The following is a 72089-nucleotide window of genomic DNA, read 5'->3' on the forward strand; positions in this document are numbered from 1 at the left end:
CCCCCCACCCAAGTCCGAACTTTAGAGAATTCTCGACACAAATCTTGCATAATTCTGTTTATTTCCTACTGCACTTGCACGTGCCACTCTTTCGAAAATAGATAAATAGATAAATAATAAAAAATAAGGACTTAACTTGTTATCGTCTCAAAAGAAGGGAAAAAACCTGCTCACGTGATTACGTGTCTTTTTAAAACATTTACATAACCTGTTTATTTTTATTTATATATCTGTTTAAGCTTTTTTGTCAGTGCCCTAGAAGGAATTCAGTTGATTACAACCTTTTCTGTGTGTTCTTTACATTACAATAGTACACCCCTGAATCCGACGGGGCAATACTACACCGTTCAATACTGTAAGCCTGAAACGGATTATTTTACTAAAGTAAGTAAAGCTTCATTTGGATTTTTTTAAAACTGGTTCGTGAATTAAATAAAAAATGCATACTACTTAAAGATACAAACCAATGAACTTTTCTACCATAAAACTAACTTTTATTGACTATGGTAACATTTATTTATTGTATATTTATATTATAATATATATAACCTTTTCTCTTTGTAAGGAAACATCATTTTTATTTGGTCACTCTTGGCTACGAATGGATACAAAGTTGATATGAAAAAATATATTTTCGCGAAAATTAACTTTACTTTCATCATATTTTGCTTAGGGTAAAATTTTTGAGTATCAAAACCTATCTCTTTACAACCCCCTCCTTTTCATAACCTATCATACTTTCATCAATCCCAGTCCATTTCTGTAGGCTATTTTGAAACTCAGTCAACGACGGGTACTTCTGCTAGTATATATATATATATATATATATATATATATATATATATATATAAATATGTATATGTATATATGTATATGTATATATATATGCATATATATATGTATATATATGTGTATATATACATGTATATATATATATGTATATGTATATATATATGTATATGTATATGTATATATATGTATATGTATATATATATATGTATATGTATATATATGTATATGTATATATATGTGTGTGTGTGTGTGTGTGTGTGTGTGTGTGTGTGTGTGTGTGTGTGTCTTTCATATTTTACTATTAATCACATTATTAAAGCCTCGGAACAGTATCGTATTTTGACTCAAACCCACCGTTGCAAAGAACGGGCACTTTCAGAACATTTTCGACAAATAGATCAATAAAACGTATTTATGTCAATTTATTTCCAAAACACAGTCAACCATCCTAAAAGTGTTCAAAATAGGACGCTTTTAGGAACTTGCATTTTTCACATAGATTAGACAACTCATATTTTCCATCGAAAGCTTGCCAGAAAAAGAGCTTCCCTAAATACTTATATAACAAATATTTAATAATACGCATAACTCTCGTCGAACGTGGGCGGGAATAGGGGTTCGAAACGATTGCATGATTTGAACCCGGTCCCGATCATCAGGTTTGTTTTGATTCATGCTTTATTTTCTTTTTCTATATTTGTATAGTCTATGCAGTATTCTTGTTGAGGTCTTGTATATTTTTAATATACGTCAATTTTTACAAGCACTGCAAATGCAATTTTAGAAAGAGGAAACGGAAAATTATGAAATATGTATCTATAAAAGTGAGAATGTGTGTGAGGACAACTTTCAACATATATACTCGGCGATATGTTAGTCCAAATACATTAAATTTGTTATATATGGTATTCAGATATGCAGCCACTTATCTAATTTGCTTTCATTGTTAAACAAAAGTTGCTTAGTAGTGAAAATTAAAAACATAGATATTTAACATCATAGTTTTTTGTTGTTGTCTGTTTAGCAATTGTTCTGCGAATGCGCATGCACGAATCATTCATACAACAGTGTTAAAGAATATAAAGAATAAGCAGGTTAAAAATATTTTTTTTAAAGATCGAAGCAATCTGCCCTAATAGTTACTGTACTAGACTTTCTGTGTTTACCTTTCGGTTTAGATCTCAGCGTGAGTACTTTTTTTTACTCATAATATATTATTATTTTTATAGTAATAATTTGAGATGAGTAATTTGTGTATTTATTTATATGCGGCCATTTATCCTTATCTTAATAGTTTTGTTGTTTCACCACGTTTCGCCAACTCATCTTCTAGCCTTCTTCAGGTTATTAACCGAAACGGGATACGGAACTTATTCTCATAACTGTATCCCCGCAATTACTATTTACAAAAGTCGGTGTTGTTTAACCACGTTTTGAAACATCATAACAAAAACGACAACTATTGAAAGCAGTAATTATTGAAGCTACAATTACGAGTCTGGGGATCCCTATCTCATCCCGGTTAATAACATGAATCAGCTCGCCGAAACGTTGTGAAACAACAACAACAATTAAGTTGGGGATAACAGTCCGCAAATAAATAAATAAAGAAAGAAAGAAGCTGCTTATAAAAAAAACAATATTTACATGCACTTGTCTCATTTTCGATCCGGGTTTTTTCTTCATTTTTATTCAATAAATTTAACGCTACCTTTAATACCTAGCAACGCCGAGTATATCTGCTAGTTATTCTATAAATTGACATAATCTTCTCAATTTCACATGCACTATCTAACTTTAATTGATTTCTGTACTCCATTAATATCATAAGATACGTTATCTTTGAACATTATTTAATTCCTAGTCTTTATAATGAAATTCTGAAATAATTAATAGTCATTCATTTTAAGAAAAATACAATTTTTAGCATTTGTTTATTTTTGTAAAGAAGTCAACACTTATCAAGACCCGGAGGTGACTCGAGGAAAAGAACTTATTTGTGTATAGTAGTCAATGGGTAATGTTTGTAATCATCGTTAGTAGTGAAAATTTGCTAACTTGGATTAGTTAAGAAGATAGATCATCGAGAACTTTATCACGGTAGACTTGAAGACGACCATATTGTTATCAGTTGGAAAGAAGAAAAACTGAACACAGTTTCACAGGTATGCATTTCTAAAAAAAAATAAGTTTGGTTCATGGAATATACGTTTAAGTTTAGACATAGAAAAACAAAAGGGGAACTATTGATAGTGGTTTCAACTAGACGAGTGTTTTTCGTGAACATCAGGCCAGGGGCGATCATACATTGGAGCTCAGAGGAGCACTTGTCATAAAAATATCGATAAAACAGAGGCAGGGCCGAAACGTCTCTTCTGTGGAAAAGAAATTGCAGGGAAAAGAAAAGGGAACTCGCCACTAGGCTACGGAATCTATTTTGAACTCTGTCAGTGCTGGATAAGTTGTTTCTAGCAGCTCCTGATGTGGCAACAGTACTCTATTCTTGGACGTACTTGGCTCTGATACAGGTACCGTCTCAGATAAGGAGTAAAGGGCAGACTCGGAAGCTTATCAGGACGAGAACAATTTATTTCAGTTGATGCCAGACGAAGATGAGAGCGTTGATGATGGAAAGATAGGAGCTTGGTTTTAGATGCATTAAAGTTAACCATTTATCTTTCTTCCCGTTGCACCACGTAATCAAGATCATATGAGCGAGTATCAGAGAGAACTTGATCGTTTACGACATTCAGCGTTGTCATAGATGAAGTTTCGTCTGCATAAATGTCGAATGCTCTTAGGGTGTGGGTTGAGAGATCATTTATGTAGATAAGGAAAAAAAGGTGAACCCTGTATGATTTCTTCCATTAAACACTACTCTCATGAACTTATAAGAGAGAAAGGATTTAATAATTGAAAGAAGAATTCCAGCAATACCTTAGCAAAATCGGTCCTGGATATGCCCTTAAACTATATCCAGTGGTAGGCCCCAGCTTTCGGGCTTTGGGGAGTGTGGAGCAACCCTTTAATTGGCATTTTTCCCAGATCCACTCTGACACGAAATAGTAGTACCTGTTAGAGTCCCAACTATGGGTTAAATAGAAACCGACTTGAAAACAACAAATATATTCTATTAAAAAATGAAGCTTTACTTACTTTAGTAAAATAATCCGTTTCAGGCTTACAATATTGAACGGTGTAGTATTGCCCCGTCGGATTCAGGGGTGTACTATTGTAATGTATAGAACACACAGAAAAGGTTGTAATCAAGTGAATTGCTTCGAGTACACTGACAAAAAGCTTGAACAGATATATAAATAAAAACAAAAAGGTTATGAATATGTTTTTAAAATAACGTGAGCAGTATTGTTACCTTCTTTTAATACGATAACAAGTAACGTTCTTATTTTTTTTATTATTTATCAATTTATCGGAAGAGTGCCACGTGCAAGTGCAGAAGGAAACAAACAGAGTCATGCAAAATGTGTGTCGAGAATTTTCTAAAGTTCCGACTTTCCTTGGGGGGGGAGGGCTTTCACTTTAATAAGAACGTGAATTTATGAGGTGAATTTATGGGACATAATATGACGCAACTCAAACAAATAAATAAAAGCTAACGTGCATTAAGATTAAAGTCATGGCGCTATTGTGGACTCTCACCGCTTTTAGAAACCTTGTAAACCGTTGAAACATATTTACTTTCTATGGAGGTTAGGCGCGAACGAACACACCATAATTTTATTATACCATATTTCTACAAACTGAAACATAATTAACAAAGTATACTTACGCAAATAGATATGACAAGAATTTGTAAAAATGTGTACCATATCTCCATGGAGTACAGGCGCGAACGCACACCCCATCATGTTATTATACCATCCATGTTTAGGTTGAAACATACTTGTTAAAGTATTCTTATGTACATCTATATCAACAACCCTTGTAAACGTTTCTTTTTAATTTTTATTTCCATACTTTGGGTGCCATCGCGAACTCAGACCCTACAAGTATAATGAATCACCGTTCTGCCAGATCAACCTTACCCATTCCTGCATCGTTATATGTATTCAGTTTTTTCAAATAGTAAATCATATAGGAACCTATTCGTGACCAGCCAGACTTACACAAACACATTCAGTTTTATATTGTATATATATATATATACATATATATAAACTATATATATACATATATATATAAACTATATGTATATATATAAACTATATAAATATATATATATATATAAATTATATGTATATATATATAAACTATATATATATATATATATATGAACTAATATATATATATATATATCTATATATATATATATATTTTTTTTTAAGTAATAGGCGGAAGTTTCTCGAGAGCTCTTTCGGCTATCATCTCGTCAGGAGGAAATCGATAGCAACCTAAATAATATTGTAACGAAAATAAAGAGTTCTGTAGGGGAACTTATTCAATGTGTCAAATGTACGGTCGGCTTAATTAATCCTTTGGTACATAGAGCCCTCATGATTTGTTCACCTAACAGATTAGATGTTGAACTCGATAAGATAAGGGAAATATTCATCAATAACCGTTATGCTGTTGACCTTATTGATGACTGTATTTTCAAAAAGGTTGCGGATTTTAAATCCCCTAAAATGTTTGGACCCTTGAAATGCCCGGTTTATTTGAAATTACCGTGGATTGGGGAGGGGAGTAATAGAATTTCCAAACAGATTCGAAGAAGTATTTACGACTGCTTCAATTCGGTGTCCTTGCGTTTGGTACATACTACGAGACCTGCTTTTCCGTCTTTCCGCAAGGATAGTTTGCCTTGAATCAAAAATAGTAATATTGTATATCAGTTTAAATGTCAGTGCGATGCTGGTTATGTTGGGCGAACATCCTTGCACCTTTTGACTCGTATAAACCAGCATGTTCCATCGAAGATCAGACAAAGGAGGATGGGGTCAGGTTGTCTCCCTCCTTCTGCAGCCTTGGACTCTGCTATTGGCCAGCATTTGGTTGACAACCCGTGCTGTGCCGATAGATATAAACTAGATTGGTTCGAGGTGCTACATAGAGCGGACTCGGAAAACCATTTAAAGATTTTGAAGGCCGTCTCTATCGCGGTGCGTCAACCTTCTTTGTGCCGGCAAAAAGAAACATCAAACGCATTGTTTCTCTTTGGGGAACTTTGAATTTTTCCTCCCGCTTTTTTTTTCTCCCTCGTTGTGCCAATATTTTTAGTCGTTTTTAAACGTAAATAAATTTAATTAGTGTCCCCGTACGTTTGGCACATTTAATAAGTTCCTCTATAGAACTCTTTATTTTCGTTACAATATTATTTAGGTTCCTATCGATTTCCTCCTGACGAGATTATAGCCGAAAGAGCTCTAGAGAAACTTCCGCCTATTACTTTTTTTTAAAACTATATACAAATTCTGTACCTCTAAACATTTATTTACACATATATATATATATATATATATATATATATATATATATATATATATATATATATATATATATAACTCGGATTGGTTAAGGTTCAATGCTAGGAGTCTGAACTGAATTGACTATCTTTAGAAACGCCGCTCAGGAAACCTCTTGTATCAAATCCTGCAAACGAGACCACTACTCGAACGATTCACACCTACAAATCCTTTCACCGAACAGATTGGTGCCCCGAAGAATCGGATGATGCCGCATTATGCTGAAAATATATACCTTCTGTGAAACCCTAGGTATCAGGTTTACTATTATAGCTGATGTTCCAACATTGACAAATATTTTTATGAAGTCACTACTTAGGGCAGCCCATATATATCAGTTGCCTTTCTATTGTGTGGAATGTTTGACGTCTTTTTTTCAGATTTACATCGCTTCCGTTTTCCTTTCTCATGACATCCATTCCAATTGATAACAATAATTAAAAAACAAATGCGTCTGTTCATATATATCTATATACATATTATATTAAATATTGTTTATGAAAAAGGAGGACGGCATGTAGCGTGATGATGGACATAAAGACATAAATATATCAGTAAAAGCTGAGCCAGTATATCTCCCTCGATTAATTTGATCACATTCATTCGGAAAATTCAAAGAAACGCATACGTAAATTCTTTATATATATATATATATATATATATATATATATATATATATATATATATCTATATATATATATATATATATTATATAATGCCTATATGCGTACGCCTGTATATATGGGCCTTTAGCCGGTAAAATAGCTTGTAAGAGATCAAAGAGAGGTCTTAATTGCAAAAAATAAGAATACTTTTTAGAAAATAATCTTGGTGTATTTTTAATCAGTTCATATGCGTGTCACGGTGGTACAGTCGTAACGTTGCTCGCTTTGAATGCTTTCTATTTCGATTCTATCTGATGGCACACAAATACATTTTTTTTTTACTTTTGAAATCAAGACTGTATGAAATGTATACGAAATGTGGAAAAATTAAAATATATTTAATCATATTTTATGACCGGGCAAAGCCAGGCGCTTCTTTTCGCACCTAATAAGTAAAAACAAAAAATATATATATACTATGTTAATTAATTTAACAGTGCAATGCATACGGAAAAAATATAAATAAATATGTGAACTGAATGCGCATTGTTATTAAGTCTATAAACACTACTCGTCGTGTGAAAACAATCGCGTAAACATACATAGAATAACTAAACAAAACTTTGCGAAATAAAGAAATATGATAATGTTTTATTTTGTTAGAGACAAAATTCTGTGAATATTTTTATTCAATATCAAAGCAAAATTTGGCTAATTAGAAAGAGACTGTCTTAATGAAAGAAAAGCATTATGATAAACTGAATTCATCAATGCCCATGCATAAGATTATTCATATCATCAAGAGAAATCATAATATATTTACTAAAAATCTCCGCTCATAAACAGCTAAAAGCAAATTCAAGACTAAAGATTAATATGTTTTCTTCAGGTAGTCCCTGAGTCGGCACCTTGAGAATTGTAACAATGATTTTAGTTCGACGAGATTTTGTTCTACTATTATGGATTAAACTTAACCATAGAAATAAAAAAAAGATAGAATCATATATTGTGTGAGGCACAAATGCATAAAGACACCCCCATTTAATACAGCAGAAAGTCTGTTGCTAATGGTACCTACACGGATATAGCAACAATATTCTATCCCAGGTCTTATCTGACACCGATACAGGTAGATGAGTAAGATAGATGACATAGATCTGAATAAGACGGAGCATAATTGTATAGAATAATATTCAAATCATAGCGGCATGTATTTTAGATGTGTATTAAAATTCATAAATGCATTATTCATATTATAAATATTAAAGAAAAACGCCAAATATTCAAACATCTACATTTAAATGCTTGGTTGTTTTTGTTTTACGGCCTATCAACCATTTTCAGGTTATTTAATGCCGAATCCAGCGATTTTGAAGAAAAAAGAATCTTTAAATAGAATATACTTGTCTTTTTTTTTTCAAGTCGGTTTCTATTTTACCTATAATTGGGGCCCTAACAGGTATTACCCCTCTGGGTCAGAGGGGACCTTGGAGCAATGGCAATTAAGGAGTGGCTCTCCATTCCCCAAAGCCCGCAAGCTGGGGCCTCACCATCGGGCATAGTTTAAGGTCATATCCAGGAGACTAGAATTATCCGGTTCATTTTGAAATTAGCTTTCCATGGCAGATGCTCGTCTGAACTCCAATCTGTGGTCCCCCCTCGCCAATCTTTCACGAAAAACACCCGTCTAGCTGAATCCACTGTGAAAAATTTCCCCCACTCTATATCTGTGCCTAAATCAAAACGCGGATTCCATCAACAAAGCTTCTTTCTTAGAATGGCACGCCTGTGGAACTCTGTTCCGTCTGCCTGCTTTCTTCCGGACTACAACTTGGATGTCTTCAAGTCCAATGTTAAATTCCTAATGAAGCGCCCTCTCAAGTAAACACTTCATCAAAGCTCCACACTAAGGTAATGTACTTGCAATAACTCTTATCCCTGAGTGGCTTCCGGACCTTAATAAGTGGTGATTACTGTGTAAAAAAAAAGCTCATATAAGGCAAGCTATTTCATAATCGCATCGTGATATAATCAGATTTTGATTACCACTCTTTGATTTCAGGCCTTTTAAAAATAGATCCATTATGGTCGCCAAAAACTGAGTTTAGACATAGTCTATTTCAATAGTCAACCATCAAAACTTGACAGGAAGGATTTCAATCGGACCGACTAGTGACCAAATAGAAGCTATGGTACTGTCTAGGATAACAGACGAAGTAGATTCGGCGACAGTAGTCAGTTGACGTATAAATCACATATACCTTGATCGTGATTGAATCGTTACTATTCGTTTACTAGCGACCGGTTAGCTGACTGACAAGCTAACATGATTCACTTTGACGAGATGTAGAAAAGAAAAGAATGTCAAAGATTAATTATTGTAAGTTGGCTCGACTAGAAAATAGTGGGATATGACAGATTGTATAAAAATTGTTATTTTTTATTTACTTTCTCTTTGTACAAATCCCTCATTTACTGTGAATTAAAACAAAACGAAAATACCGAAATCACAACAAGCACTAGGAACGAATATTTGATGATATAAACTTCGTGTAACATAAACGTTTTTATTTATTTTTATTTTTTTTACAAAATGATTAAAAGCTTGCTATGTTATGAAATAAAAAAAAAACAACAACCTCCACGAATAAATACATTCAGATGTAGAAGAACTTGAAGCATAACAATCTGTATTCACTTGATGGATTCGGCATTTAATAAACAGAAAAACACATTTACATGCTGTAAAACAGAACAAGTAAACGTAACTTCCGGTCTCTATGAAGACAATTATAAAATATTCAGATCCAGGTAATCCAGTATGAACAAACGCAATTGCGGCAATTCTGCGCGCAATATTTGAGATATGTATTATTCACCTAGTTGTCTAGATGCGTATGAATTCTTACCGTTAGGATGTTTCAATATTTTCGTGTTAAAGAAAGTTCGTATGTTGATTTTACTACTCCATGCATTGATTTTATTACTTCCATTGGCTACATTTCTCTCTGATATAACATTGTTATTTATGCTTGTTGCATAACAACATTGACGATATTTTCATTTTTTAATGCGTTGTTATATCATTGTTTTATATACAGACATGATCTATATTGCAAGGGAACTAACATAAACGAACGAGAAAAAAACACTATACTAATTAACGAACTTGATCTCTATAGTAGTTGGTTGTGCTATTACTAGGGCAAGGAGAACAGCACACTCTTTTCATTGTTTTGGCTCTCGAGTGTGTATCCGTTGATATCTTTTATGCTTTTGTATAGAGTGATGTTGTTCCTGATTAATTTATTGTGTGCAAGTGTGTCAGGTGGTTCTCATCTTTGGGAGGTTCTATGTTTTGACAAGCTTTTGTGCTTGACCTTTACATCTGATTTAAAATAGAATAAATATCAATCTCTTGCGAAGGTTGATGGAAAAATGATGGACACCTTCTACTGATCCAGTACATATCTACCTGCTGATGCAATACAATACCTGTATAAGAGTCTTGCACGTCCAAGGAAAGAATATTGCTGTCACATCTGGGAAGGAGCTGCTGGGAAAACCTTATCTTGCCTTTACAGAGTTCAGAATAGATTTGGCAACCTAGTAGCGGGATACCCTTTTCTCTTCCATGCAACCTCTTTCTCATAGAAGAGCCGTTGCAAGCCTCTCTCTATGTTGTTATTTTTATGGGAAGTGCTCGTCTGACCTCCAATCGATGCCCCATTCACGAAAAACACTAGTTTGGCTGAAAACACTATCAATAATTCCCGCCACTCTTTATCTGTGCTTAAATCTACACGTAGATATCATGAACAAATCTTCTTTCTTAAAACTGTATAGCTGTGGAATTCTTCTCCGTTTACCTGCTTTCCAGCTGACTTCAATGTAACCATCTTAAAGTTAAATGTGAACATGTTCTTGATGAGTCGTTCCCCTTAGGTAATCCAATTTTACCAAATTTAGACTTCTAACGATTACTATGATGTTGCATTTTGGACCACTGTGCACTCTTTTACTCAAATGCTCGAGTAGGCTCTGTGCATTGATAAGTATAGATTCTCTTGTAATACAAAAATATATACTCGAGAGTCAAAAAATGCTAAGAATATTCTGCTGTCATAGCCCTTGTTATTACATTAATATTTAGTTAGTTTCTCTCCGTTTTAAAATGTTCTACTATTTTTACATTACTCACGTCTTCTATCTGACATGATAATAACTCATCGGAAATAAGTTTTTGTATTGTGCACGTGTGGACATTTGGTGTCAACGTAAATCAGGGATTCATCGCAGCCTAGTTTGAAACAATTCAGAACTTAACCAAATTACATATGATGGTAGCAGATGTGTATTAAACTGTTCTGAAGCAACGCCGGAAATCATACACATGTTTGGACGTAACGTCTTCATATTTTGTTCGTACCTATTTAAATAGGCTCTATTATTAGATGATAACCGCTTGTCCATGAAAAGATTGTTATTGTTTTAATACATTTTTGTTACTAAATATTACACAAGACCATAAACTTCGTCGCCATTGTACCATCATAACGACTCTCGCTGTGTGGAAACATATGCAAATGACAGCTAGAAAGTAATTGAAAAATATGCAAAGAGCAATTTTTCGCCTATTAGTCAAAGGTTCATTGAACCTAACGCAACATTTAATGTATGATCTTCTCTCCCATTTGTCATCTAGCATATACATCATAGAGGCATTCAAACAAAACATTTTGACAGTTTACGCAACAGTTGAACGGATTACGATAGATCATAGCGTATTATATGATTGGCTGAGTAGTTTTTCTATTATAAGACCTTTCATTAAATCCTACAAAAATATTACATAAACCGTTTATATACAAATGCGATATCAGTGGAAATAGATTTTATAGAATTTCCCTAAAGAGTTTCCGCATTGTTTTAGAGCTAATTGGAAGGCACTGACTTCATGCCAAGTTCGTTGCTAATCTTTCGAAACATATTTTAGTAGGATTAGCATGCAAAGTATTATTTTTTGTAAAATAATATTTTATATAGATGCACGTCACTAACAGAAACGAATAAAAAAGTTACAAAGCGTTATAATTTTCGTATTCATTTTTCTACATGTTTACTTAGGTATAAATATATATATATATTTATATATATATATATATATACACACACACATATATATTCATTTTATTGTATTCATTTTTTTCATACATGTTCATATATATATACCTACATATATACATAAATATATATGCCATTATGTGTTCTTAGTGATATAAACATTGTTTAAATTTTAACATAAAATATGTACGCCATACAAATATTTATATATATATATATATATATATATATATGTATATGTGTGTGTGTGTGTGTGTGTGTGTGTGTGTGTGTGTGTGGCCCAACAACCTATGATAGCCGAATATTTCCTCAGAAGCTGGCGAATTATAGCTTAATTAGAGCTTTCGTTTATGTGCGCATTCTCGAGGTACTTGCTGTAAAAAAGAAAACAGTTTGATCGCTAATACAGGGTGTATAATGGAAAATGACCATTTCGGGAACGTTAATGGTGTCTTGTTTTGTGAATAGGATTGTTGCGTGTTATCGAACGATATTTTGTCTTCGAATTAACCTTAAGGCCGAGATTTGGCTGGCATTGGAAAACGGATAATGGAAAAATTGGGTTCGGTTGGGGGAAACACTTAATTAATATGCACAGTTGATGCGATCAATTAGCCAATCAATACGAATAAAACAAGGATTGGTTGGATGAGAATCCCAGTTTCACCAAATTTCACCCTCTTTATTTTAAAGATATTTTTTAAATTTTTAATAGTTTTATAAATAAAATAATACGTTAAAAGATCAAATTTTTATATATTACTGTGATATGAAGTAATTTTTGACGAATCGATGTTTAAAATTATGTACGTGTAACCATGCGAAGATACTCACTTTGCAGGCAAAGCATGTGCTCACATGAATTAGATCTACTAATAGGCCTTTACCGAACCTTCTATTTATTTCGGTAATATATTATAAAATATTATTATTAAAAGAAAATAGAAATAACATTTTTTTCTCCTGTCAATTTAGGCGATATTTATTTTGAGTTTGTTTTCAAACTTTATCATTTTTTCTAATTTTTCTTTCTACACCCATCCATTCTACTAGTAACTTTTTATTACTATTTAATATGTTTCTTTACCGTAAACTGCCGACGTGTAATACTTGACGATATGTAATTGGAAAAGTTTCCAAGGTAATATTTTAATGAACTTTAGTCGAATAATTTATTATTATTATTTTTATATAGCTTTATATTTTAATCAAAACGTCCTTTTGATCAAAATATATATGAAAACATATTTTTCATCCAATTATTTTTCCCAAGTTGCACTGTATTATTTTCGAAACATTCATTAAGATTTCTTTAAAACTCCGTAAGAGTTCAATAACATTTTACAGCACAAAATATAATTATCTCTATCCATCGATCTCTGTATATATATATATATATATATATATATATATATATATATATATATATATATATATATATATGGTTTTAAATAAAATGGTAGGCGGCAGTTTCTCGAGAGCTCTTTCGGCTATCATCTCTTCAGGAGCAAATCGATAGCAATCTAAATAATATTGTGGCGAAAATAAAGAGTTCTATAGGGGAACTTATTTAATGTGCCAACGTACAATTCTTTGGCTCAGTGGCTTGTAGAAATTCTGCAACCTGTGCGTGAGCTATACACCACGCATTGTATCCCAGATTCCTTTCGGTTCGTTGATTGTGTACGTGGGTTGGATTCTAATGCAGAGACGTCTTTCATGTGTTCATTTGATGTCTCTAGTCTTTTCACCAACATACCGTTGGATGAGACTATACGCATATGTACCGACGCTTTATATGATGGTCACCTGACTGCTCCACGGTTTTCTAAAGAGATTCTTATTGAACTCATTTTAATGTGTACGAAATCCGTGGAATTTAGTTTTTGTGATATTATGTACTGTCAGGTTGACGGGGTTTCAATGGGGAGTCCGTTGGCCCCAACTTTAGCGGATATTTTCGTCGGGTATTATGAATCCGTTATGTTTCATTCTACATCTAAACCCACTGCATATTTCAGATATGTTGACGACACTTTTGCTATTTTTCCTTCGCAAAGTGATGCGTCGACATTTTTTAATAGGCTGAATTCTTTACATGGGGCTCTCAAGTTCACTATGGAAAGTGAGAAGGACAATTCGCTTCCTTTCTTGGACGTTCTTGTCGAACGCTCAAGGGGGGGCTTTCTCACTACAATTTATAGAAAGCCGACATTTACTGGACTATATGTGAACTGGTTGTCTTTTGTACCTAAATCACGTAAGGTCGGTTTAATTAATACTTTGGTACATAGAGCCCTCATGATTTGTTCGCCTAACAGATTGGATGTCGAACTCGATAAGATCAGGGAAATATTCATCAATAATGGTTATCCTGTTGACCTTATTGATGATTGTATTTTCAAAAAGGTTGCGGATTTTAAATCCCCTAAAAAGTTTGGACCCTTGAAATGCCCGGTTTATTTGAAATTACCGTGGATAGGGGAGGGGAGTAATATAATTTCAAAAAAGATTCGAAGAAGTATTTACGATTGCTTCAATTCGGTGACCTTGCGTGTGGTATATACTACGAGATCTGCTTTTCCGTCTTTCCGCAAGGATAGTTTGCCTTACATTCAAAATAGTAATATTGTATATCAGTTTAAATGCCAGTGCGATGCTGGTTATGTTGGGCGAACATCCTTGCACCTTTTGACTCGTATAAACCAGCATGTTCCATCGAAGATCAGACAAGGGAGGATGGGGTTTGGAGGTCTCCCTCCTTCTGCAGCCTTGGACTCTGCTATTGGCCAGCATTTGGTTGACAACCCATGCTGTGCCGATAGATATAAAATAGATTGGTTCGAGGTGCTACATAGAGCGGACTCCAAAAATCATTTAAAGATTTTGGAGGCTGTCTCTATTGCGGTGCGTCAACCTTCTTTGTGCCGGCAAAAAGAAACATCTAACGCATTGTTTCTCTTTGGGGAACTTTGAATTTTTTCTCCCGCTTTTTTTTTTTTTTTTTTTTTTTTTTTTTTTTTTCTTTCTCCCTCGTTGTGCCAACATTTTTAATCGTTTTTTAAACGTAAATAAATTTAATTAATGCCCCCGTACGTTGGCACATTAAATAAGTTCCCCTATAGAACTCTTTATTTTCGCCACAATATTATTTAGATTGCTATCGATTTGCTCCTGAAGAGATGATAGCCGAAAGAGCTCTCGAGAAACTGCCGCCTACCATTTTATTTAAAACCATATATAAATTCTGTACCTCTAAACATTTATTTATATATATATATATATATATATATATATAGTATGGAATACGCTTTAAGCCAAATTAAAATATTAAAATGCGAAATTGATAAAATAAACACGTGTTTATTTTGAAGGTATATATTTGAAGAAAAAAACTACCTCGTCAGTCGTTTATATGTTGTCCTCTTTTTCTTTGCCGTGATGTTGAGTTGGATAACTTTTATTAAAGAGTCAACTAGATTTTAACAGCGATGTTGTTTTTCATATGCTGAATGGATTCACCTGCCTGCGCGATTATAACATCAATGATGTTTTCTTTTCTTTTTATCCGTGATAGAAGCGTTGACTGAAATTTGAATTTTAAAATAAAATACGTATGGAATACGTTTAAAGCCACGTAACGACGTTAAATTATTAAAATAAACAAGTGTTCATTTTTAAGATATACATTTCAGCGTAAAACTTCCTCGACACTCTTTTATATGTTCTTATTTTTTTCCGTCATGATGTTAAGTTGAGATAAGTTGAATGAATAGATCACGTGATGTTAATTGCGGCGTTGTTTTTGAAATGCGGGAAAGATATGGGGTGTATTATACAAAGTACTGTGAATCTATGAATATTTAGATTTATTACAGCGATAGTATACATTTAACAACTGCAAAGAGCGAATAATAATTGTTGCAACAGAAGTTTATGAGAATCGAATTAGGTGAAAAAAAGATTGTTTAGATTCTAGGTCTAGTAATAGCCATTCTCGGCGAAGTTTGCAGGTGAGACTTGATGACAGGTAAAAAAAACTCAGCTAGAAAGTTATCTCTGTCATCAAGTGACATATATCAGGCAAAGGAAAAAAATACAAAGAATAATCCGGGAAATTTTAAACCTTGCCAGAATGATTGACACGAGAAGTCTAAGTCCTAAGATCTGTCGAGTGTTGAGGTAGCAAATCAGATTGCGCATGCCAGAAACAAGAACGTTTTTGTGTTGATGCCTAGCAACCTTGCCTGGCTATAAAAAGCTGAGAATAGTTTGAATTTGAGTTAAACTGAAAGTATATAAGAGAAAAAAAAACGAGGCATAACAGGTGAAATTAACTCGAGAATGTGAGCACCGCTTTTTTCTTTATGTTTATTGATAATATTATCTAGAACTCCGGCTTTATGCCGATCTTCCTTATGGTGGATTAATATGGACTCCGAAACGGTTGGGATTATTTCCTAGAAATGTCAAATTTCACATAAATATAAATTATGTATTTGGAAATGTTCTTACAAAGGTTTTATGTCATAATGTCTTTGATAAGTATCGGTAATCGATAACCGAAAAGTTTGATGAAACAACGAACAGACGATTTTGAACAAAACTATACCTTATACAGAATAATATTATAAGTACATTTGAGAAGTTTCAGTACAACACAAGCACACCATCCTAGCATATAAGAATAACGTTGGGTTATTTGATATGCGCGCGTCCAAAAAGAATGTTCTTGCTCAGATCACAATTGAACTCTAATACATGATTTTTGCATATGATACTATAATTCGAGTCATTACCAGAGCACAAGCAGAGGGCCAGCCATGTAAAAGCCATAGTAGTTACTTTAATATGACAGGGACTCGTTAGAAATTAATGTTTTTGTTTGGAATTCAATTGAACCATTGAACAACGATAATTGACTTTTTCCTGTTCTATTTTTATTCAAGCCATCATAGAGAAAAATATTCTTATAAAATTAATAGTAAATTCTGTACACTGCAGTGTAGACAAAACGGTACTGTAGAACCCAGGGATTTAGCATTAAAATTAATAACAAAATATATTACAGTATATTAGAGACACGCATATAATAAAATAACATTATAAATAACAACGTCGGCGAGGCAATCAAAGACCGGAAACACATCGAATTCTACGTTATAACCTGAAAAACCGTACCCTTGGGCCACCGTGTCACGGGTTTCTTCTGTATTGTGGACTAAGTTACTAATTCGTTAACCACATTTAATCTCAGGAAAAGTCGGGCCTCCATGCTATGGGTATATATTCGATAGGTGCAAAATAATGCCGATGGTCAATGTATATAAACATTTTGCCTCCTCTTTACTTAAAATGTCACGAAAATCAGGAAATTAACAAATTTTCATAAATTTTTAGCATTTATCAAATAATGATAACGGAATATAATGAACACATTATTTTTCCTAAAATGTAAGTAGAAATGAAATACCTTTACTAAACTTATGGATTGCAGAGGTAAAAAAAAAGATATGCATGAAACAATCTCTGTGTTTTTATATGAAAATATAAGATTTAAAATTGTAACAATTAAAAAAAAATTCTACATGAACATTACGAAAAAATCCCCTAAACTTCGTATTAATAAATTCGATGAAATTCGAAGAAAAAGTATTTTCGCCATTTATCGATATTATCATTGAGTTGAGAATTGTTTATTTAATATTTTCACTCAAAAAATTATAATTGCAAAATATATTTCTAATGTTCTTTTTTTTAATTATAGGTTTCGCATAATTTTGATATATATGATTCTAATGTTTCCCTTTCTGTCATGAATGTGAAACTTTCGGCGTAACCTAAATTTTATATAATCTTGAAGCATAAAACGTTCTTATATTTAAAAGCAGGGGCATAGAAAAATAATTAAATAAATAAATAGTAAAAATTAGACAGACATTCGAAATTACAATATACGGATGCACGGCTAGGAGCAAAAAAAAAAAAAAAAGAAAAAACGGCACCCCTACATCTCCTTCTTGACATCATATGCAGACAGCTCTCTAAGATCTTGGGCTTCCGTATAATCCATGTAACAAGGACTTTGTTTTCTTTCGGTTCGACGAAGCTAGAATCTCCAGCTTCTGAGGTGTAATTAAGCTATTGTTGTATAGTTCAATATCTTTTGGCTGTACTATTTATGGTTGAAATATACCCATAAAACTAATATTTATTTTTCAAAGGACTTTTACCATGAATTTATTTAACTTCAAAATTTTTCTGAATTAGTTAGCTCACCGTGAAAACATTTTTACAACATTTCCTTCACTTCTACAAATACCTTTTTTTTCTTGGATATTAACTTTAATCGTTCATATTTCAAATACAATAAAAAAAAAAGCAGTTGGAAACCTACAATAAATATGGTACATCGGCTTTCAACACTATGTCCCGTTTCTTTATTCACTATGTTTGCCAGCACCTCGTACACACACACACACACACACACACACACACACACACACACACACCCATATATATATATAATATATATATATAATATATATATAATATAATATATATATATATAATATATATATATAATATATACATATATATAATATAATATATATATATAATATATATATACTATATATATATATATATAATATATATATATAATATAATATATATATAGTATAATATATATAATATATATATATATATATATATATATATATATATATATATATATATATATATATATATATAAACCCGTGGCCCGTTGGATCAGTACGTTATATTAGCTATGGAATTCATGTATACGCGTGACACTTGTGACGTAAAGAACATAGGTTTTTTTTTTTACATACCAGAAACATTTCTATGAAGGTATATTATAATGAAAAAAGAATATAGATAGATTTCTATGAGTCGTTCTGTTTATTATAATTGATTATTTAACAAAAAATACAGTTACTGAAGTATAAGTGGTTGGTCATACTTATAGGTAAATGTGCACTGAGCAGATACAATAATACTTATTATAGTTAAATTCAAATTTTGATATATCTGCTTTTTTTACATCGTTCATTTCTGTATTACGTTTAAATAATTTTAAACCCCACTCTTTCCATGTTAAATAATAATTTCGAAATAATAACGTCAATATTTTATTATGTAGGTCATGTGCGCATGCGCAACCGGATGTCGTAAACCAGAGAGTGGGTTACATACATTGTTACAAGAGCATTTGAGTTTTATAATTATATATATATAGATAGATATAATTTGCCTTGAAACGCTATATATATATATATATATATATATATATATATCTAATCCTGTAAGAGTTATATTCACAGAACATTTTATTAAAAAATCGTGAACCGAATAATACCACAAGCAGACGAAGTTAATAACTACTCGTTTCCGATTAACAAAGTGTACTATAGACCACAATAGCTTTCATTTTTGCTACAAGTTTGGCTTTACTTTGACATTTAAAAGCCAGTTTCTGAAGCAGACATTTGTATTGATGAATAATTTTATTTTTCTAAAGAGAAATGACAAACTAAAAAAATTGTGAACTCGAAACTAAAATACCCTTTCTCTTGTAGAATAGCACAGAAAACAAGACTGAAAAAATATTTCAGCTTGTTTAGAAAAAATAAAACAGTATTTATTTAATGTATGCTTTTGGTTTTTGCCAAAACGAACAAATAACACATTGACTTCTTTTCAGACTGAGTTTTTATTTCATGTCTGATACAACCCTTCAGTCAAAAAGTACCGGGCCTCAATAATATGACAACGAGTTTTAGGCATCATTCGGCTTTATCCATCAACGTAGTCTCTTTTTACAGCGATACATATCGCAACATGTGTACCTATTGCACTGTTTTATTTTTTGTACAAAGATTGTCTCTATATATATATAAGCGAAAATGTATGTATGTTTGTGTGTAGCTATGTATGTTTGTGTGTCTGCTAAAAACTTTCGACCGATGGAACAAAAATTCACAAACTCATATGAAAGCCCACCTTCCGGACGACAAATATAGAAAAATTGGCCCAAAATGACCATCAGAAGTGCGTCAACTGATCGATTTTCTGCAGCGGGGAGCCAAAATGTGACATTTTAATGTTAAAAATTACATATTTTTAAATCGATTTATAACTGCCCAAAAAAATACGGGCGTCAACTCTTCTACCTAAAGTATACACGCGTCCGTTTATTTTGGGTCAACTTGTATTTAAAACCCGCTGAGTCATGGCACGTGATCTTGACGCCAGCAAGCTCTAATGGCAGTCTAAATTTACAATTTAAAAATGTTGTTATCGGTAAAAAAAAAAAAATTAATTAAAGCTAAACTATGAACTTCTACGCTATGGCAACGTTACCAAAGTTATTAGCACATTCAAAATAGTTAGATACGATGGTTAAACGAAAAATAACAAGCCAAACATGTGAAGTAAAAAAAAATACGCTTACAAAAAATATTAACGATCGAAGTTTTTAAAAATAAAAACAGCCATACGCCATTTTCCAGTCTTTAGAGTAAGTAAGACGAAGTGATAGAGAGAGAGAGAGAGAGAGATACACACACGCAAACAGAGAGAGACGGATAGAGAGATGTCTAGACAGGAAACGACTGATACGTCATCTCGTAACGCTACCGCGATGACCTCATTTAGTGGCTATCTGTCAATCAAACTTCTTTCACTCGCTTTATAAACCATATTTTAACAATTGCTCTTACTCTTAGTCTAGACAGTTAAGTAGTTGGAGTTAGTTTCACCTCCGCGTTCTGGGTTCAATCCAGCCTCACGACAAAATTATTTTTTTTCTTTTACATCTTAAGACACGCGGGCAACATTACTTTATTTTTTTTTACTTCGCTTATTCTTTAGTTTACTCCCCCCCATACACACAGCGGGTTTTTTTTCGCTGATTTTTCTTCGCTGTTTTATTTTGGGGGGATTTGGTTTTTCCGATTTTTTTAACATCGTTTCAGATTTATTACTTATCCCCCCATACACACACTTAAAAACACCGAGCAACGCCGGGTACCCCCCGCTAGTCTATAAATATAAAAGCGAAAATGTATGTATGTGTGTTCACTTTTTCTGTGTGACTATAAAAGGCTTATTTCAGAGAAGCAGTCGCTTGCTTAACAATTTTTTCTATCGCATAAAAATCGTAATATCTCACAGTTAAAAAACGAACCTCGCCTGTCTATTTAATTTGCTCGATTTCGGGAAGATTAATATTCAATATGTGTCGCTTGACGCATATGTGTCAGTCTTTTTCCTATAACATCTTCGGGGGGGAATAAGCGTTCAGCAGTAAATGAATACTATCCCGCAGTCAAAACTTGACCTCATTTAAAACAAGCACTTGCTAAATCCAACTAATTAAATGAATTCAAACGTGTTTCCGGTAGCAGATCGCGGTGGGGCAATGGTTAACGTAGCACTTTTTTTTCACAACTTTGCCTCAACGGTTCGGGTTCGATCCTCATACGTACTTATTTTTAACCCCTCCCCCCAAACACCGGGGCAACGCCGGGTACCCCTCGCTAGTCTTAAATAAAAAAAATACGTGTCATTTTTTCAATATCACTTGTCAATTCGGGCTAAATCCCTTTACTAAGTTTGCAAGCAGATAGAATCTCAAGTAATAATTAATTATCCGGGTAAAAACCCGTGGAAATTTCACGCAATGAGACATTTATTCAATCAAACAATTTCATAAAGTTCATATTTTTCTGGATAACGCGAAAATATTTTTGGACAGAAAAATAACATGCAACAAATAATGTATTAACTTTTCTGTGAAAATAGTGTCCATTGTTTTTTTTTAAATATATAACTGACCGAAATGAAAATAAATTATAAGGACAAGGAACACTCATGAAGAAATATTGTGGTACATAGTTCAATACTAATAAAATATCACATTGTGAGAGACAAGATTTAGTCATCTTATTATGATTAAAATAAAATATTATTGTTTGCAGCATCTGCAGACATTAATGTTTTTATTTTACCTTGTTCTTTTCGAGCGTTGCTTATTACGTAATGTTTTACTTGTTCCTTTCTTCACTGAAGAAAAGCTGGGCGTTGAAATTACTACGGCTTTCTTTACCATATTACAACGATAATCAAATATTATTTCATGAAATTCAAAAACGAGGCTACACCGAAGGGAGTTAACTCGTAGTCTTGTTTAGATTTGGTAAGTAGCCTTTCGCGAATTGATTTATGGAGAAAATGTGAAGCTCTCCAAAATTATATTTTGCCTTTTTAAATGCGTTACTTACGGGCTAACTAATGAAGTAACAAGCGGAATATTATATGAGTTCTTTGGATACTTACATTTCGACTATTCGACTTTCCGCTTGAATAATTTAGATAATGCAAATTATGAAGCCACATTTCTCAATATCCGAAATGTACGCAGTAATTGCAGTCAATTTGATAAAACACAATATCCTATTGAATTTGCTCCTATCTTCTAATGCAAGCATTGGCTGAGTTACGTATTATGTTTTTTTCTTGGGTTGATGTCATTACCTCTTTCTTTATTAGTGCATTGTCGCTAGAATTTCTATCTTTCGCTGTTTAATAATGTGCGAAATGCATTTATTACTCTCATAAAATAACTTTATATCCCATAAATATTAAATAAAACTCTGGACAAATGTCTACTTGTAATCTGCACGTTTTTTTTTTGTTTTTTTTTGTTATAGACATCCTTAGTGGTTTTATCAGATCCATGTTCATTATACAGAGAGAAATACTCGGTATGATCAACTCGCAATTATTATGTTATTGTATAGGCGCCCCTTACTCCGAGTAAGGGAAAAGAAAAGAAGAAAATATGACAAATGGAAAGGCATGTAAGTAGACAATATATGGGAAGCTTTTAACTGGGATAGCCAAAAGAAAATTGGCATGGGATAATTTGACTGAATGTAGCAATTATGGTCACAAGATGAAGAAACAATGGATGTCCATATATTTAGATTTTGTTTGGGGGCACTTCGAGATTGAAAATGTGTTTTTATGACGTTGGGAGGAGTTTTGCAGAGGCTAGGTTTTTTTTTTCAGAAATTGTTACGACCACGTGCAGGGAGAAGGCTATTAAGAACGTGCTGCAATTGTCGATAACAGCCAGAGTTGTGTTCCCCGTTGGACACTTTACGGCAGCTGAGATACGGGAGAGTTGAAGCTAGATTATGGCTTATACCAGATCGAAAGACTTCGAGCAGACAAATGCAGCTTTATAAATAGATACATATAAGTACCTTCGCCGAATAATTATGAATAGTGTAACACAGATCCAGACTTTGACCAATTTCTATTCATAGTGTCGAAGTCTATATTTAAATGTTATTTTATTTGTACCCTTGGGACCCGTGCTTTAACCTGGACGGCACCAGTGTGAGAGACTACAAACGGCCACAAGAAGAAAAAACAACGGAGAATAAATTCACGGAACACATCGTTGATGGCTGATAATTATCATGCCGGGGACGTGTGATGTCACAACAACATGAATACGAAATTGTCCGGATAATTTATTATATCATAACACTCAAAACAGCCGCAGAAAATAGAGGACTAATGTCTCTGTTTTTTAACCAAAAACGTTTAATAAAGCTCATTCTGATACCCAAGCAAACAAACGTCTACCAGTGGTGTAGCATCAGTTTTGCCGCCCGGGGCGGTCATACAATTTGTCACCCCCTCCTCCGCTGGCATATAATAACCTGTTCCTCCTCCCAATCGGGATATATTTACATGCTTTGCCCACCCCCTTCGCTGGCATATGATTACCTGTTTTGCTGCACACTCCCACTGCCGGCATATGACAATCTTTTAGAACCTTCAGAATTCAAAGAAACCTATCTAAATATTAATTTCCATTTAACTAATTTTTATACAATTCCGCTTTTTTATTTTAATTTAATTAAACCATTTTTTTTTTCAATAATTTGAATAATGAGTATGTAAACATTAACGTCAAGGGTGTGAGTTTCATTCCACGTTGATTTAATTTGAATAAAATAAAATATGCGTCAAATGCGTTGGAAACAAAATAACAACGTAATATTAGAAAATAAACAAATATTTTACTTGTTTGAACTTTATAACAAATATATTTTGGGACTATACTCCATCATCAGTGTGTTGTTTTCTTTCTTTTTTCTTCTTCTTCCTTGCCATATTGTAAAGTTGGAGAAATAAAGTCTCTTTGTAAAGAGCGCTCGTTGTATCTGAGGGGTTGTATTTTAAAATGTTGGAACAGTGCGTAGGTACGGAGAAAGCAACACACTGAGGTTGGAGTATAGTTCCGAAATATATTTGTTATAAATTTCCAACGAGTAAAATATTTGTTTATTTCCTAATATAACGTTGTGATTTGGTTTCAAGCACATTTGATGCGTATTTTATTTTAATCAACGTTTCTATATGGAACTCACACTCTTGACGTTATTTTCGCGTTACCTACGCCCGTCTTCAACTTTACAAGATGCCATGGAAGAAGTAGAAGAAGAAGAAAATAAAAGAAAGAAAACAACTTACCAAGAATGGAGTTTAGCTCCGAAATGGAGAGGATTGCCAAGTCTGTAAACCTTGTCTTTCTCATTTTTGATCGAAGGTAATTTTTTATGTGCTTCATCTTCGAGATAGAGTGTTCACATCTGGCAACGCTAATAGCTTGGGTAAGGAAAATGCGCAGCAAGATCACAATATTAGAGGTGTAGCGCTTAGTTCCCATTTAACATTATATCCGCGTATATGACGATCATAAAATTTTTTTACGGTCGATATTTATTCCGTACTTGCTTAATGTTTCTACAATTCCCAAATTACGCAATTTCCTATTGTTAATTTGCATTGTATCATTTAATTATCATTGATGTTTGAAATAATTTTTCTTGACAAAAATGTTTTGTTTAAATTTTTAACATTTTTTGGAACATGTAAATCAACTGCTTTCTTTGAAAGGTTACCTAAAGTATTTATGCAACAAATAAAATGCAGTTAAATCGTATTTTGATGTTATTATCATTTTAGTTTTAGTGATAATTTAAAAGCAATAAACATTTATCATTAGTACCAATGATGAAAAATTAAATTTTAAATTTTAAACAATCCGTGTTGGAATCGTAAATTATGCACACATTTTTCCGATTCCGATACCTCCAAAAGTTCCGATTTTTTAAAACATTTTCCGTATAAAACTTCAGATTTTTTGTAAAATTTTATTTATTTTCGATTTTTTTCTATATTTACGCTTTAAAATGCCGCCCCTAACATGTGTCACTCGTAAAATAGGGACACATTTTTCAGATTCTGATACCTCCAAAATTGCAAATTTTTTACAAACTTTTCAGTATATAATTTAAGAAATATTGTTTGTTTTGATTTATTTTTTCTATTTTATATTTCATCCTCTCAAAATACCGCCCCCTTACAATGGCCGCTCGAAAAATAGCGACACATTTTTCCGATTCCGATATCTCAAAAATTCCGAAATTTTACAACCTTTTTTTGTAAAAAAAAATAGATTTTTTTTAGCCTTTATTAATATTTATTTATTCCATTTTCTATCTTTATCCTCTGCAGATGCCACCCATTTACATTGTATGTTCGTAAAATATGGACACATTTTTTCGATTCCAATATCTCCAAAATTCCGATTTTTGAAAAATCTTTTCTATACAAAATTAAATATATTTTGTTAGTTTTTATTTGTTTTCATTAATTTTTCTTTTTTTATCCTCTCAAAATGTCGCCCTCACTCCCTGACATGGACCACTCGTAAAATGAGGACACAATTTTCTTGATTCCGATACCACCAAAAGTTTCTATTTTTTACAACATTTTCGGTAAAAAAACATCCGATTTGTAGTAAACTTTTATTCATTTTTTTCTATTCCCTATTTTTAATGTTTTAACATGCCGCAACTGACGTGTGCCGCTCAGAAAATAGATGCACATTTTACTGATTCTGATATCACTAAAAGTTCCGATGTTTTGCAATCTTTTCGTCATGAAATTTCAGATTTTTTTTAACTTTCATCTTTTTTATTTTGTTTACTCTCACAATTTTCCGCTCACTGGCACGTGCCGCCCGAAGAAGACCGCTCCACCCCGTTGCAACGCCGTTGCATACTACATCCCAAAAGTAGTTTATATCACATTTTAGAATTTTCTCTCCCGGCTCAGTTAACTACTTAATCGATTCTTCTGGGATGCACATGATATTCGTTGTTATATATTCCCTGATTTTCTTAACCCATTCAGCTCGCGTATCCCACGGAAGCACCTTTTTATCTTAGGAGAAAACAATTACGAAAAGTAAGGCAAATGGAAAGCCAGTGCTCAGTACCTACTGCTGACTTTTTTGTTTGTTTGTATTTTGTACGTCATCTTTTTTTATTCTCATAACCGAACGTGTAAAACAAAGACGCTCTATAGCAAAACATGTGTGAAAAGCTACGGTGGAAAAATCTGTGCTTAGAGTTACATGCGCTAGAGTTATAATATTAGATTATTACATGATCTGTGACTTCTCTATCGCTCATATCACACATGAAAAAGTTTGCACATAGTATGGTTCATTCTAAAATCGGGCTCGTATATGTAAGTACATGTATTTCCTCTACCACTAGATTAGGGAAATGTATCGGATAATAGTTGTATCTTACTAAGGCGTATCGTCAAATAGTCGCTCTTACACAACACCTACACGGATACCATAACAATAAACACGAATTTAATAAGGCATGTGAGAAGTATAGAATAGTTTGGTGCTAATGCACTTACCAATCAGCGGTATTTTGTAGTCGTATTTCCAAGTGTACTTAAAGTTTTATGATGTGTTTTTTATTCAATTGTAAGTTTAAAGTACAGATTAGGTACAAACCTCCCTACCTATGTAAAGAATGGCGTTTTAAATAATAACGTTATTATTTCAGCACGGATCAATAAGTACATCGGTGCCAATATTGTTAACTCATATTGGTTATCATAATCATTAAAATATTATTTAGTTTGGACACTAAACATTATTTATCAGTAGTAACAAATACTACGTCTTAATAAATAAATACATATTATTAGAACACAATTATGAAAGTAAATGCTTAATATCAATGACGAAAATAACCGTGCAATTTCCATGGACCATACTAGTAATTTATGAGCCTAAAATGCCTGTATTCATGAACTATTTACAGACTAATACATTCATCAGTTTCAAGGGAAAATATTATTTTACATCATTATTTTATCAGAAATTTTATCTTTCGATATTTCCACTTACAGTTTTGTGTAACGCAGTCATTATTCTCGGGAGAGAGAACAGGAGAACTTTCTTCTTATAAAATATTAAAGTGTTTTATCGTACTACTTCGCCTCTCCAAAATTTATGTCCAGAATCGTTGTTACATGTGAAAAAATAGTATTCATCAGGACGTCAGAAAACAGCTTACACTTTACAGACAGGATTTAAGTATTTGTAATTTAAGTAATTTAAACCAACGTTTCATAAGTGTATAGTGTGTACGTGTTTGCGTGTGTGAACAACATATAACACCTGCTGCATTTTAGTCGTTATTGAAGGCAAATCGTCTAGTTCTTCAATATCACAAACCTAACGCCTTCTAAGTTGGGTTTAGCTAGATAATTATCGCATACAACCACCGTACGCTATTTTGCTGGGCTACATATGTTTAACCCACTGTCTGTAAAACATTTAATTTAGTAAAAGTTTTCAAATTCATGATCCAAATATTTACCCTGCCTTTTAATCCACGAAGTCAATTACTCCATTTCATCATAATGCTTTAACGGGAACATGTGGCGTGTTAAGCAATCAAGACTTCTGACAAATGTAATAAATTATCCCTCCAAGAATCTCATTTCTGTGAGATGTAAACGCCACGCGCTAAAATAATACTGTGTCGCATTTAAACTTTAGTTGGAGGTCAGTTATATATGAGCTGCTATGCAAATATTTGTTTCAGTATTCATTCTGGTTCTATTAACAGTAGTTATATATCTATTTAATCTCAGAAGCTAATGTCCTCAAGCAATTAATCTTTTTTTAAGGCAGATTACAGTGCCCCAACTGGGAACAGAGACCGTTATTTTTTGTACCCAGCAAGAAGGTTCCGCTTGTGAAAAGGTTGATTGTATTCCACGTTAAAGAATACTCGTTTTATCTTCAAACTTTCTTGATGTCTAAGGTAGATACAAACTGATTCCTAGAAACGGGGAATGTAGAACATATATCAAATTATTTTCAAGGTTTACAGCAAGTGTCAATTAAATGATACAAGCTACAAAAGGAATGACGAGATTGCATTCAGATTCTTAGCTACGACTTACTAAGTATGTGTAAAGAAAGTCTATTTGATGAAATACCCAAGAGTACTTTAGGATGTAAATGTCGAAGTTATTGAAATAATTAAGAAATATTAATATTGAAGTAAAATACTGTCGATACTAGCCTTTTTATAAAATGTTTATCTTAAAATAATGTTCCCATAAATTGTAATCATTAAAAATGTTTAAATATGCGTACCTTATATTCTTTCGACGTGCTACGGCTGAAGACTTTTGTACTCTTTCTTTTTGTTAGCTATGACTCGTTATTCACTGAGAAAATAATCTATGCCTAAATGAACTATCTAAACGTTTCTCTTGTCCCTTTTAACCTCATGTTGATCCAGCAACTCTCTCATAGCTTATACTGCCCTTGCTGTAATTCACAGGGTTTTGTGTATTGACGGGGATTACATTATAATCGATATTCAGTTTTGGGAATTAAATAGTTTCAACTTAAAGAAAAATTATTATTTTCATGCAATACATGAACATAAAAGAAAGTGGTAATACAAACATCGATGAAACTCATTGAAAAAATTGCGAAGACTCTTTTGTAAAATTTATATGTAGATGGTTACTTAACTATTCTATGGTAAGCTTACGTAGAGTCACTCTTGTTCTGTCATGTTTTTGTACTAATTCTTTTTAACAACAATGATTCTTTATTGTGAAAAAAGGAGTATTTATCAGGTTGTCACAAAACAGTTAGCACTTTAGAGGCAGTACCTAATATTCTTTGGATTGTGATAGTTGGTTTGGTAAATTTTTGCTTCTAACTTCACCGGTATAATGAGTGCATACATTAGAAAAAAATGTATATGTTTTCTCCAATCCGTACTTTTTGTATATTTATCACCGGAATGGCTTTCAAAATCGTGGTAAGAAACGTCCTGATCTATCCTTTATCTTCCGGTGATAAAAATTCTCTAATCTCTACCATATTCCCAAAATTTTAGGATATAAACTGGTGTTTATTATTTACAACAATAAATGCTGGAATGCAATGCGTATGCCAACGTTTTTGGATTATCCATATGATTGAATCAGTTCTAGTTAATTGGGTAACAAATGCCCAAAGTCATCTTGAGTCTGCACCGACTATATCCGATTATAAAATTCTCTCTACGGAAGGGTCCGCATATGTCTACGTAAAGTAATTCTGAGGGCATTATATTTCGGTCATAAACACCGGGCGATTATTTCCCATCGGGTCTTATGTAGTGCGTAGGATACATAGACTTATGAATGCCGCTATTTCTTTGTCTGTACTGAGTCCCCATACATTAATTTTGACTAGAATTTTGATTTTTCTTATCTTTACATGCATCTTCTGTGCCATTTTCTGACCCATTTGTGTGGGTTTTGGGGTATGGTGATTTTGTTCCGGCGGATGCCTACCCTTCGTGCTATTGTCATTCAATTCCTCTCGTCTTGAAAGGGTTTTATTAACTTATTGATCCATTTAGTTTGTAGTATTGCCTTTTCCCCTGTTCTAACGGTTGAATTTCGTTGAAATTCCATCATTAATTTCGATTGTAGTTTGGATTTTGTTCATAAATCCTTCGGCACTTTATTTCATCTTGTGAAACTACTTTTTGGTACGTCAGACATAGCCGAGAGACTACGGCCGTCGGATTATCTTTTTAATTAATGTGTTTTATTGTGTAATCATATTGTTGTAGATATAAGATCGATCAAGGAATTCGTGGGAAATGGTAATATTAGAATTTTAGATGGTTGTAATGACTTTATTAGTAATCATTGTTTTCTTTAAATATAAAAATAGAATAGCTCGCAAGCTGGAGGTTCTTTTTCTAATTGACAATATCGATTTAGGACTTCTGTTTGAGTCCTAGATGCGTAACTAATGGGGATGAGTATCCCTTGTTCGTTTTGGTAAATTATTGCTTCTAACTCCACGAGACTAGAATCTACTATGGCAGATGTTTACAAGTTTGGGTCAAAGTCTATGAGCGGTTTGCTCTTATGGACTGCGTTTTTAACATAAGAAAACAAGAATATTTTTAATACTTCCACCGGCATTATCTTTTCTTGCTCTAACATTTAAAGGTTCACTGAGTGTTGCCAGTCGCGGAAATAAACTTTGCGAGATAATCGATTTAATCTTAGAAACTACATAAATCCTGAACGTTTACAGGGTTTGTTGAATTTTAGATTGCTTTCATTTTCGAGTCAGTAGGTCTGACTCCTGTATTGAACAATATAACACCAGGGAATTCGATTTCTTCAGAATGAAATATGTCTTTGTGATGTTGTTTTCATTCAATATTTCTAATAAAAAAAATGAAGGTTCTCTTATGTTCTCTTGTGTTCTTACTCTTGATTAAAATGTCGTCTTCCCCGTTGAAGAACTATGATTTTTCTGAATAATTTGTTGAAGCAGTTGTATTGCTCTTCTATGCTGTGTACGTAATGCTCATAATCAGTACGAAATAGCGGTAAACCAGAGTTGCATAAAAAGGGTATTGATATTCATAAATTAGGAACCAAGTTCTATTTTGTGTTGTAGGAGTTTAAATCGATTATTGATAAAACATGTGAATTGTCAATTTTGCTTAGTAGCTATCAAACCGCTGTTATTTGATAGCGAATGTGTTTCACTGCTTTCTTTCCACACGTAAGTCGACACGTATTCTAATTTCACTGCTACCTCCCGGGAGATCGACGTAGTTAGTCCTTCTAGTCTCTCGATGTGTTTGGGATCTCCTTGATTTTCCGTCTCTGCTTGTTAAATATAATATGGTGTGTGTCCTGACAGTTGTGCAACGGGTATAACGTTTCTATTCTAATTTGGAGTTGGAGAATTCTCCTTTTTTCTAATTATTCCAACGTTAGTAGATGACGATCGAGAATTTCTTTCGCTTATTTCAAGGATATTTTTCGTTTCACACTATCTTATCTGTGAGCTGATGATAAACCGATGATAAGTTCGATATTTACCTGCATAACTGAATGAGTCCACTTGCATATGCCTAGAGCACGAATATTTGTTCGATTTTGTTCTTGAACCATCAAATGTATTCTGTATTTTGTTCTTGAACCATCAAATGTATTGGAATGTTAAGATCAGCTTTTCGTTTACAATTTGCCTCTTTTAATCTTATTTTTGGTCGTGCGTTAATGATTTTTTAACATGTTGCCGTCGATATAGTTTATGTATGCTTTAAAATCTAATAATATTCCAAACGTCAGGAATATTACTCGTAAATTAAGAGGTTTCACTTTGTAAAAATAATGCTTTGCTGTCTGAATAATACGTATTCGTCGATACTGGTTAGACGTAATTGTTACCGTCAGACTTGTTCCGCTTTTTTACAAGCATGTTTTTAAGGTTATTTAGTATCGCATAGTAGTTACATTTTCTCTCAAATGCCGTTCATTTAATTTGACCATGTATGTAGTCGGAGCTGTAAATCCGTAGCATTTTCTAACTGTTTTTTCTTTGGTTGATATCCCTGGATTTTAACTGCGCTCACTGTTATCTTATTGTGGTTGTTGTTGTTGTTGTTGTTGTTGTTTGTAATTGGTTGTGATTTGTGTGTCTCTGAGTTATCGCTTTCGTTGTCTTCTATTTGTTAGCGTGTTTTAGTGGGCTCAAATATGAATGCTATTTGAAGAGTTTCCTCTACTATTTTATATTTTATTTTTTCAAATAATTTATTATTTGCTTGACCAGTATTAATTATTAATTGGTCAACTATGCTCTTCCTAAGTTGTATTTTTCGCCATGTATACGTAGACGAGTGATATATTCCTATGTTGATTAATTATGACACACTATGAGCCGGTAAATATTATGACCGACCCACGTGTTACGTAAATGTCCTGCAAACGGTACCAGTAACAAGATGGGGCATGAATATGAAGATCAATCGGTTAGACGTTTTTTTTTTTTTTTGTCAGAGTTGAAGAGTAAAGGCATACCGTAAGATTTTGTGTGTGGATGACTCCTTCATTCTCTCAGGATTACGTCTAATTTTGGTGATTTTCCAACTGGAATCTTCTTGAGGTTGGAGTTCCTTAGACTGGAATTATCTTTTGATATCGTTTCGACATTTAAGGCAGAACACTACACGCGCAACAGAATTATAATATATATGAGAATTCTTAAGCATTTTATTTTGTACATACATATTTTATGGTATTTTACATTTTTTAAGCAATCGAAAACAACTAATACTTAAATATTTGGAATTATAATGATTTGCTAGCTAAATAGATAGTCCTAACTAGTGCTGAGGTGTGGGGGTGCCCCACTCCTCCCACTTACAGACAATCAAAAAATATCTCTCCTTACACCATGGCTGCCGGAAAAATGAGAGAAAGTTCTGTCAGCAATGCATTATGGCCCCTTTTTTAGTATCACTCCTCGCGACAAGATAACCCCCAAACTATGGCTGGGGTAGGGGGTGGGACCACGAGGAGCAGTGGTACTAGCAAATAGTACCACAAACACATAGTTTTTGACTTAGCAGCAAGCACTAATGTATTTTAATTCTTTGTTTTCTTAATAAAATACCAACCAAGTGATTTTTGTTGCTTTTGTGTGTAGGCTCTATTCTCCTTGTGCTATCTCCGATATTAGGGTCTTGAAGATATCTATTGATTTCTGTTCCCCTCCCTTAAATTTAAATAGTGGTAGTTGTTGTTTACTATCTGCTATTCTAAACGAAGAAAGTGTTTCTCCGTTGTGTTCTCTCTATTTTGTTTTTCGTTGCTCCTCGTTGGATTTTTTTTTATTTTTACAAATATTTTATTATTTTTAAAGTTAATAACTCGCGTTATTGTTGAAATCGGGTAACACTCGTTATTTTTTTTTCATTGAAATTGTAATGTTTCGTTAATTATAATTTTTACTCATATTGTTGCTGCATTCCAGTAGCTATTTTCCTTTGCTGCTGAGAGACTAATATTTCGTTAACTCGAAGTTTTACTCCTGTTGTCTAAGAATTTTTACATTTGTTAAATTGTTATATCCTGCATTCAAGCGTTACCACCTCGACCGAACGGGTTTTTTTCAAACTCGCGCATGCATAACACATTCCAATATCTACTATATTTTAAACCATATTCCAAATAATGCTTCTTCAGCATAATTATTCAATTTACTTTGAATAAAAAGAAATCTACCTGTAGAATTTTTCATTTTATATTTTCATACTTCTATTGTTTAAACGCTAACTGTATAGAATGAGGTTCAACGTATTCGCATTATTCAACTATAGAAAGGGGATGACACGAACTTCCCAATAATCAATGCCAAAATATTCCTGTTGAGGAAACTAATAAAGATCAATGAAAATATAAAGTTGATTAGCATATACGTTTCCATGTAAATCAAAACCCGAAGTGATGTCACTTCCATATCAGGAAATCTATATGAAAAAATGTCGGACTGTAATTAAAAAAGAGAATAATATAGTTGAATCTACCCGATGTAAATATAATTACAAGAATAAGATGTCTGGAAGACACATTTGATAAGAGAATCCATTACAAAATAATTTCCAGCACAATTGTAGCGTGTAATATCTAAAGGTCATGGGTCTTCATAACGTCGTATATTAAAGGTTAAAAATCCAAATTTCCTAACTTCTGTACGAGCTGATAATATATTACATATTAAATAGATCAAAACACATAACTTAATAAGTCTCGAGCAAGATATATAGACGCCACCATTATTACAATGAAAGTAGTACTTGCCTTTTACTAGAAAGTATTACAATTTGACCTCAGCCAGAATATCTATGGTATCCGTGTGTGTGTGCGTGTGTGCGTGTGTGTGTGTGTGTGTGTGTGTGTGCGTTTGGATGTTTGCTAAAACTAAATGTAGGATAAGCAAATCACTGCAGAGTTGATGTTTTCTTCATCGGCGTTGCCCTAGATGCTTAATCTATCTTTATATAATATTTAGAAAATATAAATTACTAGAAAATCTTAAATAATTCCTTTGAATTAGGGTCAAATTATCGTTCTTGCAATAATATATTTCAACTGAGCAGGCGTACGATTTAATCAGTTTTAAGACATTAAAATTTTCATTTGAAAAGTCTTATAATGAGTCTTGCAGATAGTTTATCTGCAAAATTAGATACTGAAAGCTGAAAGTTTTAATTTCGAATCATTTTCGTGGTTCTCACTTGATATGTTTTTTAGGATTTTAAAGTGTACTAGCAACAAATGATTTTCGTAATTTTCTAGATATGAAGTTGATTAAGTTTCTTTAAAGACAATGTCGAATGGGATTAATTATGCATGCAGGAAGTGTGGCTTCTATATCTTGATTGTTGCACTACTAATCTTCATTTCTTTTCGAATAGGATAAAACAAAACTTCTAATGTAAGATAGAGCTCTCCAAAATTTTCGCTCGATTTGATGACTTTTTAGAGCTAAGCCAGCAAAATAAATAAACAAACAAACAAACAAACAAATAACTGCATAATTTATGCTGTCTTGCGCATTAACTTTGCTTTTAAATTAAACCGGTTATCCAAACCTCATCCTCTTAATCATTTTCTACACAAAAACAAAAACACGAAACAGTTTACACACACATCCATTAAAAAAAAAGTATATTTTTACATCTTCAATCAGAGAGCCGGAAACCGGATAAAAGAGTTAAGCAGGCCGTATTAAAGACTTTAGCAGGGCGAATGTGGCGCGCGGTCCGTACTTTTGACTTCAGACACAAGAAATTCTACAAAAATAAAAATACTAGGAAAAAGATGACATTGTGAAGTGCATAAAGCTAATTTGAATATGTATATGTAGAATCGTTCATAAAAAAACATAGAACATAGCATAAATAATAGATTCTATTTTGTAAATAATTAGTCTTACTACTTTTAATATTACCCCTACCAATATTACTGCTAATAATATTACAGGAAATGTTGCTAACCATAGTAAGAACATTAAATATGAGTCAACACTCGAGAGAATTCCACTGAATGCGTAATGAATTACATTTTTAAAAATAATAATAATAATGGAGCCACATTTATTATATTAAAACTACTACTTATGTCTTTTACTATGTATAATAATAACATTACTACTACTACTACTACTACTACTATTCATAGTAATGATAATAATAATATATATTTTGTGTGTCTGCGTATGAAGTCGAACTATTGTAATTCTATTAAAATATTGTTGTTATACTATTGCTTATGAATATGTCTGCTTTCTGAAATTGAAACAAATTTATGTGCTACTGTACTATACGGTAATGCTCACTTAGAGTAGAAGGCTTCTTTATTACCCATATGCCTTCAAAAACTGAGTTTATATTAACGGAACTAATTCGAAATTTAATTTAGAAAGGCATAACAGCAATTCGGTTCAAGTATATATAGTATCGTCTGCACATTTCTATAAATTGAATCAGAGCTGAACATTCGCGAGAAGTTAAATTCTTTCAAGAGATTTATCTGTGTTTTCGCGAGACTAAATTTCTGCACACATCATCAGACCGTCCTTTAGAAAAAAGAATCAAAATGTATAATTAATGAACGGAACATAAAAACGGTGCTTTCCTCTTAACCATCCCAACTAGGATGAATATACATAAATGAAATACGACGTCGGTATTTAGATTTCTTTTTATATACATTAGTAAATTTCAATATTAAACCGTTACACAGTTAGAATTTGTGCTAATGCATATCTCGCACAAGACACACAACGAGATGCCTGTAACAGTTTACTAGTTAAATAGATGAAAAAAGAGAATAGGCTGGCGTATTATCTGCCCGATTATATCCCTGCCAATAGAAAAAAAATACATCGTATATATCAAAATATCGTACAGGAAGCAAGCCTGTGTGTATTATGATATCCTCTTCATCTTATATGTCAGAATTATTTCCATACACAATCAACGCGTGATACATATGCTAGTTGATCTAGTTGAGTATTGACTGTAAAAATTGAACGTCAGCACTACAACAAATTGGGCTGAAATCCTAATTGAAATGCCGAGTGTATCTCGCCGAAGTAAAAACGTGATCATTAAATTACTAATACTAGTAGAAATATTTCTAACACTTAAATGTTGAATACTTACAAACTCCAATCACAACAGAGAATAATTAATCAAGAGGTAATCATAATTAATATAATTCTTTCTAGGGAATGGCTAAATTACAGTCAATCACTAGGACCTCCGAATAAGCACACATTTTGTCTGCTTACCACAATGAAAAATATCAAATTCCCCTACGTCAATGAAAGAGTTTCTTTGAAATATACCCTTCCTCATTAGCGGAGCACATTATAATCGGAACGATTCATCGCAAATTACAAGTGGATCGCCTTCAAATTTAATGTTATAATGATTAATATTTTTTTATTTAGTTGACCATTTTTAATACTCGTTATATCATTACGAGATAGCTGAAAAAACTTTTAATCTTATTTAGCAATAAATCTCGAGTGAAACTTGGCTTTAGTAATTAATGATCCACGAGGTAAAGAATATGCTGGAAGAACTGTCTAGGATCTAGTACAACTACTTTTACTTGATATTCATTTACTGTGAATACTCTCTTACTTTGAATACTCTTACGGTAACTATAATTACGAGCAATTATAATAACACATACTTATTTGTTAACACTTAAAATTTCCAATTAATTAAGAAGGATGTTCTGTTGGTGAAACAGGTTGTTTAAAATAAGGTCACGATCTTAATATTTATATAAGAACTACTACTTGCAACGGATTACACAGTGATCCACTTAAAAGTAGCCCAGAAAATTTAGTAGAGAAGATAACTATTCTTTTATTGCTTAAAATACTTGTAGCATTGTTTAAATCTTCAGTAGTGTAATAGAAGATGCTGGAAGTGCTTCCCGTTGACACCTATGCATTTTTGAACACGTTTAACAACGTTTTCTGGTACTGCCTGTAGATTTTCTCTGGTCATTCTCTCTCTAACGTTGTTAATCTCCATTAGTTGGTCTAACTTGTGAGGATTATTTGCATAAACGTTTTCTTTTAAAGTTCCCCAAAGATTAAAATCACATAACAAGTGAAAATGGTGGCGATAACCCTTTCCTTATTGTTCAATCTTCCGTAAACTTGCCATGAACTCGTGTCAGTGATCTGTGAGACGTGTGGCATGTAGCACCATCTTGTTGAAAATAGAATTGTATTCTGTCTTTGTTGTGTCAGTTGGTCGTTAACAGAAATACAAGAGGTATCGGATTACGTTTAAGTGGGACACTTAATCTGAAAAAAATGATTAGAGAACGATCAGAGGAATCGGGCTATTTTAAAGTGGGCAACACGGTATTATACTACTAAAACTACAAATACAACTAATAATAATGATAGTGATATATTTACAATTGCGCATCTATATTTACCTGCATTTAACTATAATTAGGTTCGTCAGCCTTCTAGGGAAAATTACAGTGTGAATGTTAAGCGCGTGTGTCCTTCGCTTAGGAAAGAGAGAGAAACAAGCCTTAAACTCGAAACATGACTGATACTAAACAAAAACGTGTCTTAAGCAAATTGAGACGTGGTCGGGTTTGACACTATAAAACCACTCAGTATTTTCTCAGTGGGAAAAAATTCCTTTTTGCCCATACGGTGTACTTTGCAATCTAGTATCAGTTGAAGAAAGCTTGTGTGTGATAACGTCGAAAAGGAACCGGCAGATGTTTTTTACATGTCTTTCGACATGGTGAACTTGGCGATCTGAAAGTTCTTTTTTTCCTTTAATTAAAGCATTCAACAATTAGAAACTATTTCGGCCTTATATTACCTTTCAGTGATGATTGGCAAGATTTTTTTTAATGTCCGCTTGATGCTGCAACTGATATGCTTATTATCGAGTGGATCGAAAATGTGGAACTTGTGCATGAGCTTTGCACTATGAAAAATGTCGAGCGACACCCGCCATTCCGATTGGACGATACGAATCGGAAAACATATCACTAGGTTTCGAAGAAACAATTGAATGATACTGAGAAAAACCAGCAAATATAGAAAATTTTGAGAAATACTGTCGTCACGTTATATAGTAGAGTAAAGTACGATTCGAATAGGATTTTAGAGGAATGGTGGCGTCAACTTTGGAAAATAGTACAGTAAATCGTGAGTCGTTTTTTTTTCTTTGTAATAATTCGTCGCTTTTAAATAAACTTCAAATGCGATTGTGTCGACATGTATCTAAAAGTTGTTTTTAATGAAGAATTTAAAATGAAATTCGTTTTTTAACCAAAAAAAGTTTTCCTTTTAAACGAAGTTAAAATTCGATTAGGTTGACTTTTCTAGTAAAACAAGTCGTGTTTAAACAAAGAATTTAGAATGGGAATCAGTTAGATTTTCTAGAATACATCATCGCATTAAAATGGAAATTATATAATGCGATCCGTTTGTTTTTATTTCTGAAAAAGTACTCGCATTTAAATGAAGAAATGCGATTCGGTTGTATTATATAAAAAAGAGTCGTCACTTTTAAGTGAGTGCTAGCTAAGTCTAGCCGTGTGGCGTGGGCTAGTTCTGTCTGGCAGTGTAGCGTGCGTTTACTGTGTCTGGCCGTGTAGCGTGTGCTAGCTGTGTCTTGTAACCCCATTTTGCTAACGAGTACCCGACAAAGATGGATGATATCTCCCTGCCTTGTTTGTAATCATGAGATCTAGGGGGTGTAGGGAAAATTTTAGTGTATATGTTTAGCGCCGTTGTGCCTCGCTACTGAAAAGGAAGAAAAAGTCTCACACTCTAAACCTGACTGACACTAAACAAAAACATGTCTTATGCAAAATGAAACGCGGTCTGGGTTGACACTATAAAATGCCAGCATTTCTACAGTTGGAAATGATTCTTTTTTTCTGATGACTCGACGTTGGGACGATGTACTTTGCAATCTCGTGTCGGTCGAAGAAAGCTTGTTTTACGCTAACCTCGAGAATGGGACATAACATTATTATGTGTGCTTGGACACACTTAAATTAGCGAGCTGATTATCATTCTTCTTTTCTTTAACTGAAACATTGAACGAAATCCCATATTATACTATTTTACTTTTAATTTAAATGTAGTTATCATATATATCTGTCTGAACCCGAAATTCTGCTATTACATTTAATAATGTAGCCACTAGACTATTATTAAATGCTTGACAACGAAACAACTCTTAGATGCATCCTCAGATTGTGCAAACACGGCCCGTTTACAAGAGATTCGAAATCCTCTAAAATGACTAAAAATTTACAACACACATTCCGGAAAACATGGTTATATTGATGGTGCAAAGTGCAGTGAACAGGGACCCCAAACAATGTTTTTGATCAATCTAGATAGAAAAATCGATACACTTATAAGAGTCGCTGCGGATGCCAATAATGTTAAGGTTGCAATATATACAACAATACGTCTCATGAATCAGCACTGCTTGAGTCTATTGGAAAATTGAAGTTCAAAATGACTTGATACAATGAAGAGATAAGCATACACACATCACTTTATATTCTCATTATATATTTACATTTTATTACGGGCCCAGTATTAAGGTTACTTAATTAGTGTGAGCTAACGACAACTGGCATGCCATTGTGGCTATAAACTGTATAGTATGGAAGAAAAACTTACCGAGAATGGATCCTCACAATTCTGTAGTTCTTGTAAAATAGCTACCGAAATAGAATGTAATGAAGCAAATGTTTAAACAGGCAATGTGAAAGAAGATGCTAATGTCTTATAATACACACTTCCAATAATTGTCCTTGTGTGTCATTTCTTTCTCGGAAAAAAATACTTTAGTTCTAACGGAATTTATAGCAAGACTCCATTGTAAAACAACGGATATTGAAATTATGTTCATTAGTTCCCTTCATAATGTTTTTATTTTTACGCAGTTTTCTTTTTCCAATCCCATAATAAACCAGGTGTAATTGTCTTGTGACAATCCTTAGCCAATTACAAAGTAGTCCATTATTTTCTGGGATAAAATAGAATATACATTCTCTTCGCCTTGTATGCTGTTTTCGGCAGACGGCTTTGCTTCACTGACTTCGACAATAATCTCGTTATTTCTACATTGCACACTTAGGCAAGAACTGGAAATATTGACACCATGCTGAATCCAAACGTTAGCAAATAGGACACGTAGTGGGGAAAAATCATATTATATAAGAAATGTTTATCAAGCTTATTTACGCCCTCTTTTACTATCAACGTGATAAACACACAATAATATAAAACTAGTTTTCTAAATAATGAAACACTTAAAAGCACACGCATTACTAACTAAGGTATATATATATATATATATATATATATATATATATATATATATATATATATATATATATAAAAGTGGTTTTTGTTTTTATTTTTTAAATGATAGTATTGTTTGTGACTTCGCCTGGGAGAACCGGTGTTTTTCTTAGAAAGAAACCCTTTTTTATTTGGACGTATTATTTATTTATTATTTTTAAAAACAGGAATCTACGAACACGCGTGTTTCGGAGCCCTACTCATAGTCAAGCTACGCTGAAGAGAAGTAGGGCTCCGAAACACGCGTGTCCGTAGATTACTGTTTTTAAAAATAATAGCTATGTGTGTGTGTATGTGGATATTGTTTTGATGATAGTGTTTTAATTATATTTCACTCTTTGTGCATACCTTTTTTGTTTAGAAGCCCAATAGACAACATGAACACAATGGCTGCCGGAACAAACAAACGATGTTGAGTTTACTACGAAATTTCTCTAGCATAATATTGTCATACATTTTTTTTTATCTAAGAAAAGCGGGGGTTATACGACGATGCCCGGGTGTTTAGAGGTGTGTGTGCTCGAGCAGGGGGTTGTTAATCAAAACATAAGAACAAGCGAAGAAAAAAATGTAAAATATTAAATTATTGAATATTTTATATAAAATAAATATAAAAACTTAAAAAAATCGAAAAAAAATTTAAAAAAACTAACGTAAGGCAAACAGAACGACGTAAAATGTAAAAATCGGAAAAAGAAAAAAGAAAACGAGAATGTGATGGGGAAAAACAGAAAAACGAACATTAAAACTTCTTAAAAAAGCTGAAAAACAAAACAAAAAACAAAATAAAAAAACAACCATAGAACGTGAAAAATGGCTTCAATATTGAACGTTTAAAAATCGAAAAAAAAGACATCTCACACAATTATTCGAACACACAACCTTTATATAATAAGACCGCGCTCTACTGAACTGAGATAAGACGACGTTGAAAAAAAGGTCGGTCTTTTAATTTTTAGACTAAATTATGTGCTCACGTCATTTGCGTATACGTAGAAGAATACTTGTCATGAGAGGGCTGTTTTTGCTGACTCCTCCCTGTAGAAAACTAGATAATTTTAGGGTGATGAAATTAATCTTTTTAGAGAATTTTCGATATTTGTCGATCGAAAGATCGAGCTTTTCAATAATACAAATCTTATGACCATCCGTGACAGATTTGCGAGGCAAACAAACACACATACAAATAATACATACATACACACATTTCCGTTATTATATATAGATTATATATAATCATATATATATATATATATATATTATATATTTATATATATATTTATATATATAAATATAGTAAAATATGTATATATTTATATATATATATATATATATTTATGTATTTAAATTTATGTACATGTATATATATGTATACATACATTTATATATATTTATATATCTATATATCTATATTATATATTTATATATATATATTTATATTATATATTTATATATATTTATATTATATATTTATATACATAGTTATCTATATATTTAAATATAGATTTGTATAATATATATATATATATATTTAAATATATATTTATATATATATAGATATATATATATATATATTACCATAGATATATATTTATATATATTTGTATATATATATATATTTAGGCGGAAATATATTTTCTTATAATAAATATCAATCATTATTAAAGAAGCTCAATAGAATTACAGAACAATATAGTAAATAACTGACAAATATTATTTCCAAAATTCCTGATGTTCACAATCTAATAATTTATTTCTTTAATTCAGTTGACTAAATTGTATGGGTAAACTGAATTAAAAGAATAAATCATAAGATGGGCAACATCACAAAGTGTGAAAAAAAACTTTTTATTATTTTCTCTATATATTTATATAATTATATATATATGTATATATATATATATTTATGTATATTTACATATATATATTTATATATAATTATTTATATTTGTATATATAATTATATATATTTATATGTGTGCATATATGTATATAACATATTAAATATATGTACTATTTGATATATATACTATATCTAATATATATATATATATAAATACGTTATATATTTCGTGTATATAATATATATATGTATATATATATATATGTATATATATATATATATATATATATATAATATTTTTAAAATGATCCCACGGGCATATAGCCAATTATACCTTTTTTGTTCATCTCTTTCTTTTCTGATGTGAAAATACATTTATTTGCGATCCTTTATTATAAGACATAAACCTAGGTGCTGTTTATTTCGGTAAACCTTTTGGAATATGAATCGTTAATTTCTAATATTCAAATCAGGAAAATTGTTATTACGTATACACGTTTTGCATGAATATATATATATATATAAATATATATATATATATATATGTATATATATATATATATGAATAAAAGTGCTCTACCCAAAAAGGGGAGGGTTTTATATATATATATATATATATATATATATATATATATATATATGTGTATATATATATATATATATATATATATATATATATATATATATATATATATATATATATATATATATATATATATATGCTTGTATAAAAATAAAATAAAAATACCATGGATGGTTGACGTTATATTGTTTGGAAAAAAGAAAAACCGAATGAATTTATGAAATAATCAACGTTTCGTCCCTATTACAGAGTACATCTTCATGCTATTAAAAGGAAAAATGCAAAAAAAATATTTTAATGATGAAATTGAATACATTACGAATGTTTAAAAACAAAACTACAGAGACCATCTTGTTTAATTTCTTATGCAAATAAAAACGCTACGAAAATACACTATAATTTAAACAGACATAAATTAAAATAAATAACTCACTATTAATTTAAAATCTTTTCATTCCCACCCACACTGAAAATACAAAAATCTACGACACTCTTTATAGACTTGCTTTTCACGTGATACAAACAAATTCCACAACAATAATACACACATTAAAAACTACCAAGCACTATCCCAAAAACCCTCACATCCGACGCCAGTATATATTCCATTATTCAATCCTATGTAACAATTGTCACCAAGCATACATAGGTGAGACACAGCGTAAATTGAAACAAACACTTTACGAACACAAAAGAGATATAAGGAATGGTAACGCCCTAAATTCACTCGTTTGCCGTTGTGCAGAACACGATCATTCATTTAATTTGGATCATGCGAAAATTATAAAATACGTGATAAATAGAGCTAAAAGAAGATCTTTAGAATCAGAACTTATATTAAACACTGATACTATTACGCAAAGAAATGGCTTTTACCATTTAACCCCTAGTATATGGAAAATAATAATCAAAGAAAAAAATATCAAAACAGATCCTGCTTAACGGTTTTTTTTATCCTTAAATAATTCAACAAAATGAATAAGTTTAGAGAAAAAAAGAAGCGAACATATTTTTTTAACGTATTTTTAAAAGTGTATATATAGACATTGAAACACCCCACCTTCCCATGCACACACATAGTTTCCTTCCCGATATGGGTAGGATTCTAACACTGTTTCCTTTTCATTTTCGTATGGTCTAGGATCGTTTTCTTTTGTTTGTTTGTTTTTTTTTTTTGCATTTTTCCTTTTTATATTTTGAGGATATCCTCGGCATTAGGGCCGAAACGTTGATCATTTCATAAATTCATTCGGCGTTTCTTTTTTCAAAACAACATTATATATATATGACAGGAACACAGTTGATTGGTCCAGAATTGAAAATATAAATAAAATAACATGAGGAAACAAGGAACTTTATTTTAATTAATTTTAGAATAATATTAGTAAACTATATTAAGTGGACATAGATAATTAGTAGCAACCTTAAATAATTATTCGATAGATTTTTATATACAGATACGAAAAAAGGTAAATATAAAAATCTTTTTAAAAAAACTTGGAGAGAAGGTAGGTAGGTAAAATATTTTCTTAAAAGGGGTATGGATTCCATATTGTTCATTGTACAAGTGTTTTGTTTTCAAGACGGCTGATGAGAGGCTGTTCTTGTGAAAATTTTCTAATGATATATTGTTCCAAAATGAATTTGTCCGAATGGTCTTGACACAATTGTAACGGACGATCATATACACTACTTGTTTCTATCAAGTCATTTTGTGATGTCTTGATTTTGTTAAAGCTATATATATTTATATATATATATATATATATATATATATATATATATATATACCACTACACACCGGTCATACACCAATTCACAGCTTACTACAAGCTCCCTCCCATGTTAATTATATATACAAAACAGATATGAAATAAATAAGTAAACACATCAATATATATAAAAAATAATAATAAAAATAGTTAACTAAATATCATAAACCAATATAAAAGAGAACAAATGGATTAAACTAACCCACCTATTCAAACCCAAATAAACACTTACAACAAACATAAATAAATAAGCAAATAATAATAATAATAATAATAATAATAATAATAATAATAATAATAATAATAAGGAATTAAATAGAAAAAAATGTTCCATTTGTAACCAGTTTCTGCTTAATCATCTAGCATGTTTTGAATCGATCTGTCATGCCCACCATTTGAATTTTTCCCCGAAATATATTTTGAATATTATAACAGACATAACGATAAGATATTAGTATTTAATACGACTGAATAAATATATGTATATATAGACATATATGTATGTAGTTATTGATTTGTAAATCGCCACTTGTTTTCGTCTTTTCTCACCAACACCGACTATATCTCATACCTCGCATTGTGATAGCCTTCTAAATCTCTACTACAATATATATATATATATATATATATATATATATATATATATAATATATAAAAATTTCAAATAGAGATAGATCACTTTGGAAAAAAAGGTAAATATTTATTTTTATAAGAGGCATTATCATAAATCATCTGCAATTCTTCCACTAGGTTGAAAATTAATGTGTTTTTATCTCTCATGACTTATCTTTGAAGCTATTAAAAATTATGTATACTTATTCATGCTTTGACTCTGATTATAAATTGCAATCCTTGCTTCATTATAAAAAGAATATATGCTGCTTATCATTACATATTTTTTTAGTTCTAAATGTGTTCACAATGTCGAAAGCTTCTTATAGGCAATTCCATACAATTCAATACAATTGGTATCACGCGCAATGCGAGAGATTTGGTTCATATATTAACTGTATCTGAGAGAATAATTACAATTTATTGCATTTCTGTATAGTAGCCATTTTTGCAACCTTTGCTACATAGCAAAGTACGGTGCATTAACTAATGTCATATTTCGTAAACACGCGGCTTACCACTATGAATAGTTTAATAGCACATTATCGAATCTCGGTTATGATTTTTACATAGGATTTGTACTAGGCAAAGTCTAAGCTCATTAGAATTTGCTAGTTGTCACACTACCTTGCATATTCTAAGCTCACCTTTATTGGGCACACGGCACAATTCTCTGCTAGATATACGTTCAATTGGCATTGCTTACATCGTATCATTCTTTTAATTATATAAGTTCATATGAGATCTGTTTCCCAAAATTAAACGAAACATCAGGACAAAATAGCAAAACAAATTATGAAGATTATTTTTGCAGATAAAAATGCAAAAGTCTGTTTTTCTAGGAAATTGTGTTTTAACAATAATAATTATATTCTAAAAACGAGATAAAATATTTTAGTGTATGAAATGAATAGTTAATAAGCTAAAAGCGTTATTTATTATCTGATACGTGCACTGTTTAGCCGATGTCGCCCCCAAATATCCAATCCATAGAATCCTCAATAATATTCAAGTTATTTCTGCAATTAAATTATAGTTGGTGCAAATATACATATGTTTATGACTAACTGGCTCATTAATAATCAGTAATGTGTAATTGATCGTCAGTGAATGATGAAAACATCAATATACTACGTGCATTATGGTCAATATCTATTACACACTCCTCTGTCTTCGTATTTAGGCTGTAATTACTATCTATATATGCAAACTTTTACGGAAATAATTTTAGATATATATTATATTTGAAATATAAAAAAAAGTCTTATAATTTGAATTTAAAATTTAATAGCAAGAAGGCGTTCACAAAAGAGATCCGAGCATGTTATTTGTCGAGCAGAGAATAAAAGTAACAGCGGTCAATATTTTGTTTCAAACTTGTTAGCATGTAGGTCACACATTATAATTTTATTCCTTACGAAATGTGGTTTCATTGCAATCAAGATTCTATTGGTGACTTAATTCAATCGACTTCTTCATGAAGTCCTCACACTGTTACAAACAAACTTAATGCAGTTTCTTAATGAAGATAATTAACAGAATATTTGAGCGAAATGGCAATTAACTCTGCATTTACGGATAATCTAATTTGAATATTAAATTCTCATTAGCGAAAGAGTAATATTTCCTCTGTGTAATCATTTATTAATGAGATCCATAAATAATTTTGTTAATTTCTTACCAAATATCTCAAATTATTTTAATGATACTAAATTTTACCTTCAAGAAATAGAGCCATTACAAAAGTATACAAGCCTAATGAACCGCTAAACTATTTCGTTTAAATAAAGCAACAGAATTCTCTTGCTAGCAATGGGAGGGAGACATTTTAATGCCCTTGTATTTAATCGCAATATTCCGCTAATGCTATTTTCGTCTTCTCCAATTTGAGGTTGTTTATACTTGAAGATAAATCAAGTGTTTATATCCAATGCCTTGGCTCTGTATTTTGCATAATATAGAAAAATATCTGCAAGAGAAAAACAACAACATTGTTTTACTGGTAAGATTAATTCTGTACTTATGCAAAAGAAATATATTTTCAGGAAAATTGAAATATCTCCTTTATTATGATGCCCTTGGGGAAGTGTTTTTATTCCAAAATAATGACTCGGCATAATTACGTTTTCCGCCTCTAAAACACTGAGGTTGTATCCTGAAGAAAGTTTGTACACAAGTCAGGAATAACCATCGAAATATGCATCAAATATATTTTGTTGTAATGTGCGACTCATGAATATGCGATCGCCTGATATGCTTTTTAAGCACACGGATGTAGGCAGAAATATTGCTGTAACATAATAGTTAGGTTATAGTCGATTTTTTTGTGAATTAAATATAAATAGTTATCTTCTCGTCTTTATTATAAAGTGTCAATGTGGTCTGCTATGACTTTAGTTTTCAGTTTTTTATTTTCTTACAACGTAATTACGTTTTTTACATAGGCATGACATCCTGTCAAGGCCACGAGGCCTCTTGATGATAAAAGTTAAAGGGTGTGTAGTGGTATGCAAATTAAGTATAATTTACATATAAGCAGATAGCTCATATTTATAAATCGACACCAACTAGAACAGGTGGTTTTTGAATGCCTGCTTAGCGTTATACACGAGATATCAATATCGTCGACGATAGGTTATTCTCTGGTCTTTGAAGACCCAGATTACGTAGATACTTGGATGCGTTGCTTTACAGCAGATGTGAGAAGCATAATGGTGAAACAAAAAAAAAACAATGAGAGGAATATGAAATCCCCGACTACATACCTGACTAACGCTGGTTGTGAAGCAATTATGAAGGTTGCTACAATGGTTTACCATCGAGAACTAGAAGAAATGAATTCGAATAAATAAGTCACGTTATCAAGGGAAACACGAGGCCAAAGAAAAGAATGCTGATTCCAGAAAGGACTAAGTTTACTGCAATGAAGCAGGAAGTTTGTGAACCAATAGGAAAATATTTACACCGGTTAAGAAGCGTTAGTAAATATGTTGACTTTGAAAGACTAGGAACAGAAAAAAAGACAACAACGGAAAACTAAATCCAACTAAGATTAATTTAAGATATGCCTAATTCGACACATAGATATAAGCTTATGGAACAGTTACAACTTACAAACATTGTTCTTGAAGATGTGTGTAGAATCTATACAACGGTAGGAATTAATACATACTTACAACAAAAAGAAAAAAAATCTCCTAGGAATAAATAATGGCTTACACATATACGGTAAAAACGAAAAGATAAAATGTACGTAATGTGGGAAAATTCATCAAAAAAGCAAGAAAAATGCTTAACATGTTCAATTGTTTAAAAAGAATAACTTCCAAGAAGTCTGTAAAACGAAAAATCTGGAAAGAATTGAAGATAGAAATAGAAGATTAATTTATGTAAAGAAGGATAATATACAAAATACTGGATCAAGGAATGGACACACAAAAATAAAAATGAAAACCAACAATTGTGTTGTTGAAATGTAAATAAATATTGACAATGAAGTAACCAAAATACCCATAAATATGTGGAAAGAATGGGAAAACCGTTAAAAAAAGCAACGTCAGTTTGATGGTTGGATTATAGCAATTATGGGTTACTTTGAAGGTTAAACAGAACTAAAAAAAAATACGAAGGAGTATCCACTATAGTTACAAATTGCCGTAAAAAGCTTGGGTAATTGGGGAATGATGTATTAAAAATAAATTCAACGAAGTTTATTAATGAGATAGAAATGGAAAAAACAGGAAAATTACAAAATTATGAAACTAGCCCGAACTGAAAAGAAAATGTTCCCCCTCCTACTACGAAGCGAGAAAAGTACCAGTGCATTTATTACCGTTAGTAATAGCTAAGTTGCGAAACTTAATAAAGGAATATTTATTAGAACCTGTCCTTTCAGGAGGAAGTAAATGGGCATCATCCATTGTGGTATAAAAAAGACGGTGACTTGAGAATTAGTGGAGATTATAAAATAGGGGTTAACCATAAAGTTTGCGCCGACTCGTACCTATTCCGAAGTGGAAGTAGCTTTATATAAACTTGCAAGGGTGAAATAATTTTCGAAGATAGACCTAAAATAAGCTTACCACCAAATTCCCATAGATGGAAATGATAATGAAGTGACGACGATAAACACACCTATAGGCCTGTTCGGTGGAAAAGGATGTCGTATGGCATAAAAACGGCAAGGCTAATTTTTCAAAAAGCTATTAAAAAAGTAATAGAAAATGTTGAAAATACCATATATGTGCTGGAGATGTAAATGAAGATGATTTAAAGTTAAAAAACTGCAAATATACTGAGCTGACTAAGAGAAGCTGGCATGACAGTAAATACAAAAAAGTACGTAACCAACTGTAATGAAATATCATTTTTGGGTAACTCAATATCAAAGGAAGGGATCTCTCCAGATGAAGCGCTAATAGAGAAAATTCTAAAAGTAGCTACACCAAAAAATTAAAAAAAAAAGTTTGAATTTTTCTGGGGTTTTGTAATTTTTTTAACAGAAAATATATACCAAAATATAATGACAGAACCATTTACGAAGTTAAGAAAAAAAAAAAGCAGAATTCATTTTGTTAGAATACTAACAGAAAGTCTTTAAAAACTTAAAACAAATGCTTGCGAAAAAGCCAATCGTACAACTTTTTTTACCCTAAGAAAAACATAACTGTAACTACTGACACTAGTGAGCATTCCGTATCCGGTATTTTGTCACAAGATGGTCATCCCGTAACGTACTTATGGAAGAGATTAACAACGACTGAACATAATTATTTGAATATAGAAAAAGACGCACTAGCCATAGTGTGGAAAACAGATAGAGCAAGACAATTCTTTAGGGGAAAATTCTTGATGGAAATTGATCATAGACCACTGGCATTAATTTTCCAACCAAGAACTATCGAAATTTACAACGTGCAGAATATTACGTTGGACGATCAGACTGATGGAATTCGACTTTGACATTGAGTATGTTAAAGGGAATACGATACCGCACGTCGTTGCCATATCTAGATTGGGGTTGTATAGAGGGGACAAAGACAAACACGAAAAGTAATTTAAAGACACATTCCTGCACCGTGTAGAAACCGATGTAACATCTGTAGATAAAATGGCTACTGAAATTACAAATGACCCAGTGTTAAACAGAATAATGTGGAGGATAAAAGAGAATCGCTGGCGAAATTGTTCAATGGCTGAAAGACCATTCAAAGAAATAAGACAAAAACTGACTATAGAAACCGAGGTAATATGTAATGGAGATTGGTAGTTCCCTCAGAAACACAGAGGAGACAGGTTATAAAAAGTATACAGGATTATGTACATTGAGGAGAAGCAGCTACGAAAAGAATATTAAAATTGGAAGCATGGTAGCCGGAGTACTCAAGAGACGGAAAGGAATACGTAAAAAAGATGCGCAAAATGCACAGAACTCAGGAGTTTCAAGCAACAAAAATACATGTGTGGCCCCGAGAAGCAGAACCGTGGAGCACAGTATACATGTATCATGCTAATGTCAATGAGATAGGAATATTAATAATATTAGTAGATACATCTTCATATTGGCCAGAAGTGGTGAGCTGGCCTGATAAAAAAGCACCACCGTGAAACAAATATTAAGAGTAATATTTTCGAGAAATGGGTTACCGAGAACATTGGTGACGGATAACGCGCCAGAATTTGCGGATGCTAATTTGCATGAATGGTTAAGAAAAATTAGGTGCAGACATTACAATAACCCTCACTACCACCGTCAAAGTACCGGGATAGCGGAAAGGATGGTCCGGACTGTAAAGCAGGGCATAAAACATGCGTGCAAGAGAAGGAGAAAATCGATGCTTTCCTACCAAGATTATTACTAAGTTATAGAACAATTCCGCTTACAGGCAGGCCAGAAAGTCCATCTTCCTTAATAGGCAAACAATTAACGTCCCCTTTCATTATGTTATATGCCACAAATCCGAAGATGTGGTACAACAGAAATAGGAATAGAGAAGCCGAGGCAGCAGAAAGGGCATATGAATGCAATATTTAATAAAGAAAATAGGAACAGTATTCAAGCTCATGCTAACCAAATAAGATCCTAAAGAGAACAATTGGATGAGGAAATGCCTTCAGAGCTTCCCCTTTTTGACGTAATAGAAGAGTTACTGCAGAATAAGACTGCAGAGGGAAAAGTAGAGACGGATGAGGTAGAAGAGGAAGAAGTAGATTGGGACAAGGCAGAAGAGGAAGATCAGAATATGCAGGAGGAACACGGCAATTATAGGGAAAGACGTGATAGATCCATATCTTCAAGGAAAAGGAGAGAGATAAAGGAAGTTTTTTGGAGGGCACGAGAAGAAGTACAAGAAATGCTCAAGGCATTAAGCACCTCTGCTATGTAATGGTATGCAAATTCAATATAATTTACATATGATCAGATAGCTCATATTTATAACACGATACTAACTAGTAACTCGTGACCTCTGGAAAATCTACAACAGTGTATTAACAGTGTAGTAAATAATGGGCAATCAACAATTCCCCCACTAACCAACAATCACGAGGTTCTTTGCTCAGCAACCGAGAAGGCTAACATACTTGCAATTCGATTTGCCTCAAACTCCTCACTGGACCCTCTAAACCACCCCTACCTCAATTTCCTATGCGGACATACGCCACGCTAGACGATCTGATAATCACCCCTGCTCAGGTGCATGCTATCATAAAAACCTTGACACTTCAAAAGCATGTGGACCCGACCTCATCCCAGCTGTGCTATTAAAAAAGTGCTCAGCCGAAGTAGCTCCAGTTCTCTCCAAACTCTACAACAAATGCCTTAATGAATCTTGCTTTCCGGGCTGTTGGAAAACTGCTTCTGTGGTACCAGTATTAAAGAATTCTGGCGAAAGAACTGACCCATTAAATTATCGCCCTATTAGCCTCCTCCCACTTTTTGCCAAAATATTTGAGACCTTAATTAACCATGCTCTAGTCCAGCACCTTACAGATACTAAACTTCTGACCGACCAACAATATTGATTTAGACAAGCCCGTTCCACGGCAGACATCCTCACTGTAATCTCTGGACGCATATACCATTCACTGGACAAAGCGGGAGAGGGCAAAGCGGTAGCTCTAGATATATCTAAGGCTTTTGACAGGGTATGGCATGAGGGTCTCCTCAGGAAGATTAGATCTTACGGTATCACTGGTAGAATACTTAACATAATTAAATCCTTCTTAGATAAGAGAAAAATCCAGATTGTCCTCGACGGTCGTACATCTAAACAATATGATATAAATGCGGGAGTGCCCAAGGGATCTATCCTTGGACCTCTTCTGTTCCTGATATTCATAAATGACCTCCCCGACAAAATTGCCTCTGAGATTGGTATATATGCTGATGACACCACACTCTATAGCAGGCACGACAGGAAAACAAATGAACATATATCGAAAGTAATGGCAGAAACACTAGAGGATGACCTCCAATCAGTAGTGGAATGGGGGCTAAAACGGATGGTCACGTTCAATGCCGCCAAGACAAAACTGGTTTCATTCAATAATTACAAGAAACCTTCTCTATCACCTATATCAATGGCCAACGACTCTTTATCTGAGAGTACGTCTCTCAAGCTCCTTGGCCTAACGTTCACAGGAAACATGAGTTGGAACAATTACATCGAGGGCATTGCCAGGGCCGCTGCAAGAAAGGTTGGCTGTCTCTACCGTGCTATAAAACTTGTAACACCCGAAAGTATCCTGTACATCTATAAGGCCACTATTCGCCCATGTATGGAGTAATGCTGTCATATTTGGGCTGGTGCATTGGCTACTAGTCTCTCGCTCCTTGACAGGTTTCAAAAGAGAGTCGCAAATCTGATAGGCCCTAAACTGACATATAAGCTTCAGCCTCTGTCCCATCGTCGAAGCGTTGCACCCCTCTGCCTGTTCTACAAGTATTATAATGGCGAATGCTCTGAATAACTGCAAGCACTTGTGCCCCCACAACGTAAACACCCTCGACAGACCCGACAAGCTGCAAAATCCCACCCCCACACTGTAGAGATCCCTAGATATTAAAAATCTTTCTACTCCAGTAGTTTCTTCCCCAGAACTGCTAGATTTGGAATTCCATTCCAGGTCACTGCTTCCCCAACTGTACTGACATGCATAAGTTCAAGTGCAACGTGAACCAACATCTCGCTGCCCTAATCCCTACATAGCACGGTAGAGAGAGCCCCCCTTCCTCGCAGCGGCCCTGGCAATACCCAGTAGATGTTTCCCCTGATAGCAGCCCCCTACACCAAAGTGGCAATGTGCCTTGTTTAGGGTGAAAATGTAATTAAAAAAAACAAAAAACTAGAACAGGTGGTTGGTGAACGCTTGATCAGTCTTATACACGACATATCAGCGCGTCCAGTAGTCAATTGGAAACTATAATAATAGTTAGAAGTATAAGTTGCGAGACAAGTCGGTGAGTGTATTTTAGTTGCGAACAAGCGGAAGGAAATTACATCCCCCGCCATATGCACCTTGATATTAATATAAACGCACATAGGGATATTTTAGTTAGTTAGTCAGTCATTTATTTAAGAGATGTTCGAGTTTCCAGACCGACAAACACAGTGGTCGGAAGAGCATCTTATAAAGCAATGAACGGCAGCTATGTATGGGATATAAGTCAATAGCGAAATCCTCAACATCATAATTAAAAAAGAGAGCAGTAGGGGCACACCATTCTACCGTGAAAGCAACAAAGTCTTAATTGTCCAGAGATGTGTCTTGCTTTGTTGGTATGAGCATTTTGATTCAAACGAACCGACACGGTCCCGAGATGTGACGAATGTATAAAAGAAAGTACGTGTCTGCTTTTATTTTATAAATCACGTAAAAGTGTTGAGGTGCCGTTAAAGTGGACATAGATCTCAAATAAGCAGGCAGTAATATTACCCCCCCACAAAGACGTAAAATTTATATGAAAATAATTTCATAAAATACATTGTATGATTTATATGGTGAATGTTGACTACAATATATTGTGAACAAAGTTATTAGGAGAAGGCATATAAAGATTCATCCATATGAAGCAGAGGATACTGAACGAGAGCAGGCAATCAATGGAGGACATTTAAAATTCACATTCTATAACTTTCGTTCATCTTACTTTTACCCGAGTAATGTCGGAGTTCTCTATACATACATACATGCTGATTGTCACTTCTTGACAGAAGAAGTCCATCTTTTTTTCCTTGCGTTATTGTTGATTACTCATTCATTTTCATGTATTTTTTAAATATCTTTTCTTTTAATTATATGCACATATATACACTTATACACTCATACATATATACATGTGGAGATGTGATCGAGATGCATAAATTGCTATTTTCTGTGGGAACGAAGGTGGCTCTTCAGTCCAGCCCAGCTCTTACACAGTCTGTTGCAAACGTCACACTTAAGCTGAGATTGAGGGATGCCAACATGTGCTGCTCTACTGTGGACGCCTATATGACGATTGATAAACATTGATCTTTGTAAGAATAGTTATACCCCTGTCAAACCATTCTCGCTCGCCACCAAAAGCCTTAGTGGCTCGCTGTATCCTATAGTTGATCTCAGCATCCAGGGTTCCATCTCTGGCGAGAGTACTACCCAAATACACAAATGTGTCAACCACGGCAAGTCTCTGGCGTTAAAGAGCATCTCTCCTCTCTCTCTCTCTCTCTCTCTGGCTGTTTCATACTCTATTTTCTCTCTCTGTGTCTATTAGATAGTAGATCGAGAGAGAGAGAGGGAGAGGGTGGGAGGAGGTCAGAGAGATATTTTTGTAGTTAATCCACGTTGAAGGAAGTGACGTTTCATCTAACCGGATGCCATGTGATGCTACGTGGCAAGGTTGGTGAAACGTTGAGTCTCTCAGAAAATGCCGAGCCGAGCAGAAGTCTAAAATGGTTCTCTCCTAAGTAAGGGGGGAGATGCGCGCCCCAGACGTGGGGCGTGGTAAGTACCCACAGTGGAGACCATCGATGGCAGCATCTGCAGATCATGCCTGGGAGAATAAAAGGTTGAACACCCAACATCTGTCTTCATCTTGTGTATTCCGGCGAAAACAGCAAGAGAGCTCCACCCAGATGAAGACTCTCCCAGAGCAGCGGAACCAGGTATGAACTTCTATATATAAATACATAAATACACAAGTGTCCTAACCACTAGACAAACGGTTTAAGGGATCGTGGGTCCCGTTCTCTCGTCTCTTAACACTTGCAATATATCTCTCTCATCGTCGTAAATTCTTTCTCTTTATTAGTAAAATGGACACGTCATCACCAGGGTACCAGTATCCCTCAAGTAAAGAGTCCAACTCAAATCCTCTTCTTCTACCTCCCTTATGTAACACTGGTTGTTGACAAAAAAAAATTGGTTCCACATACAAACTACTGGGTGGAGGTGTGAACATGACCTTAGTCTTCTTAAGACTAATAGTAAGCCCAAAAGACGCACAGGCCCCTGAAAACAGATACATGATACCCTGCATATCCCTCTCACCATGGGCCACGAGATCGGCGTCATCCGCATAAAACAATTCACGAACCAGGTGCTGAAACATCCTTGTAGAAGCATGAAAACGACGAAGATCAATGACCCCTACCTGTGGTTCTGAAACGCAAATAAAAACTTAGAAAACATTCTCTAAAGGCATACGATAACATACTTGCAAAATAAATTTAAAGTGTAGGTGCTTGGATACCACCCTGCTTCACACCATTTTCAACCGAAATAGGTTCCGATAGGCATCCGTTGAAGTTCAGGCGAGCCTTCATATAAGTGTTGAGCTCCCTGAGTAATCGTAGAAATTGAGGTGGCCCTCCCAACTTCCCTCATAATTATCCATAGGGCACTTCTGTTCACTGTATCAAAAGCCTTAGTCAAATCAACAAAAACCTGATGAAGCGGAACACGGCGTTCAGTACATTTCTCCTGCAACTGCCGAGGAGAGAGAAGATAATGTCCGTGGTTCCTGTCCCCGGACGAAAGCCACTTTGGCTTTCTGGAATGACGGATGTTCAAATATACTTTAACAAAATATTGAGTAGAACTCTGAAAAATACTTTGCCAACTGCTTCCAACAAACTTATCCCACGATAACTTCCACAGTCGGTCCTGGACACCTTTCTCTTGTACAGTGATATAAGAATTGCATCAACCCAATACTGATGGGCAGGAACACCCTTCCAGACATCAGTGATAAGATGAAGAAGTTCATGAACAATTTTATCGCCCCCATGTAAGAGGACTTCCACAAGAATACCATCAATCCCTCCCAACGTTCACTTCCTTGATTGCATCTCTAATTTCATTCTCAGACGGGAACACAGACATTTCATGGATAAGCTTCTGTTGTGATAAAAATTCATTGATGACGTCCTCATCGACATTATAGGAGTTTTCAAAGAGATCAGAATAATGCTCGGCCCAACAAAGCAGAATCTTGTTAGGATCCTTTATAAGAGCAATTCCATCACTTGAGAGTAAGGGAGATGTAGATAGTTTTTGAGGGCCAAAAGCTTTTTTAAGCAAATAGTACATGCGTTTGAGGTTTTTACAATCTGGATTTGGTTGGCGAGTTTAGCCCACCACTGATCCTTCATTTGGCGGAGTCGCTTTTGGAGAATACCCTTGTTTGCTTTAAGTGACTGTTGGAGGGACTCCCGACCTCCATGAGAGACAGACAACATCTTATGGTGGAACTCATTTTTAGCACTTAAGAGTTGAGTAATTTCAGAATCATTTTCATCAAACCAATCCTGATGTTTAGATTTGCGGAAGCCAAGAACATCTACACTTATTTCATAGATTGTATTTTTTAAAATGCGTCCACGACCCATCAAAATCGACAGAATTTACTACGGATCGAAGCTTTTCAGGTATACTTGGATCATCCACCCTTGACAAATCAACTCGCCTGGGAATCCCAACACCACCCAACCTACACTTTCTCTTTATACAGATTTTCAACTTCACGCGTACCAAAAAGTGTCGCATTCAGCTCCACGCATAACACGAACAGTACAGGCGTGCCGCAAATCTGCCTTCCTTGAAATAATGTAATCAATCAAATGACCTTGTTTTGAAGGAGGATGGGTACAGGTTAACCTATGCACCTCTTTGTGGCTGAAGAAAGTGTTACAGATAGCAAAGTCACACCGAGTACAAATGGAGAAGATGCAGACTATTACTGTTGACCCCACTTACACCAAACCGGCAGAGTGAGTCCCAGGTGTGATGATCCTTGCCAACCCTTGCATTTAGATCACCCATGAGTAAAATCTTCTCAGATAAAGGAATAGAGGAAACGGTACGATTGAGATCTCGGAAAAACGCCGTGATGGTGTCTTCATCATGATCCATGGTAGGAGCATGCACAGATAAAATCGACATATACCTACTGTGTGCAAGAGAGAAGCGCATCATCATAATTCTGTCACTTACACAGATTGGCAGTTCAATCATCTTCACCAAATCAGAACACACTGCAAAGCCAATTCCACCTTCTCGTCTCAGCCCCGATGGTTTACCTTTCCCCCAAAAAGGCGTATCCCGAACCCACTTCCACCAATTGATCCTCACTACTCAATCGTGTATCAGACAATGCCGCAATATCTATACTGTACCTGGCAAGCTCCCTTTGCAACAATAACTGTCCTACGCTCAGGTCTTTCACTATCCAGGAAATCTAGCAAAGTTTTCACATTCCACGTAGCAACAGTTAGGTTATTCCTCTCATGATAACATTTTGATTTTCCTTGTTTATTATTTTTCTTCAACTTTATCTTGTTTCTCCTGCAAATATAGAGCATTCGCTAACCTCAGGACGCCGACCAGCTAATAAAGGGGTAGACAATTTATAGGTCACGTTTTCTAGACCCTTCCCAAATGCATGGGTGAGCAGTGTATCCCTAGAAAAGGCTGCTCAGGCGCCAGATCATCCATCGAAGTGCTTCCACTCTGTAAGCGATTTAATCGACGATGTTAGATAGATCACTGGCCGTCTATGTGCAGATTTGCAGCTATGCACTTCCAGCCCGCTAAGCATGTGCACGTCGCCACTCACCTATCACCATAGGCCTTTTAGTTTTTTTTTTTCTTCGAAAGATATCTGCACATAACGATTGCGACACAACATACTTGTGCTACAAATATTGTACCCTTTCGCACCCTACCACTGGTGGCACAGTGACAAACTGAAATAGTGAGATGACAGAGCAGTGGCATAGTGTGCATGTATTATTATCACGGAGTTTTAACCTCTCTCTGGACATATACACACGCACACATTTAAGCAAGCAAGCATGCATATATATATGCAAATATATATATATATATATATATCCCTAGTTCTCACAATATGGTAACCCTCCATAATTTGAGAATGACGCTAACACCTTGCCCAAGGGTGACCTGAAACTATGCGATGCAAATGCGGTAATCTACCTGAGGTAGTAGGTATATTTTATGTGAGTAAATGAAGTGGGTATATATATATATATATATATATATATATATATATATATATATATATATGTGTGTGTGTGTATATGTAATATATGTGTGTATATGTATACATAATGTATGTATATATGTATATATTAATGTGTGTATATATATGTATATATAATATGAGTATATATATATGTATATATAAAATATACGTATGAATATGTATATATAATGTATGCATAAATATGTGTGTATAATGTATGCATATTATATATGTATATATAATGCATTATATATATGCATATACAATATATATATATGCATGTATAATGTATATATAGCAAAAAGGAATAGCTCTGTCGTATTCGTTCAGACGTGCTTAAATAATGACTGTCTGCAATATACATGTGTGTGTGCACGCGCGTGTGTAAATGTTTAATTTAATGAATGTGAATTTGTTACTTTGGAATATCTATCCTAAAATATACACTGATTAATAAAATTAAATTATTTTCTTTATAAACCTTACTTCTTAGGTTATGCATGTATATCATTTTCTAATGTGCTGTAATCATAAAATATGAAGTTTAAAATATATTGAAGACTTAACGTGTGACATGTGCGCATGATTAATGTATTTGTAGGTTTTACCATTTAAGTTCTCTCATCAAACTCAAATAAACATTTTACATGAGTTAGATAAAAAAGGAACTATTATGAAGACAGAAATTGATCTGCGTAAAACTGTGAAATTGTAATTAATTCCTACGCATTACAGATCGTGTGTAAGCATCAGTATTATATAGGTGCTTCATAAAAGCATAAGTAATGTAACTTATAACTTAAAATTATTGCGTACATATTTTAGGGGATGAAGTATATAACATAGGCATATTATTCTTTATTTTTTCACAATAGCATTTAGGACGAAAACCTAACATAAACCGTACAAGAAAGAAAACATTAATAGTATTAACTTATACTATATTTATTTTACTGAACTAATGATTATTATTTGTCGAGTAATGTGTAAATTTGCCCACATTTTTTAATGGCATCCTTACATTTTTACAGATCCAACACTCTGTAGACTCCGCCACACAGGAAAAAAAGAAGAAAAACTAAACAATAAAAAAAAGTCGACTCAATTTTATTTTTTTTAACAAAAGCTGTTATATCTGGAATTTCCAAAAATCATTTTTTTTACAAAATATTTAAACAGTTTACTTCTCCTTCTCTACCATGACGTCAACCACGTGTTTCAACCATCCTTGTCTCGCAACGTTTTGGACCAAATTTTTCCGAACATCACTGCTTTCCCGGTTGATTTCCATTCTTACCGCATTCATATGTTTGTGTATTTTTGTGTTATACACTGGTTTTGCACAATATCAGAAGGTCACGCAACTCTCACTCGTATTTCGTCATCATCCATATTATGAATGTGCACTTAAGAATTAGAGCTACGTCTTCACTAGATTTCATAAAGACATGTACATTTTGAATTGCTCCTGATTTGTATTTATTTATTTTATTTTGATAATCAGTTCGAATTTATTGATTTCATATAAAAGGTGGTAATTTTTGGGGGAATCCGAAAACTTCAACTCATGATCAGGAGAATATCAAACGACTTTGTTCATTAAAAACAAACAAACAAAAATAACAATAACATGAAAATAAAAATGAGGCTGTGAGTGGTAATCGCTTACCTCATTCAACCATTGTGTGTGCTACGCACTTTGTTTCCACCTGGCATTTAAAAGTATGCACTTTGCGTCATTACGCTTTCTCCATTAGAATAAAATGCCAAAGGATATAAAGGTTACAAAGTAAATTATTTGAAGTGCTTCGAAACGATATGGAAATTCGATTAACTGCAGTTAGCTTACAATTAAAACATGCCATGTTGGAAAGCATATTATCAGTAGATGCAAGACAATATAATACCTAAAACCATTATTAGATAGCAAATTAACTATTACGTTATGTGTGTTACACATTTGTTATAATAATATATTGATATTATTACGGTGGTTCTTACACGTGGATTTATAATTTTCATTATTTCGATTATTCTACTTATTGTTTTCATCTAGGTTTATATTCTCACAACCTCAGAAATTCTTCAGGTGAATCTATCCGAACCGGGAAATATATATATATGTCGACCACAGAAATCGGCATGGAATTTCAAACACCATTCTTTGTGTAATCAACGAAGGTAACGGTTCTTATTCTGTTGAACATGACTGAGTAACCGACTTATATCATTAGTCATTGTATTATTAGCATAATTCGTAAAGGATTGTACATTCAAAATCTAGATAACAATCATTTCGAATATCTTATTCATTGCAGTTTTATCTGTTGTACCAGGCATTCTTCTTTAAAATTCCGAACATATTCCCGAATTCGCCATGTAATTTCTCGAGCAATATTAGACCCATCTGGAGAAATTCTAAATGTTACATCGGTCAAAATGTCGCGATAATAATATCTAAGATAAACAAGAATCCGAATAATCCAAATAGAATAAATCGTCAATTCATCTGTGTGTATGTTTTTTTACCGTTTATAATTATTTAAAAATAGGTAGGTAAACCGATGAGAAAATACAAGTAGGTTATCGATAAAAAAATATGGTAGCGATGTTATCCGTTGCCAAATAGATAGTTCCGTCATCGAATGAGATGTCATATATAACATTCCTTCGTCCATTTTGAATTACAAGTGATTACATTAATTGTACTGAAAGGGTTATTTGCTATAAAATAGGTTTACGTAAAGAAAGCGTCTAATATTTTCAAGCAGATTTAAATACACACACGTACATTTGCTGCATATGCGGCAGAGACAAGGTATTACTTCTATTTGCTGCCTGATTAACCTCAGTAGGTTTACGCTAGAACACATGGATCATAGTCTATTATCTACCTATCTGTATCTATCTATCCATCTCTTTATATATACATACACACATATATATATATACATATATATATATATGTATAACTTGCTCGCTCTTTGTCTCTCTCTCCCTCTTTCTCTCTTTATATAGATATAATTTATATTTCAGGAAAATACTATTCAGAGAATGGATCATAATTAGGTCAGTAAGAGTGCTAAATACAAAGTAAGGCAAGTATACTTTAACGCTTGACGACTGAACTGATAGAAAAGTAACATGGTCTGATGTAGTATTAAATTATCTATAACTAGTTCACTGAAAAATAAGTATGGTTGTTTAGCAATAGGTAAATATTAATGTAAGAATAATGTAAAAGTATATATATATATATATATATATATATATTTGATTATATACGAGAAAGTTTAGTTTATATACATAAGTTAAAAAGCATGATGAAAACGTAGATAATAAAATAAGTTTTTGCTTGGTCATTGGGAATAGATCAGTATCTTAGTGTAAGGAGAATGAATATATGTTTAAATTGTATCAGTTTGTTTCCATGTTTTCATTGAACTCAATAAAAATCGGAAGTGCTAGCATACACTTTAATCAAATAGACATATAAGATTAGATTGATTAAATTCTATTATTTTTGCATAATTTCTATTGTACTAAAACACCTCATCCCAGTAAATATATGCATTCACTTTAGCCTTACTTTCTCAAATAATATACTCTTCATATTTTGAAACTGTTTTCAATGATACTACGGTGCATATCTACAATTATCTTGAGGTGTATACCTTAGTTTTTTATATTTATTTATATTTGAAAACTTGTACAATTTTAAATAATTTACCCATATTTAATTGTATTTAAGATACTAATTTTTAATTAGTAACTCTTTCTTTTTTATTAGCTTAAATTTATTAAATAAAAATCCATTAAATATAAATAAATACAACAATTTTTTTTTATTTATTTTGGGTGTAGCAATAAATATACAACAATTAAACTAAAGTTTTTTTTATCTTTTAAATTATCTAATAATGGCGGTCTGTTACTAGGACAACGAGTCTTTGGAACTAATTATTGATAAATTGCTATCGTTTTCTATTGTTGGCCTTTTATTTAACATCCCTATCCCCGTCTATATCTATTGTTTTTCGTTTGATAGACTTATAGCATGTGACCCGTGTCCTTAATTGAAATTTACATAGTTGATGTTTTTTCTGTCTTCATTAAAGAATTCCGGAATCTTAGGTTACCTAATTATGTCACTTGCCCGACACAATAGCATAGTCATTATCGAAACTATGCAAATTGCTTACTTTAAATTAAATAAATAAATAAACATGCACATGCACACACAATATATACATACACACAATATATACATGCACACACACACATATATATATATTTATATATATATACATATATACTAGCAAAAGTACCCGTTGTTGACTGGGTTCAAAAACAACCTACAGAAAATGGACTCTGATTTATGAAAGCATGATAGGTTATGAAAAGGAAGGGTTGTACATTTGGGTTGAATTTGGGGGGTATCAAAGCCAAAGCAAAATTTGATGGAAGTAAAAATAAAATAGATAAACCTTATAATTTATTATACCATACCTGTTCACACTGAAACACTTATCACAATACTCTGTGGATCTATATTAAAAAATATTGTTAAGCTTTGTGACATGTTTCCATTCTATAGAGGTTAGGTGCGAACGAACACCCCATAATTTAATTATTGTACCATATTTCTTCAAACTGAAACATAATTATCAAAGTATGCTTACGCAGATAGATATCAAATGTCTTTATTAACGTTTCTGCCTATTTCCATTCTATGGAGGCTAGGCGCGAACGCAGACCCCATAATTTTATTATACCATACCTATTAAAGTTAAAACATACTTTTCAAAGTATTCCATGTACATCTTTATCAAAAACACTTGTAAAATTTTGTTTTTCTTAATTTTTAAAATATTTTATTTCCATACTTTGTGGATCAGGCGCGAACGGAGACCCTACAATTTTAATGAATCATCGTTCTGCCAGATCAAACATACCTATTCCTATGTCTCGATACATCTTCTATCATTATATGTAATTAGTTTTTAAAATAGTCAACCATACAAGAGCCTATTCGTGACCGGACCCCCCCATACACACATACATTTAGTTTTATATTATAGATATATATGTAGATAGATATGTAGATAGATAGATAGCTAAATAGATAGGTAGGTAGGTATGTAGGTAGATAGATAGAGAGATATATGCAAATATATTTTATAGATTATGCCAATTCTCGGTTTGGATAAAAGTGCTTTCGTTGGGCAAACTGAAATCTAATTATTATTCATTGTCACGTAGTTATTTTTATCTGTCTCGTCTCTATGTCTCTTATGTATTTCATGGTTTCTCTTGATATTTCTCTTTTTCTCTTTCTCCCTCTCTTTCTGTATATATATATATATATATATATATATATATATATATATATATATATATATATATATATATATATATATATACATTGGTATTAATTATAAAGTAGCACTGGAAACATCATCCATAACTTTTCTTTATCCTATTCTTACCACCAGCGATAAAATTTCTGACCCATCTCTCAGATTGTCAGGACTAGCCAGTGTCACGTCTGAACCTATTTCTGACAACAATTCCTGCGGATTGTGTAACAAATGATCATTGCCCTCTCGGGAATGCTGATCATGCTGTGATTGTGATAGACATCATTCTAAACCTTTGACCATAATCTGAAGAGCCATTGCTCAAAACGACAAGGTACTTCAATAAGGCAGACCTATATAAAATATATTTCATGGAGAAATATATTTCTCTTCCTGCCTAACAGTACGCAAATGACAATTATGAATGCATCATGAATCATATCTTCCTACACGGAAATTCTAATGAAAAAAATACTCTTTCTAATGGTTTAATTTTATTTACGCAGTTGCCTTAGCTCAAGGTGACACGCATACCGCAGATTTATCCGGCATACGTCCAGAACAAACAGACAAAATTTTATAGAAAATAAAATTAATTATAAGAAAGACAGATAGAGAGACTATACCGAAACCACCAGAAAACACAATGAAGCGCAAACATTAGGAACTCGTAATTTCTGGAAAGTCAACAACAGTGGTGTAAATAATGGGAAGTAAACAATTATCTCGCTATCCAACACGCCTGAGGTTGTTTGCACGGTAACCGAGAAAACTAAGGTGGCAGCCCTTCAAATTTCCTCAAACCCTACTTTGGGCCCAGCAAACCAGTCTCTCCCTGATTTTATTATGCGTACAGAAAATACACTGGATGATCTGAAAATCACCCCCTCTCAAGTGCAAGATATCATAAAAAAAGCTAGACAATTTAAAAGCATGTGGACCTGGTCTCATCTCGGCTTTACTATTAAAAATACTCTGGTGTGGTTGTTCCAGTTCTCTTCAAACTTTTCAACAAATGCCTTTATAAATCTTGCTTCTCTGACTGTTGCAAAACTGCTTCTGTGATATCAGTTTACTAGAATTCTGGCGAAAAAAACTGGGCCATTAAATTATTGCTCCATTAGTCTCCTCTTGATTTTTTGCCAAAATATTTAAAGCCATAGTTAATCAAGCTCTAGTTCACAATTTAGTCCACTTTTGATTTTTGGATTTCAGCGAACAGGGACACTTGACTCTCCACATGTGATAGCGGAAAGGCCTTACTCAACAACGATCATCAGCAAGATGCCAAGGACCATCGAACATTAAGACATCGACGAGCAGTGGGCACTCACCATCGAACCCCAAATTCTGTCTTTCTGTGCTCATCTGTGCAAAGTAGTGTAGATTACGCATAGGACTGCACATTCATCAACAGGGTCAAAAGCATGTAGAAGACATCGTCATCCACATGGATAGACTACCATAACTAAGTCCACTATCTAACAATTGCTAAACTTCTGTCCGCACATAAATAAGGATTTAGGCAAGCCCATTCAACTGCAAATATTTTGTAATCACTGGACGTATATACCATTCATTGGAGAAAAAAGGGTGGGGAGGGCAGTAACCCTAGATATATCTAAGCCTGTTGTCCGAGTATGGCACGATGGTCTTCTCATGAAAATTAGATCATATTCTATTACTGGACGAATACTTAACGTAAAAATATCCTCCTAAAATAAGAGAAGAATCCAGGTTGACGTCGATGATCGTACGTGAAAACAATATAATATAAATGCAGGTTTACCTCAGTGGTCTATCCTTGGGACTTTATTATTATTGGTATTCGTAAATGAATTCCCTGATAAAATTGTTTTGAGATTTGCATATTTGCTGACGACTTCATGCCTTATAATAGGCACGACGGGAAAACGAATGAACACATGTCACAGAAAACGGCAAAAAACCTGAAAGGAAGACTTCCGATCCGTAGTGAAATAAGGACAAAAATAGATGGTATCATTCAATGCTTACAAGACTAAGCTTGTTTCCATTAATAATTACACGAATCATTCTTGATTAGCTATGACTAAATACACATTACCTAAGAGTAATTCATTTAAACTCATCAGCTTAGCGTCCACAGGGAACATGAGTTAAAACAGATACATCGAGGACATTGCCAAGACTGCTGTGAGGAATATGAGCTCTCTCTACCGTGTTTGTAAATTACTTACGCCTGAAAGTATCCTATGCATCTACAAGGCTACAATTCGCCTATGTATGGAGTATTGTTGTCATATTTGGGCTGGTGCATCTGCAACTAGTTTCTACTTCTTGACAAGCTTCAAAAGATTTAATAGGCCCGGAACTGCCATCTAAGACTACATCTCTCTCCCATCGACAGAATGTTGCATCCCACTACCTGTTTTACAAGTATTTTAATGGTGGATTCTCTGACGAAATACACTCCCTAATATTCTCCCGAGGTAAATAATCCGGACAAACCCGACAACGAGCAAAAGCCAACCCTTACACAGTTCTGTTCTAATAGTTTCTTGCCCAAAACTGCTAGAATTTAGAATTCCCGTCCGGACCGGATTCCTGTTTCCGAAACTGTACTGACATACAGTAGTACAAGACATCCAGAGGAAACGAAGTGCGACCTTATTATAAATATATAAGTTAATGGATGACAAAATTCTATATTCAAGAGTTTATGATGTTGACCACAAACTCATCGGAAGAAATAGCAACCATCACTCCATCAAAAGAAAATAAAGTGTGTTTTGATATGATTAAAACCTGGACATTCAAAATGGTGTAATGTAAACATATAAGATATTTACAGATTCTCTCCATATATTCGTTTTTTTAATAATGTCAAAAGAAACTTTATTTCCTGATGATGGATTGATTGTTGCTATTTTTTCCAATGAGTTAAGGGAAAAATAGATTCACTAATTGATATAATAGTTAAGTGATTTACTTCATGCTACGAAACAGATACAGTCAAGAATTGTAAAGGTAAATTGAATTAAAGGAATAAATTGGTTAACATCCTGAACTTTAAAAAATAGACTTTTGTTATCAAAACACTATATTCCTCTGTAATTACATTGATATTCTTAAATAAGAATTGGTATATATTATAAGGGGGAAAAAGTATTTTCCATAATATATACACACGTATATATATGTGTATGTATGTATACATATATATATATATATATATATATATATATATATATATATATATAGCAACCTTTTGTAATAAAACCTGATGCAACTAAGGATACACAGATCAGATTGAATACAACGGAAATAAATGCAAAAACAAGAACTAATCAGTAATCACACATAACATGACCCCAAAATAAAAATAATAATGGTGCCCCTGATTTTTCGAACAAGCACAACCGCGACTCAACTTACACCAATACTAAGACTAAATCTAATAGCAATAAAAAAAAAAATTGATAGCAATAAATTAAGGCGAAACAATCCATATGATTCAACCAACCAGATAGCTCAAATGTTAAAACCTACTTACCAAAGGAATATTTAATAATTGAACAATCCTTTAAACATCCGAATTGATACAGCACCATATGAAAAAAAAAAAAACTCAATAAAAATCTTTTACTCTACCATGCTGTACCTAGCACAAACGATAATAACCTTAAATAACTCCAAGATAAGAAAAGCCCAGGTCCCTCCCCCGCGGATACCATAAATGGGGCGCAAGGTAACACCCAAGTTAAACATGAATCCTCTCTTGAAAACGGCACATACCCGATTATCCCTTCCTGCTCTACAAACATATTCCATCCCAGAATAGAAACTTAAACTATATAACTACCATAAACGCAAATGTTAAATGCCACACATATATCGGTGCAACGGAAATCTAATAAAACTGAAAAGATCCAACCATGTAAGCTCCTTGAATATTGTGAATGTAATAAACGCACCTTCCTAACAACTCTAATTTACAACCTCTCACGTAGGAAGATTCCATACTCGCGAAAATGGAGTATATTAAAAAAAATCCTATTCATTTTCATTTCTGAAGCTGTTGCAATAATGAAGCCACAATAAACGCCAAAAATGAACAATGCAAACACAGGAAAAAATCAAGTATAACCAGTTCAAAATTACTTAAGTCACCTTACTTAACGTAAATTACTGAAGTCACCTTACTTAACGTAGCAATAACAATATGCATTCATATATATATATATATATATATATATATATATATATATATATATATATGCACTAGCAATGTACAGTGGTACAGGCGTGTGCCTTAAGTAAACACACTCTAAATGAGTGAATCTCATCAAACCATTTGTACACGCAGATATATTGGGACAACATTCACAATCTGGAGGATCCACTATTAAAAAGACACAAATAATTACGAATGTATATATATATATATATATATATATATATAATATATATATATATAATATATATATATATATATATGTGTGTGTGTATATACAGTGATGATCATATTTATTGGCACGGTAAAATAAAAGTTAAATTTTGTCTAATAAATTCTAAAAAAGGGATTAAATTAAAGAAAATAACAAAGTATATTATGTATTTTTAACTGGACTTTCCGATGCAGCAATCGGATTTTAGAAAAAATAAATAACAAAGGAACAACAAACATAATTGCAAAAAACCCTTGTTCAAAATTATTGGCACGATTTATTTAATAATCAATTGTGTAGCCTTTGGCCTTGATTACCTTCCTCAGTCGCTTTTCATAGTTTACAACCAAGTTGTTGCACTCTTCAGTAGTAATTTTAGCCCACTCTTCCTGACAATAATCCTCCAATTGAATAAGATTCTTAGGCGTCCTTTGCATTACCCTCAATTTTAATGTTCTCCATAAATTTTCAATTGGATTAAGGTCTGGGCTTTGTGATGGCCACTCCAAAACATTAATATGATTGTCCTCAAGCCATTTCTTAGTCAGTTTAGCCGAATGCTTTGGGTCATTATCTTGCATGAACCACCAACGACGACCAAGTGAGAGCTCTTTAGCAGAGTCTTTCAGGTTTTCATCCAATATTTTAACATAATCTTCCTTTTTTATGCTACCTGTGACCTTAACAAGTCGCCCTGGTCCAGAGGCAGCAAAGGATCCCCAAAACATCAAACTGCCTCCACCGTGCTTCACTGTGGGTATGGTGTTCTTAGGCAGGAAAGCTTCGCCAGATTTTCTGTAAATATAAGACACTTTATTATGGCCAAATAACTCTATTTTCGTTTCGTCAGTCCATAGAACACGTTTCCAGAATGCAACATCTTTATCAATATGACGTTTTGCAAAGGCTAGCCTTGCTTTCAGGTGCATAGGCTTCAATAAGGGAGTCTTTCTCGGACGACATGCTTTTAAACCAGCTCTCTTCAAAACTCTACCAACTGTATGTCGAGATACATTCACTTCAGAGGTGCTCTGTTCATCAACCATCTCCCCAACAGAGATCCTTGGGTTTTGTTTTACTTGTCGAACAATTTTCCGTTCATCTCTTGGGGAAAGAATCCTTTTTCTCCCTCTACCCTCTAAACTCATAACGTGGCCTTGCGATTTGAACTTGTTTATTATGGCTCTAACAGTGCATTTGGAAAGGTTTAGCTTATTTGAAATCTTATCATAGCCCTCCCCATTGGTATGGCATGCTGCAACAAGCTTCCTGACGTCTTCGCTGTGTTCCTTAGTTTTAACCATGGCGATTGAAAATTATAATTTAGTCACTTATAATAGTTTAAATAAATCGCTCTCTAAAAATTATCTGAAAAAATTATTCACTGAATTAGCGTTAAACAAGCATAATATGGCTATAAAAAAGTTCAGAAAGCACGTAAACCGGAAATTGATTTATATTATACTGATACTAAAAGAAAAACAAAGCCGTGCCAATAATTTTGAACAAGGGTTTTTTTGCAATTATGTTTGTTGTGCCTTTGTTATTTATTTTTTCTAAAATCCGATTGCTGCATCGGAAAGTCCAGTTAAAAATACATAATATACTTTGTTATTTTCTTTAATTCAATCCCTTTTTTAGAATTTATTAGACAAAATTTAACTTTTATTTTACCGTGCCAATAAATATGATCATCACTGTATATATATATATATATATATATATATATATATATATATCTGTATGGGTATATGCACGTGGTTATAATTATCGATAAAGTAGTGTGTATCTGTGTGTAGATTTATATATATATATATATATATATATATATATGTGTGTGTGTGTGTGCGCGTCGGTGTGCATGTGTGCGTGTGTGTATGTATGCATGGACGCGTGCTCGTACGTGTGGGTGTATATATATATGCATACGTGTGTGCATATATATGTGTATGCATATGCGTGTATAGGTGTGTGTATATATGTGTGTGTATCTGGATGCGTGTATCTATCGATGGATAGATTTTTAGATAGTTATATAGCTTGGTAGATCTAACCGCTTCTTGATAAACTTGTACTCAACCCTTCATGTGCATCAAATTTCCTCCACTCTAAGAATAGCAAATTAAATCCGGGTATATAATAACCCTTATTTCGACATCCACTCTAATGCAACTAAAAGCAGCCCCCATTCATCTATAATCGTCTCCAAACAGTAATATATGCGTTTGAAATAAATTTAATAAAATGAGACTACACTACGCTAACAAATATATCAATCGGACTGTATCCCTGCACACTGGATTACTTTAGCAGATTCTTATAGTAGTAAAAACTCAATAACCCCTCCCATCAGATATATAGAAATTAAACTCTAATAAACGAGCAATTCGCCCATAATTAAATTTAATTAAATTTAATTTACGTTCTTCATTCGGTTCGTGTGCACCTCTCCATTTCATAATAATACCCACCTCGTTAACTCACTTAAACAATAAGTCCCCCAAGAAATACAAAATTCTAGATTCTTACGCATCTCTATTTCCCCTCACTTATTTACCCACCTCCCGCAGCGCCTAAAAATAGGGTATGTACCCTCTCTTGCGCCCACTCCCATCCAAAAGATTACAGAATGTATACTTCCCATTTGAACTCAACAAATAAAAGGTCGCCGTAACAAAATCCCCCTCCCCAAAGGAACTCTAATATACACGATGCCAGCTCGCACAGACCTCGCCCCCCCTTATCTCCTTATTCTCTTTACTCCATCTTCTTATTCCTTTCTTCCTTTTCTCCTTAAACTAGCTTTCTTTCCCTGTTGCCATCAAGGAAAACGATCCTCTAAAAATCAGAAAACCAGCCCATACTGTGAATATCGGACTGGAAAATGAAGTTTTCCGAATATTTACCAATCCAAGGCATGCGTAATCCGGGTATTCTCGCACTCAAAATATGCATATATAACTCAACGTATAAGAGTTTGAAACTTTACTAATCCATGTACGTATTTTATTATCGACGGAAATATATGCAATGGAATAGAACATTGGTTCAATATTTGATGCACTTATCGCCACCCCGCAAGGGTTCTGGTTTGCTTCTACCAACGCATCTTTATATCGCCGAAGCGGACTACCATTTCGTATGCCCTTCGAAATAATAATATGGGACAACCAAACATTCTTGATATATCGGATTACTGACTTTTCTCTTGTATCACTATCCCACCAAGATGGCAGTAATATCCCG

This window comes from Euprymna scolopes, chromosome 3 (assembly GCF_053919585.1).
Source record: "Euprymna scolopes isolate OS-2025 chromosome 3, ASM5391958v1, whole genome shotgun sequence".
NCBI lineage: Eukaryota > Metazoa > Mollusca > Cephalopoda > Sepiida > Sepiolidae > Euprymna > Euprymna scolopes.